The sequence below is a fragment of the Rosa chinensis genome, chromosome 5 (assembly GCF_002994745.2).
Source record: "Rosa chinensis cultivar Old Blush chromosome 5, RchiOBHm-V2, whole genome shotgun sequence".
Lineage (NCBI taxonomy): Eukaryota > Viridiplantae > Streptophyta > Magnoliopsida > Rosales > Rosaceae > Rosa > Rosa chinensis.
In genome coordinates this window covers 61,189,279-61,261,367 of record NC_037092.1, presented here as the reverse complement: position 1 = coordinate 61,261,367, position 72,089 = coordinate 61,189,279, and the positions used below count along the sequence as shown (strand labels likewise).

At 38.5% G+C, this 72,089-nt stretch overlaps 3 protein-coding genes and 1 long non-coding RNA gene across 6 annotated transcripts; 1 reads left to right on the top strand and 3 right to left on the bottom strand.

Annotated features, from left to right (window-relative positions):
- Window positions 1-28,905: 28,905 nt before the first annotated feature.
- On the bottom strand, window positions 28,906-31,554 carry LOC112166725 (clathrin heavy chain 2). Of its 3 annotated transcripts, none has more exons than XM_024303616.2 (3): window positions 31,275-31,554; window positions 30,236-30,411; window positions 28,906-29,585 (listed from the first exon to the last, which is right to left on the bottom strand). In XM_024303616.2, the coding sequence occupies exons 1-3, from the start codon at window positions 31,332-31,334 to the stop codon at window positions 29,543-29,545; spliced, it is 279 nt and encodes a 92-aa protein (XP_024159384.1). In that variant the 5' UTR covers window positions 31,335-31,554; the 3' UTR covers window positions 28,906-29,542. The 3 variants fall into 3 exon arrangements, with proteins under 3 accessions (XP_024159384.1, XP_024159383.1, XP_024159385.1); XM_024303615.2 differs by having other exon boundaries at window positions 28,906-29,503; XM_024303617.2 differs by having other exon boundaries at window positions 28,906-29,596; window positions 31,275-31,553.
- A 5,092-nt stretch (window positions 31,555-36,646) lies between these two features.
- LOC112163790 lies at window positions 36,647-37,163 on the bottom strand. Its single transcript, XM_024300048.1, has 2 exons — window positions 36,942-37,163; window positions 36,647-36,823 (listed from the first exon to the last, which is right to left on the bottom strand). The coding sequence occupies exons 1-2, from the start codon at window positions 37,161-37,163 to the stop codon at window positions 36,647-36,649; spliced, it is 399 nt and encodes a 132-aa protein (XP_024155816.1).
- A 13,025-nt stretch (window positions 37,164-50,188) lies between these two features.
- On the top strand, window positions 50,189-53,428 carry LOC112168176 (lysine histidine transporter 1). The gene is made up of 8 exons (XM_024305294.2): window positions 50,189-50,269; window positions 50,696-50,820; window positions 51,467-51,722; window positions 52,232-52,625; window positions 52,711-52,816; window positions 52,980-53,071; window positions 53,153-53,221; window positions 53,315-53,428. The coding sequence occupies exons 1-8, from the start codon at window positions 50,217-50,219 to the stop codon at window positions 53,411-53,413; spliced, it is 1,194 nt and encodes a 397-aa protein (XP_024161062.1). The 5' UTR covers window positions 50,189-50,216; the 3' UTR covers window positions 53,414-53,428.
- An 11,134-nt stretch (window positions 53,429-64,562) lies between these two features.
- Window positions 64,563-65,084, bottom strand: LOC112168109. Its single transcript, XR_002924068.2, has 2 exons — window positions 64,981-65,084; window positions 64,563-64,652 (listed from the first exon to the last, which is right to left on the bottom strand). It is a non-coding gene; the product is annotated as an uncharacterized LOC112168109 (long non-coding RNA).
- Between the last annotated feature and the right edge of the window lie 7,005 nt (window positions 65,085-72,089).

Here is a 72,089-nt window from a genome sequence, read left to right as displayed (position 1 = left end):
TGGGTACGTTTTACTACATGCTCCATCACGGGCAATCGTCAATCAAAGAACAAGTTATGGGAAAAAATTCATGCCGACTTCACGGAAAATTGGCAAGGAAATCCCCTCTATCCTTGAAGCCAACAAGGTCTACAATCCCATTGGCGCAATTTGAAGGCGGTACTTAAAGTTTGGCATGAATGTTTGCAAAAAGTTGCACACAACCAACGAAGTGGTGAGAATCAAATGGATGAGGTAATATGTTTTCGTCAAATATAAGAATGTTAAATTAATTATATGAATTTTTTAATTTACTAAAATTTTCTTTTTGTTGTTCATTTATGTAAGGAAAACAAGCTCCAATGTGGTTTGCCGGTAGAAACAAAGGGAAAAACTTTGATAAAAAAGAATGTTGGGAGGAAGTTAAGCAATATTGATTGTTCATGGATCCACCAAGAACCCCTCCCCGGCCGACATTTAGCTCTGAAGAGATGGATTCCACCACTACTTGGGTGAGGATGAAGTTTTGGAGACACCACCGAGTCCATCTGCAAGGCCTCCTGGAATAAAGGCTTCAAAAGAAGCAATAAGGAAAGGGAAGAAGAAGCAAGAGAAAGACGATCGTGTAGCAATTACAGTTGAAAGTCTTGCTCGATCCACTGCTGCTACAGTTGAGTTAATTAGGCAAAGAGATGAGGATGCTCGAAAGCACGCAGCAAAAGTTTTAGCACTTGAGGAGGAAAAAGAATACACACGACTTATGTGTACCGCTACTTCTGCAATGACTCCAGAATCAAAGCAATGGTGGAAAAGAAGGAAGGCTGTGATTAAAGCAAAAACAAGAGATGATGTTGATAATAGTGTTGAAGACACCCAATGGTTCGAAGACACCCCATGATTTTTATTATTCTAAATAAAATGTTGTTAGTCTTGGCTTGTTATTTATGTAATTTTGATTTATGGAATAAAAGTTTGACATTATGAAGTAATATTAATTTTATTAATGATAAAAGCATACCACACAATTTAGACAAGCATTAATTAAGATTACAAAACACAATAAGAATGACAAACAATTGCCAATTATTTAAAACAAAGAAAGCTGAAAATTCACTTCAATCACTCTTCGTCAGCTGCCAAATTCCAATTGTGCACAACTAAAGCATCTTGAAGAGTCTTGTGGAGATAGGCCGAATGAAGTTGCTCCACACGGTCAATGAGCTGTGGAAGATTTTGTCCGTCTCTTCCAACTGGCTGGAAAGGAATAGGACGTCCTTCATGGTCCAAGGGACGATCATAGACGTTTGCCCCTTCCGGGTTCATGTTGTCAATTTCATTAGGCTCTATGAAGTCATCTTTAACAAAAACATCCTCCACAATCATGTTGTGAAGAATTATACAAGATATCATGCTTCGAAGAGTCGACAATTTAAACAAACGAGCACCATGACGTAGTATCGCAAAACGAGATAAAACGATACCAAAACATCTTTCCACATCTTTTCGATATGCTTCTTGCTTTTTAGCAAATAATTTCTCCGCAAAACCCCTTGGATTGGGAATTGTTTTGACGAAGTTTTGACGAACGTTGACCACCGAGGGTAAATTCCATCAGCTAGGTAGTATAGGTTGGAAAATGTTATGTCGTTGGCCTTGAACGTCATTGAAGGAGCACTTCCAGAGATGACACGTTGGAACACTTTAGAATGTCTGAGCACGTTGATGTAATTTTGAGCTCCCGGAGTTCCGAATGCCATATCCATGTGTCGTAGGACGCCACTACCTCAAGAATAATTGTTGGCCAACCCTTACGACCAGTGTAAGCTCCGACCCAGCCAGTTGGACAATTTTTCCACTCCCAATGCATACAATCAATGCTTCCAATCGTTCCCGGAAAACCACGCTTATCTCCTCTTTGGAGAAGCCTGTGGAGGTCTGCCGGTGTCAGAGTGCGAAGGTACCACTCTGAGTAAAGAGCTTCGACTTGTTTACAGAACTTCTTCAAACATTCCAATGTGGTGGATTTGCCCATCCTGGTTATTTCGATTCATTGATCGGCAGCTGCACCATATGCAAGTATACGTAAGGCACCTGTCATTTTCTGTTGGGGTAGGAGTCCCATTTTTCCAGAGCAATCGGGTTTTTGGTGCCAGAACCGGTCGTGGTTGCAAAGGCTCTCCATGATGTGATTAAAGACTGATCTTCGCACTCTGTACCTCCTCTAAAATTCAACTTCCTTGAAAATTGGATATTCGATGAAGTAATCCTCCATAAGACACTGGCCACGCGATTCCCTATATCTTTCGACCTTTCGAGCACGACCAGGTCATGAACCATGCCCTCTTGGTGGATCTGAAGAATCGTACTCCGCCAAAATTGCAATAAGTTGAGCATTTGTGGCTTGGATCCGCTCAATGTCTTTTGTACTTTCTTGTTGCCTCTGCAACAACCAGTTGTTCAACTCTTCCATTTGAAGGAGGAATGTGGTGAAGTGTTTGGGTGGAAGAAGATATTTCAGAAGAAATGGAGATGTAGAATGAGGTTGTGTGAGTAGATGATGAAGTATGAGGTCTATTAATTGTCAATCATTGTACATGTGAAGTTAAAATTACAACAAGTGGGAGATTTCCATTGGCCGGAAATCTTATCTGAAATTATAGATATGTTGTTACGAAGATAATTGCTTATCCGACGTTCACACGTGTCAAATTGAGATTGGATAAAAACTTACAAAAATATGAGATATATTTTGTCGATAATAATGATTGAAGCATTGACACATGTCATATATTGATAGGCCAACAATTTATCCTAAATCTAATATATGTTTATATTTAAAGATATATGACATGTAATATCCAAAGAAAATTCAAAATCTTATCAAAATATATTTTATATTTAAAATTATACTTTGCCTATGATTATTGCCTTCAACTGCTGCATAAAAAACATGAAGGCAAAGGCAATTCATGTAAATAGTAACAGCCTTTATACATTTTTAGCCTATAGGCACTGCCTACTGGTGCATATGCTCTCATAATCAGTTGTTTTTTGAAAAAATTTGAAGGTGTTTTAGGGAATCAGAAATTGAGAGAAAATCGTTGTGTATTCTCATTGATAATAGGGACATCTTTATATAGAGGATTACAAGGCATAGAGTCTGAATCATATAAGGAAAGTAATTGTACAATGAATGGGAATCTAAATCATTCTAACGTAACTCTATTACCACAAGGTCAAGTAACCTAGAGTTTGGGCCAAACACAGAATAGAGATTTCCTTGAACACCCCCCTTGTGTTGCCCAAACACAGTGCTTCTCTTGTTGCCTCGTTAAAAATCTTGCCGACTAACAAAAACCCAGTGGGACGAAAATAACCTTGATTGAATGGGAAAAAGAGCACAACACACCCTTCACGCTTCGAGATGAACATGTAGATATCTCCTCCTGATGTCTGCGTCCCCCCCTGATGACTATGATCATGGGAGTTCAGATAATTTCCACAAGCCAATCCTTGCCACATGTTTCTCGAACGTGGATTTAGGCAATGACTTAGTAAACAAGTCTGGCACGTTATCCTCAGATCGATCCTGGTTCACTTTGATCTTGAGGAGCTTCTGTTGTTGCTGATTGTAGAAGAATTTGGGCGATATATGCTTGGTGTTGTCGCCTTTGATGTAGCCTTGCTTCATTTGTTCAATGCAAGCAGCATTATCCTCACAAATGCTTGTTGGCTCATCTGTGGTAGACTTCAAACCACAATTACTTCGAACATGCCTAACTATGGATCATAACCATATAAATTCACGAACTGCTTCGTGAAGAGCGATAATCTCTACATGATTCGAAGAGGTAGCAACTAAGGTCTGCTTTGTAGACTTCCAAGATATCACGGTCTTTCCCATGGTGAAGACATAACCAGTTTGGGAGCGATCTTTATGTGGGTCAGAGAGGTACCCAGCATCAGCAAAACCTTCCAAAACACTTATATCGTTTTGGGATGGGGAGAGGGAATGCAGTACACCATGTATGGTGTCCCTGGCACTTGATGGGTCTCAATCCATATTCTCTCTGTAGAGATAGAACAAGCCCATATCGATCGTACCACTTAGGTATCGAAAGATGTCTTTAACACCAGTCTAATGGCGTCGTGTTGGCGTAGAGCTATATCTAGCTAATAAGTTCACAGCAATGGAGATATCTGGTCTTGTGCATTGTGCTAAGTACAATAATGCGCCTATCCCACTTAGGTAGGGCACTTCTGCCTCTAGCATTTCTTCTTCGTCATGTTTTGGACAGAATGGATCCTTCTTTGGATCAAGACTACGGACGACCATTGGGGTGCTTGAAGGCTTAATCTTATCAGTATTGAAACGCCTAAGCATCTTTTGGGTATAAGCTGATTGATGAATCAGGATACCATCTCTACTGTGCTCAAGTTCTAAACCGAGGTAAAATCGTGTTTTCCCAAGATCTTCCATCTCAAATTCGGATTTCAAGTGTTCAGCGGTTTCCCGTAACTCTTTAAGGGTGCCAATTATATTCATGTCATCGACATAAATCGCTACTATTGCAAATCCGAAACTTGTCCTTTTTATGAACACACATGGGATAGTTCATTGTTGACATATCCCTTCCCAATCAAGTAGTCACTTAGATGGTTATACCACATCCGTCCGGATTGTTTCAATCCATATAGTGAGCATTTCAACCTTATAGCAAACGTGCTCCGTGATTTAGAGCCACTTGATTTGGGTAACTGAATTCCATCTGGAATCTTCATGTATATTTCCGTATCTAGATCCCCATATAGATATGCAGTAACCACATCCATAAGCTGCATGTTCAGTTTTTCGGAAACTACCAAACTGACAAAATAACCGACAGTTATGACGTCCATTATAGGATAATAGGTCTCCTCGTAGTCGATTCCAGGGCGTTGTGAGAAACCTTGCACCACAAGGCGAACTTTGTACCTAACAATCTCGTTTCTCTCATTGCGCTTTCTAACAGATACCCATTTGTGACCAACTGGTTTGGTGTTGGACGGTATTGGTACAACTTTGCCAAATTCCTTTCTTTTCGCTAGAGAATCAAGTTCTGCCTGGATAGCATCTTTCCACTTTGGCCAATCAGCTCTACGTTGACATTCATCAACGGAGTGTGGTTTGATGTCATCGGTCTCAATAATCTCACGCGCCACTGAATATGCGAATACATCATCAATGAAGATGGATCTTCTTTCGCACGTCCCATATACACTAGTGTAATTCATAGAGATATCCACGTTCTTAGGGATAGGTTCTGACATTAAGGCGTCCCCCAATGATGTCTCTTGGACATAACCATAATCCGGAACATTCTCATGGGACGGATTTTGAGTATCGATGATCAAAGGATTTGTTTGTGCCTCATTTGCTCTCTTTCTAAGGCGAGTATCCTTCGAACCAATTGGTCTACTGCTCTTCCTTGCAGGACCTATGGCCATAGACGCCACATCATTGCCACGCTGGGCAATGGCGCCATCTCCTGGTGTCACATGAGTGGCGTGATGTCCAGTATTAGGGACATCAATCCTTGCAGGCACGTTTGCAGCAGGTATGTGTGATTTCGTCACTTTGGAAACATCAGAAAACGCATAAGATAGAGTGTCTTCTACGTTTTAGAGCTCGATTATTCTTCGCACTTCAAGTTCAGACTGTGCGGTACGGGGATCGAGATGAGACATAGTGGGGACAGCCCACAATAATTCCTGTCATTCCTATTGAACAGTTGTGTTCTTATCTCCCCCTAACGATGGGAAGACTGTCTCATTAAAGTGACAATCTGCAAATCTAGCGGTAAAGAGATCACCTGTCAAGGGTTCAAGATAGCAGACGATGGTTGGAGATTCATATCTAACATAAATGCCCATTCATCGTTGTGGACCCATCTTAGAATGTTGTGGCGACGTAATAGGCACATAAACGGCACACCCAAAAATGTATAAGTGCGAGATATCAGGCTCGTACCCAGTCACTAGCTATAACGCAGAGTAAGATTGGGTTGCAGTGGGTCGTAGATGAATTAGCGTCGCTGCATGCAATATTGCATATCCCCAGGCAGAAACAGGGAGACTGGTGCGCATAACCAATGTACGTGCTATCATCTACAGTAGTTTGATAGCGGCCTCTGTGAGACCAGTTTGGGTATGAACATGGGGAACTGGATGCTCTACATCAATCCCTAGTGACATCCAATAGTCATCGAATGTTTTCGTTGTAAACTCCTTAGCATTATCAAGTCGAATTGACTTAATCGGATGGTCAGGGTAGTGAGCCCGTAGACGGATAATCTGAGCAAGGAGTTTAGCATAAGCAGCATTTCGAGTGGACAACAGTGCGACATGTGACCAGCGTGTCGACGCATCAACCAATACCATAAATATTTAAAAGGTCCACATGACGGTTGAATTAGTCCACAGATATCCCCTTGGATTCTCTGTAAGAACAGAATGAGTATTTTGGGATCCTTTGCGTAGGATGGTCTCGGTCCTAATTTCCCAAAGGAACAGGCTTTGCAAAATGAGCGAGGGTCCTTAGAAGCAACCAATGAGGATTTTGGTTGGGACTGAGCGTCTATAGCTCTATTAGAAGAAAAATGTGTGACTACATCTCCCAACATGGCATTGGATGCATGGGAATTAGTATGTATGGTGTCTTGGCCATTTAGAGGAACAACCATGGCATCATGCTCATGGTTGGCGCCATTTATGGCGTCATCACATGGGACTTGGGTGGCCCTATGGCGCCCCAAGACTGTTGCAGCGCCAGATGCTGCAATTTTCGCAGTCTTGCTAAGTCCAGGAATCAATTTTTGATTCTTGCTTCTTCTCACTCTGAAGAATGGATGTCCATGTGAAGTCTTTAGTATATGGAGCATCATATCATGACCAAGGTGTCTTAATCGGTCATGCCAAAGCGAGTATGTGTCAGAATCCAAGAGATCTTCTCTTATGACATTATTGGATTCAATAGGTCGAATTGTAGTGACATAAAGTCCACTAGATTGACACATAAGCTTCTCTAAGATGCGCTTTCGTCCATAATCATTAGAGGTAATGCAAAGGAACTCTTTTCCATTCTCAATATGTGTTTCCGCATGGAATCCGTTGGCTCTTATATCTTTAAAGCTTAGTAAGGTTCTATTTGCCTTAGGAGCGTAAAGAGCTTCAGTGACTTTAATCAAGGTGCCATTTGGCAATAGGAATTGGTCCATTCCATGTCCTTGAACTAAACCTAATGGCCCAGCCATCGTAGTCACAGTGGAATACGTAAGCAACATCTCTAAGAATAATCGCCTATGTCGAAGAATGGTATGCGTAGTCGCACTATCCGCAAGACATTGTAGTTCATCCATTCCTAAAAGGAAAACTCGTAATTAAAAAGGAGTCATAATGAAAAGAACTCAACTTTTATTAACAAGCCAAACGGAATTATATCATCGTTTCTTTAACCAAATAAAATTTAATCCAATAGACTAGCTAATGCAAAACAATGGCGGTCATCCAACTCCTTTCGGTAATTTCAATGCCAATGTGACCAGGTGAGTAGAGAGATGTCGGTGGAGCAAAGCTCGCTTAAGTACCACTTATCTCAAAACCTTCCTAGACATCACACTTACAAGGAGTACACCTACTTTGAAGAAAGACTAATACCATTGGCATCTAGTACAAAAATAATATGGCAATTGCCTACATCTCTTGGAAAATAAAATGGCTAAAAACTGGTTACTATCCTGTGGTTTAGATCCAAAATCAATTTAGTCCTTAGACTTCTAATTTCATCAAAAACACCCCTACACTTTCAATTTTGATCTAATAGATCCAATTCATTAATATTCTGTTATGGGTTCAAGTTATAGTTGGATTATTTGTTGAAAAACTATTTATTTTTAATAGTAGGACTCACTCCTAAATTTACTATGCAGGCCACCTCAACACCATATTATAAAACATATGCCATATATGAGCCACGTTAACAACTTAATAACTTAATTGTCAGAAAACTAACAAATTGGACCTATTATATCAAAATTGAAAGTGCAGAGGTGTTTTTGATGAAATTAGAAGTTCAGGGGCTGAATTGATTTTGGACCCAAAGTATAGGGTAGTAATCTATATTTAGCCCAAAATAAAAAGACCTAATCAAAATCGCCAGTTTTTGGGTCTTAATCCTTGTAGTCTTCTACCCTTAGATCGAGATCGCCATCTTGATATTCTTGTTCCATGTAATTTGCCTCCCTTGCTTCACTATACATCTTGTATGCGTTTACAACGTTCTGGGATGTTTTACACGCCTTTTCCCAATGTCTAGTTGATCCACATCGAAGACAAACATCATTATGGTCAGGCTCCCTTGATCGAGGCACTTTTGGTGTGCAGTTTGGACGACCATTGCTCTTGGTGGCGTCACCACCATGGCCGGAGGCTTTGACTCTCTCTCTCTCTCTCTCTTCACACGTTGACCTCCACGGTTTCGTGCATGCCTCCCTTGGCAATTTCCTTCCTCTTTAGGGCGACAATATGGACCAGAACGTCCAGAATTGTCCCTACTCTTAGGGTTTCGCTCCTTGCGTCCTCCCTTGGGGGTGCAACTATAGTTAGACTTCGAAATAGACTTGGTTCCCACGGGTCTAGCATTATAGTTCTTCACAAGGATATTGTCGTGCTTCTTAGCTACGTTCATGGCGCCAATGAGCTCATGAAACCTTATGATACGTCCTGCATTCACATCAATCCAATAATTCTTTGAAATCATCAAGGTAGAGAGAGTCTTCTCGATCAACATCGTTTCAGTTATGGTTTGTCCACAAAACTCCATCAAAACTGTTGATACGAAGAGCTTCCGAGTTATAATCGAGCACGGACTTGAAATCACAAAAGCGGAGGCTATGCCATCTCACTTCTAAATCAGGAAGCAGTGAGTCATGAACGTTGCCAAATCGCTGCTCAACTTCCACGCATAGTTTTCTAGGGTCTTCCTCACTGAGGTATTCACTTTGGAGTTTGTCATTCATGTGCCTTGTCTTGAGAATTATGGCTTTAGCTTGATTTGCTTCGAAAGTAGTAGCTTGCTCAACGGAGAGCACATTCTGACTAGGTTCTTGGATGGTTTCCAGAAGTCCATCAGCCTTAAGATGTTGGAGCACATCTCGGACCCACCTATGGTATCCAGTGCCAGTTGTCTCTAGTGGAACAAAGTTCAACTTGTTCAAGTTACTCATCCTGAAAAACAACACAATATTAGGGTTAGTTTCGCAGCGAAAAAGGCTACCACGAAAAACTATTAAATTTCTGAGCGAAGTTGCTTCTAAGAAATTTAGGAATTTTCTGGGCGTAGTTTCTTCCAAGAGGGGTTTTGGATTAGATTGAAACAACGATTTATGTGGTCAATCGTTTTCTTCTCAACAAACTCTAAGTTTGGAGGACTCTACAAGCTCCAAGCTTGGACTGAGCACGAACTCCCACAGTTCGGCTTTTGGTCTCCCCTATTAAGAAGAAAAGGGGGGAGAAGAATGGATGTTGCAAGTCCCCGAGAAAAAGAAGAAAAGAATGAAAACTTCAAAAACATGAACTTTTAGAAAAGTTTACCTTGGAAAGTTGCCGAAAATTTGACTGGAAAAGTTGTTGGCTGGGCTGTGCAAGGATGCTGCAGGGTTGCTGCGAGGATGCTGTGGAGATGCCACGAGGACTGTTGCAGGGCCGCTGCGGGGATGCCACCAGGCCGCGAGGATGCTGTAGAGATGTCGCGAGGATGCTGCGGAGATGCCGCGAGGACTGTTGCGGGGATGCAGCGAGGCTGCGAGGATGCTGCGGGGATGTAGCGGGGATGCTATAAGGACTGTTGCGGAGCCTCTGCAGGGATGCCGCGAGGTCTCTACAGGGTTGCAGGGGCAGCAGATGTAGTGCGCGCTTGCAGGGAATAGCGAGCGCAGGGGCGCGTAGGAGCTGCGGGGGATTTAGGGTTTTGGGTTTTTAGGGCTAGGGTTAGAGCTCATGCTGATAATGTGTTTTAGGGAATCAGAAATTAAGAGAAAATCGTTCTGTATTCTCATTGATAATAGGGGCCTGTTTATATAGAGGATTATAAGGCATAGAGTCTGAATCGTACAAGGAAAGTAATCGTACATTGAATGGGAATCTAAATCATTCTACTGTAACCCTATTACCACTAGGTCAAGTAACCTAGAGTTTGGGCCAAACACAGAATAGAGATTTCCTTGAACAGAAGGTTTATTCATAAATATGTTTGAAATTTTCTCAAGTAACAAAAAAGAAAAAAAAAAACAAGAAGCTTTGTTGATTTTGCATCATGTAACGAAACAACTTCTTCAATAAAAGAGAAGATGACAAAAAGGTTGGTGGGTTGGAAGTCAAAAATGTTTAGTGCTGCAGGCAAGGAACTCCTCATCAAGGCAGTAGCACAGACTATGCCTCTCTATGCAATGAATTGTTAACTATTACCTAAATCACTTTGTGATGATCTACACCAGCTGTGTGCGCAATTTTTCTGGGGTGATACAGAAAATAAGAAAAAAATCCATTGGCGATCATGGAATCAATTGTGTTTAACTAAACAAGAAAAAGGCATGGGTTTTTTAAATCTGCATGCTTATAATCTTGCAATGTTGGCAAAGCAGGGCTGGAGATTAGTCACTCAACCTCTTTCTCTAGCAGCTCAAGTATTCAAAGCCAGGTACTACCCTCAATGTTCTTTTTGGGAAGCTGAAATTAGTGCCTCAACCTCTTTTTCTTGGCGAAGCATTCACAATGCAAGGCCAATACTATCTGCTGGTGTATAATGGAGAGTAGGCAATGACACTAGCATCAACATTTGGAGAGATAATTGGATCCCTGACTTACCCAGGTACATGATCTCTCAACCAAATAATTGTGAATTTCAAACTGTTGATGAACTCATCTGTCAAGACACACACACATGGCTCACCCCAGTACTACAGAATCTTTTCACACATGATACTGTGGAAAATATCAAATGTATTCATATTAGTAGAAGCCAACTAGCTGATCGACTCACATGGAAGCCGGAGAAAAAAGGTTTCTTCTCAGTCAAGACAGCTTATTGGATTGCTCGAGACAAGGTACTTGGTGAAACGTTGGCCTCATCTTCTAATGGTGACCCGTTTAAAGCTCTATATATGGAATAGTATTTGGAAAGCCAATGTTCCTGGAAAAGTAAAGATATGTGTTTGGAGGGCATGTCACAATTTGTTACCAACTAAGGCAAGACTACTCACTAAGGGTTTTCAGGGTGATACAAGATGTTTGTCCTGTCAGCACTCGTTGGAAGATCTTACTCATGTATTCTTTGAATGTCGAGGAGTAGCCACTTTACTTGCAGCACCACCTTTTAATCTTAATGTACATGTTTTACCATGATTTATTTTTAAAGATTGGATGCTTGAAATGGCAGCTACCCTACGGGCTAGTATCTTTGCTAAACTGCTCATGGTGATCTGGGCTATTTGGAAAAACAGAAATGCCATGTTATGGTTTGAAGCTCAAATGCCACCTCAAACCCTACTCTTGAGTAGTTTAGCATGGTATGAACAATATATTGTTGCTGACAGGACCCGTCCCGGATTTCACCCCGAAATCCGAAGTAGCCCTGCGGGGCCCACCTTAGAAGAAATTCTACCAAAAATTTGGCGGAACTTCCCCCAAAAGTAGGCTATCCAAAACCTGTAAGAAAACATTTACACTTCTAAATCATCCATCCTTAATCTCCTGGAGCCAACCTGCTCCCCCAAATCACAACATTTTCCAATTCACAAAACACAAAACACAATTTGAATAACATTAATCCCACAGGTAATCAGAGCAATTCTAATAGAAAGGATAAACAAGGAAAAGCTAATTCAAAGGAAAACGCGGAAGCCATGCTGTTGACTATGCCTCAACTCCATGTACGCCCGACCTCAACTAATTTCGCCTGCAAACTGGGCATTCGAAACCGAAGGGCCCAGGGGAAAGTAATTTAAAACACGTCAGCGTGAGTGGACAAAAATATACAACTAAATAAATAATTTAAAAGAAAAGATATTGTATTACTTTCCCACGGATTTAAATTCATAAAACTTCGATGCATGCATCGTTTATAAAACTTTATTTCTTAAAAACAGGAGACTGGAAACTGAAAACTGTAAAACAAACCCACTGAGTATCGTATCATCGGACTAGAGCCCGCTAGCCCAGAAATAATATAAAAGTAGGGGAAGAAGGTAGCCATATGAATGAGCCTCCCAGGCTGAAGTACTCCCATATACTCCCGTTATATACCCACACGCCACTAAGTATAGCGATTAGGATTCTGGGCTTCAGCATTACTGTCACAAAGACAGTAACCAGTGCCACAAAGGCGGACGGGATTCGGTGATCCCATCACCTCGCCACAAAGGCGGACACATCAATGCTAGCATGATAAATAATCACCCAAAGTATGGCAAAAAGAAAATCAGAAAACCACATAAATCCATAAAGCTTCCCCCAAATTCTCACAGTAAGCCGAAAATATCATCGACATGTCCCACACGCTAAAAGTATCTCAAATCAATAGCAGAAAGGCGAGATCAAATTATAAATCGAAATTCAGAAACAAAACCGAAACAAGAATTATCAATAAGGCATTCCCAATGCCAAAACCGAAAGTCGATAAATATATAAGAAAATATAACTCCATTGAAATCCCATTTCGAAAATCCTTTAAAAAAAATCTCAAATCGACGAATAGAATATAATTAAAATGTATAATTCCGGAAATCACCTCAGAAATAAATAATTCGTCAAATAATATTATAAATCATAACCAACTTCGGAAACAAATCATTATCAAAAGAAACTAAATGAGATCAAGCGAAATCAATCTCTGAAATTAAATCATATGCTCGAAATGTAATATGATAATTAACTAGAGCATTACTTTAAGAAAATAAATGCATGCATCATTATTTAAAAACAAAAGTCCACTCACAGTACTATTCCGACGATCATGTATACGAGTTCCTTCATCGAGCAAGAGTTCAGTATGCCCCCTCTGTACACAATTATTTTTCGTGAATAACTATTCAACAATTAAATACGATTCCCAAAATCAAATCCTCATAAATCATCTCTCCACTTCTTCTCAGATTCAACCCAAATTTTACCTCTAATGCCAATTCGTTATCTTAAAGGTTCCAAGTCAGAACTGAGAGATATCCGACGGTCGGATTCTCGTAAATCGATAATCGAATTTGAAGGATATGGTACACAGTACCTCCTGAGTGATGGCCTGACTGCAGCGGTTCCCCATCGTTTACTCTTCGGTGCTGATGTATTCATTAAGTGTGTAAGGTGCATGTCTAGATGATGTTCCTTTAGGTGCTATGCCTCTTGTACGCCGACCTCCTAGGGTTTTCATTGCGTAGCGGATTGTTCGCATGTTTTGCACATTTTCCCTACTGATGGTAGAGTAAGACTACTCTACAATTTCGAGTTGTGCTACGAAGTATGATTTGAGTAAATGTTGTGGTTATTTTTTTTTTCCTCGGTGCTTGTAAGTTGTTGGGCAGGGTTTAAGGTGCGAGAACGGAGTTCGATTTCGTGTTTGAGTGACTATGACGAGCGACTATAGCTTTGGGTCGTCTCCGAATACCTAGAATCATAATGGGTATTTGAAGTGGGACTAATAGTAATAGTGGTTCTGACTTTGAACCGAGTTTCGGGGGATGTGTCACGTAGACGTGGTTGGTGTTGCGAGCATCAATTTGGAACGATATTTTGAAATTCGCAAAGAAAACCGGATTGGAAATCCCTCCATTTGGACACCATGGGCTGTTAACCTGACCATGACTTGTGGACATAGTTTTGTTCAAGTGAAGGAAATTGATTTTGTGGCTCTTTGTGTTATGAACTGGTTTTCTTAAGTTTTGGATCGTAGTGAGTATGGAGATGTACAGAAGTGAGTTTTTGAAGCCATTTTTTGTTTTAAGTTTAAGTAGGTGGGACGCTTAAAGTTTCGCAATGGAGTTTGATCTTGGTCGGTAAATAATGGAGAGGATTAGAACCAACTCTTTGTAAATGATATTGTACGAGAGTGTGTGTCTTTGGTTATTGATTTTAGGAGAAATGGTTTAACGCAATTTCGGGGATTAACTGTAGTGACACTGTTGGGTATCCAAAGTTATGTGATACGGAGTTTGATTCAAATTCTAAATCGTGAAGTCATAGGAATTGAAATGTAGTAAGTTCTTGAAGGAGCAATTGATAGATTGAATGGTTGAGATTTTATAAGATTAGTAAGTAGAGTAACTCTAAGGACATGGGTTTTTTCCCAATTGACTCAGGAAGTATTTCAAGTCATAGTATGATCAGAGTTCTAAGTTATATTCTTAGTCAAACCCCTTATGGTTTGAATTTGGAATTTGATTGGAAGTGTGGTGGGACCACTGTCGGATCCTGGTATCGTTGGGAGTGATACATAATGTTGGTGGGGTGTCCTTCATCTTAAAACTGGTGATGTTGTCAGGGGAGGATGGCCCCCGTGTAGTAAGAATTTGGAACCAATTAAGAGTGCAAAAAGGGGTGTATTGAAGTTTTCAAGGGTTGCGGAAATCAAGGACTTGCGGATCGTCTTACGATGGTTTCAAACACTTTTATCGTGCATGAAGGGACTATTAAGTGTCATTGGATATCCATTTGGGTGAAATTGTTGAACATGGGATCAAGAAATAGTTGTTGTGACCCCACGGGGTGTCCGTGGTAATTCAAGTGGAAGTGTTAGGTGATGTGGTTATGATCTTAATTTAAGATCTTTGAATTATAGTGAAGGTATGGTAGCAGCTTTCCTTGCGGGGCTTCGATTAGTCTTCTGGGGACTATGAAAGAATTTATTTCCTGCTTGTGGATTATGTTGTTGTAATTTCAATACCTCTTCTCCTTAATTCGCGAGTCGATTTTCTTCTCTACGGTAATTGAGGTGCTTTACGCTCACGTAACACAATGCGCTTTTACTTACTTATAGAACCATTTATAGTTTGCTTTGAACATAAGGTTTTTCAATCATGAATGGAGGTAAACCTTTCTTTTGGGATGATTGAGTTCGGCGGGGTTGCTATGGAATCGATCAAATTATAATGTCTGGCAAGGTTTCAATTTGAGAATTGTTCATTTCAAGTATTGAATTTCTTTTATTGTTGGTCAACTCTTGGATCAGATTGGAGCATTTATAAGTATTGTTGGATACATTGTAGTCCTGTAAAGGAGTTGGTAAATACAGAGTTTGGAAAGTTTCCAAATGTCGTATCTGTAATAAGTTGTCATGAGGCTTTGTCAGACAGTTGGTTGGAGATGTTCTACTTGGAGCTGGAATAGAGCTAGTAGTTATAATTCTTGCTTGCACCAGATTTCTGAAGACGTGGTACATGACATGGCAGTTAAGTAAGTACCAACTTGTGAGAAATATTAACAGTTTTGATTGGAGGCATTGGTAATTAGTAGATCTCTTGAGACACATTTGATTTAGAAAAGTTTTCCACATTATCGTACTTATAAAAAGTTTTTGAGGGAGGTGTTATATGTGTGGCTAGCAAGATAGCTATCAAATAAGTTTTTCCTAGTCAACTCGGAATGTCATCTCAAGGCTGGACCAATGTTTTTAGTCAGGTATCAGAGTAGCATAGCAAAAGTGTAGTGGCCCCATAACCTACATGATTAAGAACTTATAGGTTCGTTCGAAGCTGACCTTTATTATGCTTGACAACTAAGGGACCTTTACGCGAACGACATCTGATTAGAAATTTAGGCACAAAAAACCAAGGAATGAAGTGCTGTTTTGTGGTAGCTAAGGAAGTTATTTGTCTTAGAATTGCGGATTAGCAATGACCCTCTTGCGATTAGCATAATATTGTTGGTGACCGGGTTGAATCTTCACCAAACAACTTTTATGAAAAGTTACGAATGCTATAATTTTAACAGGGTGGTTTGTGATGTCAATATCAGGTGTCGTCTGAGCCAACCATTGAAATGAATTTTCTTTTACACCAGAATTCCTGTACTTGCGAGTTTATGGTACTACATGGTTCAACAAGACAAGTGATTCGACTTTGGACGTTGATAATTTTGGATTACAAGCATGTTTTCATTGCTTTTGTAGTGGGGATCAAAAGAGTTTCTGTTGGTTGTTGATTTGAGGTTGCGAAAAGGAAAGCTTAATCTAAGGAAGAGTTGATAAGTTTTGAGATTGTAGTATTTTGAATCAATTGGTGTGCCTTTTCTTTTCTAACCGGCACGAAATTTCGAGGGCGAAATTTTTATAAGGAGGGGAGAATGTAACGTCCCGTACCTTAATTTACCAGTTTACTAGTCATTTGGACGGTAAACGACAATTACTTTCATTTTTTACTTTGTTTCGATACTTTTACTGGCCCTAAAAGTTGACTTTTTGTTCGGCTCAAAATTTGAGAAAATGTTCTTCATGAAAGTCGTAGAGGACGTTAAACCGAGCGCGTGAATATGTGGTACATAAAAATTGGAGTTCGTATGTGAAAGTTATAAGTGAAAAGATGAATTTACTGTTCATGGTAACTCTCTACATATATGGAAACTTACCGAGGTAAGTTCCCATTTCAGAACTTACCCTGACCCTCTCTCTCCTCTCCCTCTTCCCCCGCGTCGCCCTCCCTTCTTCTTTTTCCGATTTCTTCACCGTCCGGCGTCCGATTGATGTGATTCCAGTTGTCCTTAGACTGTCTCTTCCTCCTCTATACGATGGTATCAGTGGGTATCGGTGATTTGGCCGGAAAACCCCGAATTTATGCAAGCATTGTTACTGTAGCATTTTGCTTCTCCGGTGAAATTCTCCAGTTCCCGGCTATCTTCGGCGGTGAAATTGGCTCTATTAGGAGCGCCTCGAGTCACTGATCATCTTCCCTCAAGACTTCTAGCTGAAATTTCCACGTTTGGAAGGTGAATTTGAAGGATTTCCAAATTGGTGGGTTTGGAGATTTCCGGGTTTGTGTTCATCGGCAAAATTGGAGCACTTCAAGGTATTTTCTCACTTGGTCATAGTTATGAAAAATGCTTAGAATATTGAGATGATTTTGTGGTTGAAATTTGGTGGCCGGAGGAGGAGTTGGCCGCCATGAACAGTGCGCGCGTGAACAGTGGTGCGTTTAAATAGTAATTTAAATTATACTTTTTTTTTAGCTAGTTAAATCCTATAATTTTGTAGAGGTTGAATATGTGAATTTGGTTAGAATTGGAGCAGTTTTTAATCGATTGTGAATTTCTAGAAATTTAGGATTTCGATTATCAATTAAAAACTACTCCAATTCCAACCAAATTCACATATTCAACCTCTACAAAAAAAAAAAATTTAAATGACTGTTTAAACGCCACCACTGTTCACGCACAACATTGTTCACGCGCGCACTGTTCATGAGGCGGCCAACTCCTCCTCCGGCCACCAAATTTCAACCATAGAATCATCTCAACATTCTAAGCATTTTTCATAATTGTGACCAAGTGAGAAAATACATTGAAGTGCTCCAATTTTGCCGATGAACACAAACCCACCAATTTGGAAATCCTTCAAATTCACCTTCCAAACGTGGAAATTTCATCTAGAAGTCTTTAGGGAAGATGATCAGTGACTCGAGGCGCTCCTAATAGAGCCAATTTCACCGCCGAAGATAGCCGAGAACTGGAGAATTTCACCGGAGAAGCAAAATGCTACAGTAACAATTCTTGCATAAATTCGGGGTTTTCCGGCCAAATCACCGATACCCACTGATACCATCGTATAGAGGAGGAAGAGACGGTCCAAGGACAACTGGAATCACATCAATCGGACGCCGGACGGTGAAGAAATCGGAAAAAGAAGAAGGGAGGGCGACGCAGGGGAAGAGGGAGAGGAGAGAGAGAGGGTCAGGGTAAGTTCTGAAATGGGAACTTACCTCGGTAAGTTTCCTTATATATAGAGAGTTACCATGAACAGTAAATTCATCTTTTCACTTATAACTTTCACATACGAACTCCGATTTTTACGTACCACATATTCATGCGCTCGGTTTAACGTCCTCTACGACTTTCATGAAGAACATTTTCTCAAATTTTGACCCGAACAGAAAGTCAACTTTTAGGGCCACTAAAAGTATCAAAACAAAGTAAAAAGTGAAAGTAATTGTCGTTTACCGTCCAAATGACTAGTAAACAGGTAAATTGGGGTACGAGACGTTACAGCTGCTCAGGGTATCGAGATTATGAGCAAAGATCATAAAAGGAACGGTATTAGAGGCCACCGTCACATAATAGATTAAAATTGAATGTAGATGGTGTCTTTCTGCCATCTTCTAATATTGGGGGTGTTTTACGAAATGCTGCAGGTGATTTCATTGCTGGCTTTTCATATCATCTTGACCATGTTGCCTCTGCACATCAAGTTGAGCTACTGGCAATACATAAGGGTGTTGAGTTACTTCAGCAGCTACAAGTTACTAATGTTGATTTGGAAAGTGATTGTCTACTAGCAGTGCAAGCCATTTCAGCCAACGAATTGGATCTTTCGGAACACGGAAGCTTGATCTTTGATATTCAAGCATGTTTGAAGACCATTTCAGGATTGAACGTTGCTTACACTCCTAGAAACACCAACTGTGTTGCTCACAGACTTGCTAGTTTAACTTATGACTCCAATAAGGACAGTATTTGGCAAAATCATGCTCCAACGTCTGTGTTGGATAGTTATCTATGACTGTAATCATATTACATGATCAATGACGTTCTTTCATCATTAAAAAAAAAAAAAAATTTGACTTGTTTAAAACCATATTTTACCAGCCATGGAATAGATACCTCCATTCTTCAGTCTTGTTTCTTTCACCATGATCTTTTTAAAAATAACACCCTCCTTTTATCTATACCCATTTTATGGAACATTTGTTAATGCCTTAATGGTACAACGTTCCCATTTGCATATAGTAACATTAATAATATCCAAGTTTCTCTTCTAAATAAACTTGTAGATATTTCCCTTTCATAAGTAATTAGTCATTTCTATGCTCATATGTTAACAGGTAAACACCGTTCAAAGAGGGGTACGAACGAAAGCATTTAGTAGTAAGATAAATGACAGTGTTTTTTCTACGTGTGCCTCTTAGTTTTAGTATCTTTTTTTCAGTCGAGTTTTGAGATAATTGAATTACGTTATTTTTTCAATTAACCATGTACATTATAAAAAAATATGTGATTTCCTTTTATTTGCTTTTCTGTTACACAATTGAACAAAGTTGTAACTGGACCTAGACACCCGAGCGTTATTGGGGATAGAGGTTCTGGATCGTTTTTACGGGAAAGTAAGTATTTCAGCTCTTCTTTCACCATGTTATTATGGTTCTAATGAGGTCCTTTGTGCTGTAACCATGTTATTATCACCTGGTACAATTAATATCACCTAATTGTCACCATATATATATAATAGGGCTAATGATAAAAGAGTTCATTTTGAAGTGCCTTATTATAATTCAGGACACACAAATGTCCTTATGATAATTAAGGTCACATCTTTACAACCAGACACTGAAAATACAAATAATTACAAAAATTGCCACCAGCAGCTCTCTCTCCCTTGTTATCCAAGCACGTTTGAACCCTTCTCGACTGTTACCACTCTCTCTCTCTCTCTCTCAAAATTTTGCTCCTAGTTTGATAATGCGGTTGCAATCATCGCGATTTGAGTCATCATTTTTGAATTCATAACGGTTTGATCGGACTAGGAGTTTATGACATCGCGGCGGCGACGGAGGAGGAGAAGGCTAGGTTAGGGTTTGATTTTTCAGGAGTTATCTGCTTGAAATTAGTGACAATGGCGCCGAGGCTCGGCTCCAGCGATGCATCCGGCTTTAAGTTCCTTCTCTTTCTGGTCGATATTTACAACCTCATCGCCGTGCTCTTTCTGATTTTTTCTCTCTCAATTTTGATGGTTTAGCAATGAATTTGACCATCTGTGGTGCTTTGATTGTTGAAATTTGATGAAAGCCCCTTCAACACTGGCGTTGCTTGTTTGTTATTGTTACATGTGTTATCTCTCACAAATCTCACTCTTTCGCTTTACGAAAAAGATCAAGTCGGCCTCGTCGATCGGTAAATTTCAATCTCATATAGCTTAAGCGATTTTGATTTTTGATTCTTACTTGCCCGATTTCTCTAAATGAAAACGAAGTTGATTCTCTCCTTATCGTGCTTTGAATTTGATCATTTTGGAGTTGAATATCTGTTTTGTTTTCAATTCGAGCTTGAATTCTATGAACTTCATTAATTGAATATGCTTGGAATTTGAAGTTGATTGTTCTAAGCTTAGTTTGTTGTGATTGCAGGCACCACCAGTACATAGGGAAAGTGAAGGACGCAGTATTTCATACTAAAAAATGTGAAAACATGTATGTGCATGGTTCTTTCAAAGCCTGTGAACGATTGGTTTGTTGCCTTTTTCTATCTATAAGAATATTGTTCCGAAAGCTTTTTCAATGGTTGCCTTTTGGACTTGCATTAGCTCTTGATCACCAAGTGGGATGGATACTTTTTATATTGCAGATTCGGAAAAAAAAGGCTAGAAGATATTAAGTAATATGAAGATAAAGAAACCAACTCTTCTTTCACAAAAAATGCCTCATGCAGATCCATTGGCTCTTCGTTTACTTGAGAATTTGCTTGCATTTGATCCTAGATATCGTATTTCAGTTGAAGAGGTAATAGTTTGGTGACACGACTATATGCCATAGTTTGATTGCTTATTGCATATGTTTTAACTTTATTAATCTTCATATATCTTGTCTTTGTGTGGATAAGTTTGCTGCTAGACATGACACTATGAGTGGTGTAGTGTAAGATAAAACTTTTATATGCCTTGCATGGTATAAAACTCAGTCAGTTGGCAAAAAGTTTCACTCTCCTGCATTTTACCGATAATTGTAAGGAATGTGTTCATTTTTATTTTGGTTGTGCTATACTTGTTTGAGCCCAAAAGTATTTTGGCAAGATCCTTTTAGGGGATTTAGCACAGCGGGCCGATACCTGTAACCCAAAAATAAGCCTACTTGGATTTGGGTTACAACTTCACCCATTCAGATATCCAAAAGGAAAACGAGCCCTTATTGGAATCAAGTAGCAGAGATTGAATAGGAAACTTCAATCAATAATCCTTCTATGGCAAGGAACAGTCGAAACCCTAGGTATAAATACCAAGTTTCAAGGATGGAAAAAAGGACAACTCTTCAATCAATCAAATAGATTACCAAAGCCTTTCCGGAGCAAACCTACCTACAACCAGTTGCAACCTAGCTAAGGAAGGGTAACGCCCTTGCAACCCAGCCAAGCTAAAGATACGCTTTAGCAAACCCTGTGCTTTCTCCCAACTTCCCAGTGATTGCTCTACTTAGTCTACAACACTACGTATCGATTTGGTGAACGCAAAGAGATCACAACCAAAGCCCTTACCAGTAAGGCAAGAAGTCCTTTTCCGGAAGGCAGAGAAAAGAACCTTGTGACGAGGTTGGTGCTCTCCTCGTCCACAGCGTTTGATTCAGAAATTAGGTCAAGGGACTCCCCAACGACTGCACCCCACGGTGCTGACATGTTTGCGCACTCAAAAGAGACAGTTTGCACCCAGACTAGTTTTAGAGCCAAACATTTTGGCACGCCCAATGGGACCTGCTTAGCATCTCTTTGTAATCGTAACCATTGGAAAATCAAGCAAAAACCCTTACCAAAAGGTTTATGTTAATTGTCCAAACCATCAGACCTCCAGTTACAGGCCTCACTCTCGTGCAGACTGTCGTGGTCTTTCTGACAAACAGGTGACTCAAAGATTCTCACTCAACCCACAATCATTTGACATGTCAACTGAGCAGGGTGGAACTCCCCAGCCCGCTACTGAGGGCAACAAAAATCAGCCAGTGCAGCCTAACGAGGCTGACAACGAGTCCAACACTACCCAGGTGATCGCGAGCGAGGAGGCAACTGATTCCTTTGTGCCCATTCTCTCCCCGACGAATGCGAGCATTGAGGAGTGGCTTGTTATCTTTCAACGGAATAACGCCGCATATAATGAAAGGGTGGAAAAAGCCCTCGCGGAAGAGCCTCGAAGGCTAGACGAGCTTTCAATCTCACTGCAAAATCTTGAAGTGAGTTCGCGACAAACACAGGGATATTGGCAAGACATGTACAAGAAAAGTCAGGAAAATCACAAGGAGCACATGGATATGATGAACGGTCAGGCCGCCCAGAGTAAACACATTTCTGCTGACATCGCGAACCAAGCCAAGCATACTGCGTCAGAACTGGCAATTCTTCGCAACGAGGGATCTAATCTTGCGACCCAGGTCGCCATGCAAAAAGTTGAGTTGGACCAAGCCAAAGAGGTTCTGAATAAAGCTTCGGGGGATCCTAATGCTATTCTTGGCTCGCTTGGCCAACCTCAGGCACTCGAAAATACATACCTCCTAATGCTCGGGAGAAGACTAGCAGCAACACCGCTACACCACCTGTAGTCGCCTCTACCTCGTCAACAAGAAACAAGGAGAGAGCTCTGGTGATTGGTAGTAAAGATAAGTCTACACCCCCTGTAGCACAAGCATAGAAGAGTAAAACCTTGAAATTCGGGGAGGGCACCCCTGCTGACCCTATTATGTTTACTCAATACGACAATGATAGGGCAGAAAATGTCTACGAAGAGCTCCCAGGAAATTATTATGGCATTGACCAAGCAGGTAATCCGATCATGATAACAGCTCTAGTAAAGGATGTGGTTGCGCCAGCTATGACCTTCCAACAATCTACTATTCCCTAGACAATTCGCCTTGGAGAAGGAACAACGACCTCTAGCCAAGCTATACCCCTGCAGATGATATGCTAACAGTAAGCGTATAATTTAACCCTGTAAAATGTCATTGTTAGTATATGGTAAATAGGGATCGTTCTAAACGGGAATTGAGGGTACACCTGTAATTGCAAAAACAAGTAAAGAATTAAAGTATAAAGTAAAAATTTACAAAAATAAAAGAAAGAATAGAAATATATACAAGTGAACACAAAAGGGGGTTTAGGATTATTAAATCAAAAATAAAATAAATAAAATAAAGAAAATGTAAAAACATATATACAAGGGTGGAACGCAAGGAACAAAGATCAAATCCACAATCATATGAATGAAATCCAATCACAATTCCTATAGTTGATCTTCTATGTCATGAGAAAGAAGTTGACCATGTGAAACGTTAGAAAGCAAACGATTTCCCATATTTTACTTTCCTTGAATAATTAATCTAAGTGAAAGCACCTAAATCAATCATATTGAACATGCAATCATAGTCTAGAAAGCTAGCTAATCAAGAACACATTCAACGCATGAAGAACAAAGAAATGATGTCAACCAAAGTGCACAACGTAGTATGAAAAAGTTCATCTATTTGCAATTCTCCTTAATTGATTTTGAGTTTTGTCTGAAGCTTTTACTACTTAAATCTAGCTCCAATTACATGAATATATCCTAAGTTGGCCACCAAAGAACACAATCATGCAAAAAATTTCTGTAATCCAAAATCAATCAAGCAATCTCACATAAGCAACATATAAATCAACATATAAAAATCACAATTTTATTTCAAAACATATAAACGAGCTTTAAACTTTACCCTCAACGTCATATTAATTAGAATTCATAACTCTACAAATCAAACAAAGGAAAACAAAAGAAATTATGAAATACACCGTGAAAGATGGATGACATGGCCTTGAGACGAAGAACTCGAACATCCTTGAAAGCAAGCAATCTTCTAGGGACGACACAAGGGTGGATGGTGGATGGTGGATAGGATCTTGATGTATTGCATGACTTCTTCTCCTCCTTGGTTGAGACGCAGAGCTTCTGAAGACTAGAAAGTGGAGAGAATTTTTCTGATGTTTGTTTTCTGAGGGAGAGAGGTGTGTTGTGGTGTGGTATATCTAAAACGTCTAGAGAGGAGGGTATATATAGGGGAAGGCAAGGCTTCATGAATTTAATTTCTAAGGAATTTTCTGGTTGCACCACACAGCTCCAACCAATGAATTAATGTCACGTCAGCTCTGCCATGTCACTCAACCAATCAAAAAGCTCCAAAATAAGTCCATAATCTTTTCAAATATATTATTGCTGATTTTCCCAAGATTTGTCTGATTTTTCTCTTAATTTTTGGGCAAAATAATCTTGAGTGAAAATAGGAATGAATCTAGACTTGTTTTGGACCTTTTCTCCCTTAAATCTCTCCATGGCGTCATTATCCTTGATCCTCTCTTGATTTTTGACATCAACTCTATAATTTCCCATGACAAAATCAGATTTAATTCCCCAATAATATCTCCAACGTCATCTTCAAGCCATGTGGTTTCCTAGTGCCATCAGGACTCCTCTCTTTTCGCCATGTGTCTTCATTTCAGCTCATTTCTTCTCCATTTATTCCAATGTACCTAGAAAATAAAAACTAAATTAAAATTTATTTATTTAAGAAAATAACTAAGTAAAATATGAGGAAATAACTATTAAAACATCGCATTAAAATGCTCCTATCAGCAGACCGCTTGCCAAACTTTGGCGACACCTGCTCCCCCCGGTCCAGATTATGTGAGATGCGAAGAGGTAGAGGAGATGATCCGATTGGCTAACCTTAGAGCCCACCTTGATGGGGTTTATGAGGGACCTTTCCCACCGCATATAATGCTCGCGCCCTTCCCCAGAGGTTACAAAAATATTATATTTTCTACTTTTTCAAGAGAGGATACTGAGAATGCGGCAACTCATCTGGCCAGGTTTAGGGTACAATGCGGCCAGTATCAGAATGATGACATCCTTAAGTGCAGGATCTTTGGAACCTCTTTGTCGGGAGCAGCTTTCAGATGGTTTTCTAAGCTCTGACCTGGATCAGTGTCAGATTGGCCAGCAATGGAAAAGCTCTTCTGAGAGAATTTTGGAGCTATAGAGCTTGAGGTTGACTTGGCCTCTCTCACTTAGATGGCCCAACAGCCCACCGAGTCTACTGTTATGTATCTTCAGCAATTCCAGATTCAGAAGGCCAAGCTGAGTATGGCATTGCCTGAGAAGGAGTTAGTTAAGTTGGCAATCAAGGGCTTGGAACCATGCCAGCGAAAGAAGCAGCATGGCAGTATGATCCAATCCATGGGAGAGCTCATCACATAGGTCGGGAGCTTTGAGCATCTCCTCAGAGAAACCAATGCAAGAAAGAATGTGTCCAAAGGCACTTACATACCTAGAAAACATCGTATAGTGCACTATCAACTGGCCACCCTGAACTATCAACTGGCCACCTATGATCCCTATTATCAAGGCGAAGAAGTTTTTCAGGATGAAGATGATGAGGAGGAGAATGACATCTCCGTGTTTGAGCTGATAGGAAAGAGGAACTCAGCCCTGAAGCAGTTGAAAATATCTAAGGAGCCTGTCAAGCTCAAATATGTGGCCTTCACCAAACCTGAGTTTGCGACATATACATACGATGCCAATAAGGCACACAAGATTTTAGCTGAGATGATAGACGCAAAGAGATTTTGTGAGGGAAACGTTACGACGAAAAGACGTTTTGCAAAGCGAATAGACTCGAGCTTCATTAATGGTCTCGTTTTGGTCATCAGGCATGTCGTTTAAGTCCCTTTCAATCAGTTATATTCTTTGCGGGCCTGATTTCGGGGCCTGGGGGCAATGTTTGAGCCCAAAAGTATTTTGGCAAGATCCTTTTAGGGGATTTAGCACAGCAGGCTGATACCTGCAACAGCCCAAAAATAAGTCTACCTGGGTTTGGGTTATAGCTTCACCCATTCCGATATCTAGATAGAAAACGAGCCCGTATTGGAATCAAGTAGCAGAGATTGAATAGGAAACTTCAATCAATAATCCTTCTATGGCAAGGAACAGTCGAAACCCTAGGTATAAATACCAAGTTTCAAGGACGGAAAAAAGGACAACTTTTCAATCAATCAAACAGATTACCAAAGCCTCTCCGAAGCAAACCTACCTACAACTAGTTGCAACCCAGCAAAGCTAAAGATATGTTTTAGCAAACCCTGTGCTTTCTCCCAACTTCTCAATGATTGCTCTGCTTAGTCTACAACACTAAGTATCGATTCGGTGAACGCAAAGAGATAACAACCAAAGCCCTTACCAGTAAGGCAAGAAATCCTTTTCCGAAAGGCAGAGAAAAGAACCTTGTGATAAGGTTGGTGCTCTCCTCGTCCACAGCTTTTGATTCAGAAGTCAGGTCAAGGGACTCCCCAACGACTGCACCCCATGGTGCTGGCACGCCTGCGCACTCAAAAGAGACAGTTTGCACTCAGACAGGTTTTGGAGCCAAACTGTACTTAGTTTTGAATGATTATGGGTCTGCAATCTTATGGAATATGAACCTCATTTGTGTTTCTTTATGTGGTGAAGATCAGTAAGTGATAAAGAAGTAGGTGTTTCTTACCTTGGACTGGAAAAATCCTCGCCATATCTATAAGGATGAGGCTCTTCTGCACAGGATGAACATGTATGGGTTTCTGGAAGAGAGGCAGAACAACCTCGATTACATTCTTGCACTCACTGTCGAGAACTTCTTGAGAGGCGTCTTCAGACCTAGTTGTGGTTATGTTTTATTTTGTTTAATGTGCTTATGGGAGGTTGTCCTAATTGGAAAAATTGTTGTGGTTGTACTTTGACTAAAATCACTTGAAATCTTCTAGAATCACAATAAAGTCTCCTTACTAGTGTTTGAGCATACATTTTTGTCTTACGCTTGAATTCATTGTGCAAAAAAATAGATGTGAAGTTCAACTGCAAATTTGCAACACAGCTTTGCATCAAGTTCTACTATGTTTGAGTTATTAATTTTTTAGCATATTGCTTTTTGTAACTTTTGAAGTCACTGTTATATCCATGTCACTGGTTAAGTTACATTGCAAGTCACTGACCATGTCATTGTTACACACATTATCATTGGCCAAGTCACTAGTAATGTCCAATGTTGATCACAATTCAGTAGCTAAGTCACTGTCAATCAAATGTCACTTTCTAAGTCAATGGCCAAGTCACTTTTATATCCATGTCACCGACCAAGTTACATTGCATGTCACTGTTATACACATGTCACTGGCCATGTCACTGGTCCCTAGTTAGTGAGGTCACAGGCCAGGTTAGGGTTAACCTCAAGTTTTTGTCACAGTCATATGTTGCTGACCAAGTCACTATCTAGGAAAGGTCTCTAGTTAGTGAGGTCACAGGCCAGTCCAATTGCATGTCATTGACCATGCCACTGTTATACATAAGTCACTGACCAGGCTAGGTCCCTAGTTAGTGAGGTCATTAGTCAGGTCACTATTAACCTCAAGTCACTAGTCTAGACACTTGTCAATTAAGCAGGTCCGTAGTTAGTGAGGTCACTACCAATCTTTGACATACTCACTGGTTAGACCAAGTCCCTAGTTAGTGAGGTCACTGCCCAAATTATTGTTAATCTCAAGTCATTGGCTATGTCATTGACCATGTCACAGTCATGAAAATGACACTGTCAAACATTGTCTAAGTCACTGTTAACCTTAAGTCAAAGGCAAAGTCACTGCCCATGTCACTGACAACATGATCAGTTACATGTTCAATTACTTGGTTAGTTACATACATTCTAAGTGACATACTCAGTTACATGATCAGTTATACGATCAGTTACATGTTCAGTTACATACATGGTAAGTTACATAGTCAGTTACATGATTTGTGACATTAGGTTAACACACGTTGCCAAGGAGTTGGCCTTTTCCAGTGACTTCTCTGGCCAATAACTTGTCTGGCGACCTGGCTAGTGACCTCACTGACCAATTTCATTATATGATCCTATAAAGTATGTATTTGAACTAGCAACACTTCCATTTTAGTAAAGCATACAACCTAAACAACATCACACACATTCATTATTTCCATATAAATGGCCATGTTACTGTCCATGTCTCTGTATCAATTACTGGACAAATTATTTGCTAAGTCACTGTCAATCTCTAGCCAAGTCACTGGCCAGACCAAGTCCCTAGTTAATGAGGTCACTGCTCAAGTTATTGTTAACCTCAAGTCATTGGCCATGTCACCGTCATGAACATGTCACTGTCAATCGTTGTCCAAGTCACTATTAACCTAAAGTCACCGGCAAAGTCACTGCCCATGTCAATGACAACGTCAATGACACGATCAGTTACATGTTCAATTACTTGGTCAGTTACATACATTATAAGTGACATGGTCAGTTAAATACATGGTAAGTTACATGGTCAGTTACATAATCTGTGACATGAGGTTAACACACGTTGTCAAGGAGTTGGCCTCTTCCAGTGACTTCTCTGGGCAATGACTTGTCTAGTGATCTAGCCAGTGACCTTACTGACCAGTTTCATTATGTGATCCTATAAAGTAAGTATTTGTACTAGCAACACTTCCCTAGTTTGTGAGGTCACTGGCCAAGTCACTATTAACCTCAAGTTACTGGCCATGTCACATACAATCCTTGACCAAGTCATTGTTAACCTTAAGTCATCGGCAAAGTCACTGACCATGTTACAATTATGAACGTGTCACAGTTAATCCCTGGCCAAGTCACTGTCAATCTGTGGCTAAGTCACTGTTAACCTCAAGTCACTAACCAAATCATTGTTAACTTCAAGTTACTGGCCATGTCACAGTCTCATACATGTCACTGACTATGTCACTGGCCAAGTGTAAATTGGTTTTACAAAAGGTAAGAAATTACACCCTAACAAAGATTAAACTAGATTAAGGAGCATTAACAACAGCACAGATATAAACATTAAAATTAAAAGTGTAAGTATCATCAACCGAAAAATCAGGCTTTCAGATCTTTTGTTAATCTTTGTCAAATGGACATTGGACAATAGTCTGCAACCCTTTATTCTGATAATGCAATTTGATTAAGGCATGAAATTACACTGTAACGAAGATTAAACAAGAATTACAAGATTAAATAGCATTAACAACTGCACGGACAGTAACTCTGTCTTCAAAAATGCAAGTATCACCAAGCAAAAAAATCCAGGCTGTCTGATAATTTTAAGTGAACTGAAATTTGCTGAACCTTCTTCATAGTTGCAGACATTGAACCAGTTACGATGCTTATAGAAACCTCAATTCCCAAAGCGCAACTTGAATTCAGCATATACCTTTGAGCCGGGAGGAAGATGTGTGGGATCAGCTAGATGTTGCTACTATTGCTTGTAATGTTGATGGTAAGACAAAGAAAGAACAAAAAAAAAAGCAGGAGGACAATTAGTGCGCCTGTTGCTGAAGAAGACTGTAGACCTGGGCAACCCAGATGCTGCTGGTGATGTTGTTGATGTTGAGACAAAGCTACCAAGAAGGAGCACAAGGGGAAGTAGTGCACATGTTGCTGCAGAAGACATCGGCCACCTACATGCTCAAGCATAAGGTGTGATTTCAGTTTTGCTTTCATCTCAATGTCAACATTTTTAAGGTGGTCCTAATTAGTTCCCTGCACTTGAGCTTCAATTGCATAAGAAAATATATGAGCAAAATTTACCAATACAAATTTCAAGAATCCAGCACTAACAGCAGTAGTCACTAATTCACTACTGTCCATATTATAGTTTTTTACAGTCTCAATGATCATCTAAAAAGTAGATAATAACCTTAATGTTTTGAAATGTAATGTAGCTAATGATCTCTAATACCAAAATACTTCCGAAATGCCAATGAAAGGACAGTAAAAAGATGCAAACACTAGAGTAAAAAGATGCAAACGCTAGAGTTGTGTTGTAAAGTGGCTTAAAGGAACAACGCATTCGAACAAAAAGAAAAGACAAACTAAACCAATGATCAACAAATTATTGTGTATATATTCTACTGACCGCATCAAAACTCATTTGATGTAAAATGATTAGATGCAAGAACAAACCAGAAATTTAAATAATGCTAACACTTAAACTGCATATAATAGTTGCTGATGGTTCCACTAAATGTAACACTTGTAATAGAAAGTTCAAATACAACTACAAGTCATGCACTCATAATTAAGTAAACGGAGGTTCAACAAGATGAAGCAGAAACATACTAAAATCAATACCAAAATGCTAAGCATGACCAGTTATCAATGTCAATATGAAGTCATAAGTTAAAACCTACCTTTCAAAGCAAGGATTTGGGAGTTTGGATTCATAAGTACAGAGTGAGCATTGATTCGGCACACTCATATCAATAATCACAATACTATTCTGCGCCCGAACACATTCGTACTTATTGGACTCCATAGTAACATGCGTAAATGTTATGAATTGCAGATTAATCTCAATGATCGGAAGCTGCAATCAAATTAGATCACATGAACTCATCAATCACTTTTTATAACAATCAAAACCTCCTAGAGTACATCTACTATTGAAAAGCTGGCTACTAAAGCCAGCAATTCCTAGTGAGCTAACTAAGTACCAGATCTGAATAGAGACTATAAACTTCAAAACCTCATAGATCTATTTGAAGCTTAACGAGAAGTAAAGCAATAAAAAACGAGTCCAAGCTACGAATCAAGCACAGTATGAACAAAAATCAACTATCTGAGCTAAGAACACAACTGTAACAACAAATTGAACGAACTGAACTTAATGAATCATTGACCAAAATTGCACTTTGAAAAGCAGAAATCATTAGAAATAGTTGAAGAAAAGAGTTATTACTATACTACCTTCGCCATAATTAACAGCAACTCGAAGCGGAGTCTCTTGCTCTTAGGTGAAATTTCAGAATTGAAGTTAGGGTTACAATTAAAGAAAACCTATAAATCAAATTCTTCATGACTTGAGAATCAAGAACCTGAGCTAAACACATCTAAGACAAACAATTAAGCAAAACCGAACCAAAAAAAAACAGCAATCCAAAACTTTCATTTCGCAAACAAAAAAAGCAAAAATTGAATCAAAGAAAGCATTAGATCTCGAGAGAGGTGGTAGTTGGGATTGGGAACCTTTTCGCTCCTCATTTCTCTCTGTCGCTACTCAAATTTCAGTCTCAATTTGAAAAATAGGACCAAATAATAACTAAAATTCTAGTCAATTTCATTCACCTATGTCCAGATATTACATTATCACGTTTCAACTTCACAAGCTTTTCCAGAAACCAAACAGAGATCAAATTAGAGAATCGAGAGAGACTGAGAAAGAGACTGAACCTGAAGAACAACTTCAATGTCTGATTCAACGATGGAGTAGATCGAGGCGAGCGAAGACATCGTTGTCGGAGATGTTAGAGTCCTTCTACTTGTCGATGTCGTATCAGTCGTACTTGTTGCAGATAGCCTCGACTCCCGTCAGAAGTTCGATGACGCTCATCTTTGTCTTCTACCGGGTTTCTAATCGGGGATCTGTTTTGGGATTTCTGATCAAATGGAGAGAAGATTTGAGACTTGAAAATTTTTAATGTAGTTTGGCTTGATGGGAAAAATGGACATCAGAAAAATTAAAAATTGACCATTTTTAACATCATCACATTATTAATAAAGACTAAATTAATATTACTAACAATTTATAGTGGACTTTTTATCAAGTGAGAAACTAGGTGATCTTTTTATCATTTCACACTTTAATGTAACTTTTTCCATCATTTCCCTTAAATAATAAGGATGCAGCAATTAGGCGATATTAATCTTGTACTAGCTTGTATCAAGTGGTATAAAATTCTCACGTGCATAGGCCTTCCAGTTTAGGAGGAAGGAAAAAATAAATGCAATTAAAAGAGGAATATCTTTTTGGATCTACTAGAATTAAGAGAATAAAGATGTGACGATGTAGTGTTAGCTCAGTGGTTAGAGCGCTCATTACCTAAGATCGAGGTCATGGGTTCGAGTCACCATGGGGGTAGGAGTGAAATATTTTGATCCTTAAAAAAAAAAAAAAAAAAAAAAGATTTGACGACAAAAGGAATGCTAACAGTTTCTCCCAACAATTTTTGCGATCCCAAATTTAGTTGAAAGTTTAAGACCTCAAGCATTTTTTAACCAAAAAAAAGAAAAGGTATTTATATTATTGTCATTATTATATTTTCTTTGTCCACAATTATTTTAATTATTTTTTTTCCCTAGAATGAACAGTGAAAGTACTACTCCTCCGACGGGCCAATCCAGCCTTTGGAAAGCTATGTTTAATACAACTAGTGTGCTTTTAGGTAAGTAGTGATCCTATTTTGTTGTTTTATTTTACTATAAACTCCATTGAACCTGAATCAGGCCGAGTTTCGAATTATTCTATTTTCTCTTAGTGTTCTGCTTTTTGTGTTTGCCAATATACTTGTGCTGGCTAGATAATTTTGAAGCTTTTGATGGGAGATTTGTTCTAGTCATGCTAACTGTTAAAACCGTACAGATTGTTTCTTTGCAGGGATCAGACTATTTGGTCATTTAGTTTATTGTAGTTGATGGAGTAAGAATGAGTGGTGAATTACTCGAGCAAAATGGAAAATGATATAAAATAGAACTCACCTTTCTGTACTTGCATGCTATTAGGAATAAAATCTGGTCAATCAATCCAACCTTCTGATGCATAAAAGTTTGGCTTCAGAGATATAAGTATAGAAAGTGAAATTGTTCATAAAAACCAACAAGAGTGGCCCAATCAAGTATTACTGATTGGTGAACTACATAATGATTAGATTGAAAACAATGTTGCCGGTCATACATGTTAAAACAAAACCCTTGGAATTCTTTTCTATATAACCGTATGTACATTAATGTGTTTATATATCTATTAGATGCCCTAGCTGTTTTAAGTCTTAACTTTTGTACGTGTACCGGTCAGTTTTGTTACACAAACGCGACTTCCCTGGAGGAACTTAATTGAAATTTATTTGATGTAATAAAACTAGATGAAATCTATAGTTATTGATTAGCTTACTTGTTATTTTTCAGAATAAGCATTATTTCGATACCGTACGCACTCTCAAGAGGAGGGTGGGTCTCGCTTCTTCTTTGCATTGTGATTGCCATGATGACATGCTATACTGACATGTTACTTAAAGCATGCATGGATACGGACCCATCAATAACCACCTACCTTGATATTGTTGAACGAGCTTTTCGTAATAAATGGAGGATTATAGCTTCCGTGTTTTTAAACACGGAACAATACTTAGTTGCTCTTGGCTTGGTAATAGCCGTAAATGAAAATTTACACAAATTATTCGCCACATTTGCCATTAGTGGCGGGGCAATAATTATTGGCGGTAGAAAGACTTTCATCTTAATTACCGCTTGTAATACTTTACCGACAATACTGCTCACGAATTTGAGCATATTGTCGTATGTTTTAGCCAAGGGGGTTATTTCGTCCCTCCTCATCGTGGGATCGCTCATATCTGTTGGAGTATCAGGAGTTGGCTTTCACACACAAGGAGGTCAACTGTGGAACATGAGTGGAATCCCGACATCCATGAGTTTCTACATTTTTTGCTTCGCGGGCCATCCGGTTCTACCTTCTATTTATATGTCTATGAGACATCGACATCAGTTCATTAAGGTAATCTCGTTAGGCATGCACTTGAATTCTAATCTGATGTCTTTCATAATATTTGTTGTTTAATTTCATGGTAATTTGGTATATCCATATATTTGCAGGTGTTGATGATTAGCTTTCTTCTCACCGCCATGACTTGCGTGAATGTTTATAGCTGTGATTGGCTATCTGATGTACGGAGCAGAAGTACAATCTCAAATTACCTTCAACCTTCCCACCTCAGAAGTCGGTGCAAAAGTAGCCATTTATACATTACTATTGATACCTATTACCCTGTATGCTCTGATTATTACCCCCATAGCTTTAGCTATTGAGGATGTCCTTCCTCAGACCTATCAAAATAGGAATTTAATACAGATAGGTATTAGGCTAGTAATTATGGCTAGCAATACCTTATTAGCCAATGGGCCTACTAGGATCCATTTTTGTTGTCTCAGCATCTTTTTTACTGCTTTGTGCATGCTACATCAAGCTTACTCATGGCTTTAGTACTTGGAGCTGCAAGTTAGTGGTCACTGTAGCTATAATGGTGTTTGGTGTTGTTGTCAGAGTTCTAGGTACATATACAACCATTGCTGATCTTGTAAACCATTCAGTAAACATATGTAATTATAATTTAAGGGAGATGATGATATGCATGACAATCTGGTGTTCTACCACGTCTTTTATTTTTTGTGCTTATAAATTAAGTGGTCTTAATCAATGGCCAAAGTACCTTGTGTTGCAAGAAATATTGATGGTGAATGGTAGTTAAGGTTTGAGTCCACGAGTTCACTTAACTAAGTCAAGTTATTCACAGTCCCTGCTGCAAAGTTGATAAAAGAATCACCATAAAAAGGGGTGGGATAAACCGACTCGAGTCTCAAAAACCGACCAAACCGGTTAGGAGAACGAATCGCATGCAACAAACATTGAAAATGACATTCACCAAACTGGATCATTTTGGTTTGGAACGGGTTTTACACTTCACACTGACATAATTGACACCAAATTGACCGAATTATAGCAGAATAACTTTTTTTTTATTTTTTATTAATGTGATGTCACTTTACTAGTGTGTGAGGTTTTGTTTATTATGTAACTTACTATACTATACACAATCTTGATCACTTAACAAAAACCTAATAACCCTAGCTTGACAACCTCTCTCTCTCTCTCAACAGCCTTCTCATTCTCTCATTCTTTCTCACAAAATTCTTCCATAACAAAAAATTTAGTCACTATTTCAATTCATGATCTATCGATCATCATTAAGGGAGTTTGATTTTCATTAAAAACTATTAGTTTGTTCCTATTTTGAATATAAATTAGGCTACAGATCTAGGTTTAGATCAGATGATTTTGGGTTTGCTTTCTAAGGATTTTAGTTTGAGGAAATGGAAGATAGTAATACACACACACACACACACACACAGATCCTATCCAGAGCGATGCCTCGCTCTGAAATTTCAGAGCTAGGTTAGGGTTTAGGGTCACTTTTCAGTCTCATATCCACATCTCAACCGTTCAGTTTTTAGATACTAATGTATAGATCATCTCTGCAAAATTTCAGTCAAATTGATGGTCATTAAGGCATTGATAACTGCCTTAAAGCTAGTATCATTCAGGTTGGACAGATTTAGTTCGTCCATTGGTTTAAACGAGTTAGATACCTCAATTTGGCTGAAATTTTGTAGAGATGATCTATACATTAGTACCTAAAAACTGAACGGTCGAGATGTGGATATGAGATCGAAAAGTGACCCTAAACTCTAACCTCGCTCTAAAATTTCAAAGCGAGGCATCTCTTAGGATAGGATATATATATATATATATATATATATAAATTTACGAGAGATCACGATAAACTTCTTGAATAATAAATAGGTAATTAAGGAAATCAAATATCAAAGAATCGAAATAATTGCATGCAATTCTTTAAAACAAAGTCCAACTCAAAATGAAGGGTGACTAGGTGAGTCCCGTCTTGGGAATGTCCTCAGAAGCTTGCTCAACCGGATTACCTAGCCAATAATAATTTATAAATAAATTAAGCTCAATCCCGATAAACTAAGTAAAAAAATATGAATGCATCCTAGGAAATCGTATCCTCTCCTCGACGTAAAGTCACCCAAGTCTTCCTATGATCAAATAATCATCTTAAGTCTCTTCTACTAGCTTCTCTCCAACTCCAACACCTCCAAAAATAATTTTGCCCAATTAAATCCCAACACCAAATTCTAATTCCTCATCCAAAATTCAACAATTTTACTTGGTCTAGTACTAACACATCCTAGGAAACAAAATAATGCTAAAAAACACTCAAAATGGCCCTGAAAGACCACCAGAGGCGGCGAAGCCGAGGTGGCTCAAGGTGGCCGGAATTTCAATTCCCAAAATCCTCAAATATATATATATGCAATACTATACTCAAAAGAAAGCCCATGAGGTAAAGAAAAACCTTATACCATGGGGTTTCTCCAAATTCTCAATGGTTTGGCCGGAATTTGAAAAATAGTCGGAAAATCACTCAATCTTCTCTCATTCGATTCGTTGCGCACTCTTGATATTAGGTCTTGAAACATATATCAATAGAAAGCCCATGAAGAGAGGAAGAGAATGGTGTAATAATTATCAATGGATTTGACTGGAATTGGCGCTCTCTCCCCCCCTTCTGTTTTCAACATGAAAATGGTTTTTTTTTTTTTTGTTTTTTTTTGTTTGGGGGGGGATCTGATCTAATTAAGCTAGGGGCAAGGTGAAATGACCAAACTGCCCCTCATACGAAAATACTCATAACTTTCTCGTTACAAATCCGTTTAACGAACCTTTTGCACCTACACTCTCATATTGTCGTGCTCTATTATTCCATGCTAAGAAAATAATTTTCGAAACTCCATAAAAATAATTTCCTATTAGGAAGGCTAATTTAACAATATGATGACTTGAAATATCTAAATGCAATGCAAATAGGTTAAGGGATAGTATTTCTGAGTACGGGGTGTTACAACCTACCCCCCTTAAAGAAATTTTCTCCTTGAAATTTAGTACCTGGACATTAGAAGAGGTGTGGGTATTGAGCCCTCATTTGCTCCTCAGGTTCCCAAATGGCTTCTTCCACTGCATGGTTCCTCCATAATACTTTCACCAAAGGGATGGTCTTAGTACGAAGTACTTGATCCCTTCGATCCAAGATCTCCACCGGCTGCTCCTCATAAGTCAAATGCTCCTCTAACTGAATTGGTTATGACCATAACATGAGAAGGGTCCGCTATATATTTCCTAAGCATGGACACATGGAAAACATCGTGGATCCTAGAAAGCTCTGGAGGTAACTCTAAGCAATAAGCTACAGGACCAACTTTCTCTGTAATCTTATAAGCACCAATGAAACGAGGGCTCAACTTTCCCCGCTTTTCGAACCGCACAATTCCCTTCCAAGGTGACAACTTCAAGAAGTCTTGATCACCCACACTAAACTTCAGATCCCTCCTTCTAACATCTGCGTAACTCTTTTGCCTACTCTGAGCTGTCTTAAGTCTCTCTCTAATAAGATGGATTTTGTCCGTAGTCATTTGTACATACTTAGGTCCCAAAAGTCTTCTCTCACTAACCTCATTCCAACGCACTGGGGTCCTACACTATTTCCCATACAAAGCTTTATAGGGAGCCATTCCAATACTTGAGTGGTAGCTGTTGTTGTAAGCAAACTCCATCAAGGGAAAATGAACATCCCAACTTCCCCTGAATTGGAGAACACACGATCTCAACATGTCCTCCAATGCCTGAATAGTCCTCTCAGATTGTCCATCTGTTTGTGGGTGAAATGCGATACTAAACTTTGACTTAGTCCCGAAAGCATCCCGCAAACTCTCCCAAAATCTAGAGGCGAACTGAGGATCCCTATCTGACACAATACTTACAGGAGCACCATGCAAGCAAACAATCTCATCAACAAACAACTTCACCAATTTTTCTAGAGAGTCAGTCTCTACGATTGGCAAGAAATGTGCAGATTTAGTGAGTTGGTCAACAATCACTCAAATTCCATCATGACCACGCTGAGTACGAGGAAGCTTGAACAAGAAGTCCATGGTAATATGTTCCCACTTCCATTCTGGTATGGGCAATGGCTGCAAGAGACCAACAGGTTGTTGGCGTTGAGCTTTGACTTGTTAGCACACTAAACACTTGCTAACAAAATCGGCAAACTTTGACTTAGTCCCCAAAGTATCCCGCAAACTCTCCCAAAATCTAGAGGTGAACCGAGGATCCCTATCTGACACAATACTTACAGGAGCACCATGCAAGCAAACAATATCATCAACAAACAACTTCGCCAATTTTTCTAGAGAGTCAGTCTCTACGATTGGCAAGAAATGTGCAGATTTAGTGAGTTGGTCAACAATCACCCAAAATTCCATCATGACCGCGCTGAGTACGAGGAAGCTTGAACAAGAAGTCCATGGTAATATGTTCCCACTTCCATTCCGGTATGGGCAATGGCTGCAAGAGACCAACAGGTTGTTGACGTTGAGCTTTGACTTGTTGGCACACTAAACACTTGCTAACAAAATTGGCAATTTCCCTCTTCATACCTGACCGCCAATAATGGTCCTTGAGTATATGGTACATCTTGGTACTTCCTGGGTGCATAGCATAAGCCGAACTATAACTTCCTCAAGGATCTCTCGTTTAAGTACCTGATCATTTGGAACACACAATCTAGTACCCATAACCAAAGCTCCATCATCTCTAATTGTATAGTCCACCCTTGCACCATTACTCGCTTCTTCCCTTACGTTCATTAGTAAAGGATCATGTTGTTGTACTTCTCTCACTTGATCAATTAACATATGGCTTACTTGGAAGCTAGTTAATAATGCACTCGAATGATTCACCGAAAGGCTAACTCCTGACGTCTTCAACTAGACTAAAAGAGGCAAGTGATGCACCTGCATGTTTTCCAAGGAACCAGATGCTTTTACCTTCCTGCTAAGAGCGTCGGTAACAACATTTGCTTTTCCAGGATGGTACTCTGATGCAATCATAGTCTTTAATCAATTCTATCCATCTCCTTTGTCTCAAATTCAATTCTTTTAGGGTGAAAATATATTTGAGGCTTCTGTGATGGTGAAAATCTCACAAGTGGCCCCGTATAGATAATGCCTTCAAATCTTTAGTGCAAAGACCACTGCAGCAAGCTCCAAATCATGGGTAGGATAGTTTAATTCATGTGTCTTGAGTTATCTAGAAGCATAAGATACCACTTTACCATGTTGCATCAATACACAACCCAAACCTCATAGAGAAGCATCGCTATAAATGACAAACTCACCACTATCATCGGGAAGGGTCAACACTGGAGCAGAAGTTAAACGTTTCTTAAGCTCTTGGAAGCTTTGCTCACACTCCTCTGACCACATAAATCTAACGCCTTTCCTAGTTAAGTGAGTGAGAGGTCCTGCTATTCTAGAAAATCCATCAACAAAGAGACGATAATGACAAGACCCGCCCCGAACTTCACCCTGAAATCCGTGGTGGCCCAGTGAGGCCCACCTTAGGAATAACTCTACCAAAATTTCGGTAGAGTCACCCCTAAAATAGACTACCCAAAAACCTGTAAAAACACATTCACACTTCTAACAAATCATCCATAATCTCCTGGAGCCACCCTGCTCCCCAAAACCCAAAATTTACAATATTTGTCCCACAGGTTATCAGAGCAATCTAAAGGAGAAAAATAATTTATAATATCAGTAGGTTCAACGATTAACCTACAATGTGAAAACAACAATTGCAGATGCGATGCCTCAAATCCTACTACGCCGAACTAGCTACTCTGCAGACTGGGCATTTGAAACCGAAGGACCTAGGGGAAAGTAGATAAAAACGTTAGCGTGAGTGGACGAAAATAATTAATTGAAAAGTTAAAAGGAGTTTATACTTTCCCACGTTATTTCATTAAAAACCGATGCATGCAACAAGGGTAAAGACAATTATCTTAAAATCAAGTATCTCGTAAAACCAAGCCAGCCCCGCTGGATAAGTGAAAACCAGACTAGCCCCGCTAGTCAAAGATAAATAAAGAGTATGGGGAAAGTGTTATCACCATACGATAAAAAGGGAGCCTCCCAGACTCGGGTCGGAGTGTCCCACACTCTTGAGCATCCCATGCTTTGCTCTACTCATCCACAAACACATAGTAAGCAGGGAGAAGTACTAATAGACTAGCTAGCAATAAATGTGACGACCCAGGTATGGTGGGTTAAAATCATATGAAAATCGAAAATCAGTAAGGCTTCCCCAATATCTCATGTGAAAAAAATACAAATTCCAATGACGTGGCCCCGAATGCCAAAATATTCTCGAATTTATAAATAATTAGGCTAGGAATAATAGATGAGTAAAATTCTCTCGAAAATCCCACTTTCGAAAACCTTCCATGAATCTCAGAATCGACAAATGAAAATATAAATAATTCCGGAAATCACCTCGGAAACTACTTCATCGAAATTCAATATAAATCACAAATTCAAAATCGAGCATAACAAACTTCAATTCGAAATTCCAATCGATATGGTAAGGAATACTTAAATCCAAATAATATGCTCGATAATTGAAACGATAATTTAAATCACTAATCCATTTTCCAAATCAAAATCAAGATAAATCAATATCAATTTCCCGAAAGTGAATTATAATAATATGATAATTATTTAAATAAATACTTATTTCGAGAAAAACAATTGCATGCATCATTATTTAGAAAACAAAAGTCCACTCACAGTATACGGCTAACGTGGTATCCAAGCGTAAGGATCCTCGTCAAGTGATGAGTCAATACATCATCCTGTACACAATTATATTCCGTAAACAACAATTCGATAAATGAATACGATTCTAAAACGAAACCCGAAAACCCCGCATAAATCAACATCTCCATTTCTTTCCGGATCCAAGCCAAACTTCACTACTAATATCAATCCGTCAATTAAAGCATTCCATAGTGGAATAAGGGAAATCCAAAGGTCGGATTCCCACAAATCGACATTCAAAACTCCAAATTTCAGAAATTCCCAATCAATGTCAAACTTCTCCCAAAATTCACCAAAATCACATATTCAACCTCTAAAACAATTATAGTTATTAATAGGCTAAAAAATTGAAGTCAGAAAATAGCTCTACGCGCCCACTACAGTGGCGGCACGTGGGGCGGTCACCTCCTCCGATGGCCACCGAACTTTGGTAGCAACACCTACTCAACAGACCCAACAACTTTCTAAACTATGACAAAGTCAAAAAATGAGTAGAAGTACCTCAACAATTAAGGAGAAGGTTGAACCCGATTAGTGAATAGTAACCCTAAATTTCAAACCTTCGATTCTTCCTTCTCGCGTCAAATCGCTGTAAAATGTTCAGGGACCATCATCTATATCCCAAGGCGCTTCCAAAGAACCTAACTTGATCGTATGGGGTGGCCGGAATCAGAAGAAACTGGAGTTGACTCAAACTGCTATAGTAAACTTTCAAGGCTTGATGCGTCGTTTTCCGGTCAAGACGCCGTGAGTTGTCAGCGTAGGGAGGTTGGGTAGGAGCAGAGGAGTCGATCGGTGCTAGTTGTTCGTCCCCAGGTGACCGGAAGAGGGAGATGGCCGAAGTTACAGAGAGCGACGAGGAGAGAGAGAAAACGCGGGAGGAAGGAGAGAGAAGAAGAAATGAAAACTTACCGGCCACAGTAACTTTTTCAAATTTATACCAATCTACCATGAACAGTAACTTCCGTTTTTCGCTTATAACTTTTGCATATGAACTCTGATTTTTACGTACCACATATGCACGTGCTCGGTTTAACGTCCTCTACAACTTTCATGAAGAACATTTTCTCAAATTTTGACCCAAACAAAAAGTCAACTTTTAGGGCCACTAAAAGTATCGAAACAAGTAAAAAGTGAAAATAATTGTCGTTTACCGTCCAAATGACTAGTAAATGGGTAAATTTAGGTTCGGGACATTACAGATAATATCCAATAAGGCCTAGGAAACTCCTAACCTCCGTAACACTAGTAGGCCTCTCCGACCTAACCACTGCTTCAACTTTCTGTGGATCAACAAGAACTCCATCCGCTGAGATCACATGCCCCAAGAATGCTACCTTATCTAACCAAAACTGACACTTACTGAACTTGGCATACAACTTCTTTTCCCTCAAGATCTGTAATACCTTTGTCAAGTATTCTGCATGCTCCCTCTCACTCCTAGAATAGACCAATATGTCATCAATAAAGATGATGACAAATCAATCGACAAATGGGCGGAACACCCGATTCATGAGGTCCATGAACGCTGGGGGTGCATTAGTCAACCCAAATGGCATGACTAAAAACTCGTAATGTCTGTATCGAGTCCTAAAAGTCGTCTTAGGTACATCATCTCCTCTAATTCGCAACTGATGGTAACCGAACCTCAAGTCAATCTTAGAAAAGCATTTAGCACTCTTTAACTAATCAGACAAATCATCAATACGGGGTAAAGGTACTTGTTGCGTGCTGTAACCCAATTAAGCTGCTTATAATCAACACATAATCTCATGGTGCCATCCTTCTTCTTCACAAACAAAACTGGTGCACCCCATGGTGAAACACTAGGTCGAATAAAACCCTTATCTACCAATTCTTGCAATTGAATCTTCAACTCCTTCAACTCCGCAGGGGCCATCCTATATGGTGCTTGAGATATAGGACCTGTACCAGGAAGTAACTCAATAGAGAAATTTATTTCCCTCTCAGGGGGTAATCTTGGTAACTCATCAGGGAACACTTCCTTAAAGTCCCTCATTACCTTCACGTCTTCTAACTTCACCTCCCTAACTCGAGTATCAACAATATGTGCCAAGTATGCAGAACGTCCTTTCCTAATCAATTGCTTGGCTAATATAGCTGATATCATGCAAGCTGGAAGAATTATCCGCTCCCCACAAAACACTACTTCGGGTTTACCCGGACTCCTGAATACTACTTCCTTGCGGAAACAATCAACAGAAGCTCGGTGAGTAGCTAACCAATCCATGCCAAGTATAACGTCAATGTCATGAATATCTAAGGGCATCAAATCTGGCTCCAATACTTGATCTCCTACTTTGACAGCACAATTTCTGAACACATGCCTCACGTTAATAACATATCCAGTAGGTATGGCTATGCCATCTCACTATCAAGGACCGACAACTTTCTATTCGCAAGTAAAGAGAAACTACATGATATGAATGAGTGCGTAGCTCCTGCAACACTTATCCTCCTCATTAGCTACCAACAATGGAGCATACCTAGACAACTCAATGAATCTCTGCTCCTACTGTGCTACTATCCTAGTACCCTGAACCAACTTCAGAAACTCTGCTAGCTTTGCATCACAGAAAGATCGGGAGTAAAAATGCTCATAAAATGCAAGCCTAAAATCTGCCCAAGATATAGCCACCTGGTCCACATATCGTTGTCGCTCCAACTTCCACCAATGATAAGCATTCTCCTCAAGCAAAAATACAACCAAACTTAGCTTACGATCATCTGGACAACCCATAACATCAAACACCCTCTCAAGTCTAACCATCCAACTCTCCGCATCTACGGGATTACTAGTGCCTGAAAATTGGGTCTCACCCAACTTCTTAGCACGCTCAATACTATAATCGGTGCTTCTACCTTGACCATGTATGGTGGTAGTCACAACCTCAGCAAGCCACTCTATAGTATGCTCAAGATTAGGCTACGGTACGCGACTGTTCTCTGCTATTGCATACTACTTGGTAATCATTAATTATCAAATATTTGATAATTACTAGTAAATCAAGGAATATCATGATTCGTCCCAAGATTGCTTGGTCTCCAAGTAGTCTTTATTTAGCCTCTAAACAATATATTCCGAACTTGTCGAAAATATATAGCTTGGGCCACCGATATTGGCCAGGATTTCTTCGAGTCCCTCTTGTCGGGAAAAAATGTTAATTTTGGGTTCAAACACAACCTACAAATCTAGTCTGAACCTACTAAATTTCTGGACAGAATCACAATTAAAAACCAAAGAATCAACCAAAATTAACTCCAATTTACCGAAAATAGACTGCAAACGTAAACCAAAAGGCAGAAAATACCAGACTAGCGATAAGAAATCGAGTGCGACAAAAAACTGATTGCTACGCAAGAAGTTGAGAGAGCATGTGAGATTGAAGGAGGTATTTGGGGATGAGGTGTTAGGTATTTTGATTTGGGTATTAGGGATTTCGGACCTAGATTGGATTTAAAAGGAAATGAAGCAGGATGTGAGGCTGAGAGAGAAGGATGATGAAACGGATGCCGAAGATGGATGGTGGAGGTCCGATTCAGATTTGGTTGTTTAGTGTTTGGTGTGTTTTTCGATCTGGGTTTTTGAGAGTGAGAGCGATATAGAGGAGAGATGGGGAGTAAAAGATGGAGAAAGAAGAAAAAGTTAGGAAAAATTGTCCGTACGGTACCCGATTTTTGCCTCCTTATAATTTTTGGTGTCTGAACTTTGAAAAATATCAATATTGTACCTAATGTTATTTGCCCAACCGAAGATTGGTACATATGGTCGTTACCTCCGTTACGGAGGTTGTCAGGTGGCAATTTTGAACTTCAAATGACCAATTTACCATTTCTTTTCTTGTTTTGTTTGTTCTCTCTCTCTCTCTCTCCCCCTCTTTCTTCCTCTTTCCAGATCAAAGATCCAAGATGTAATTTTGACAAAACTTTTGTCATTGTGGCTTTGTGCAGGTGTATTGTATCCATCTTGATTGATATTATAAACCCAATTTCTCAGTTGAGAAAGTTTCAAGTGCCAATCTGGGTGGAATTATAGGACATAGCAAAAGCATGAAGAATAATTAGTTTGGGTTTGGGGATTTTGATGACGGGTCTTCGTACAACTTTCCACTGGAGCCTATGATTTTGCATAGTTTTGGGGGGGTCATGTGTTTTCACATATTAGTTCATTTATGGACAATTCATTGCACCACTGTAGATACTTTGATGTGCCCGGAAGCTTAGCTCTTGAAGGTGCGTTTAATCATATTTCAAAGTTTACTGGAGCTTTACTATTGATGTTCCTTGGACCAGTAGAAATGCTACTAGGGTAATAAAAGGTAACTTGGATGGTTGTGAACCCGGAAGCTCGGGTTCTTCTACACAAGTAAAACACATTGCTTCAAGTAGACAAAAATTTAAAGAATTTCACTTCAGATTTGGGCCAAATGGAGAATCCAATAACCCCATGGATTTTGGTAAGATATCGGCTTTTGTAATGCAATCCCTACAAAGAGAAGTTGAAAGGCAATATTCATATTCCTTTCTCTCATTAGCTACTGCTCTTGTACCACCCTTTTTGGCAACCTTAAACAAAAAAAAAACCAGAATTGAAATCAATCAAAACCCAGAAATCAAAACACACCACCACACAAATAGGCCGGCAAACCGGGCAAATCCCATGAACCAGGCAAGCATCAAAATCCTGGTTGGATCAATCTTTTCCTCAATGACATCTAAAGTCCTAGACTTGTCTTGAGAAGCCGATGATTAGGTTTGGAGTGGAGAAGGAGATAGGATGGACTGAAAAGCATCAAATTCTCAATCCCAAACCACACCCAAATTAGTTTTCTTGAATTTTTCGGAGAGAGAAAGTCTGATTGAGAGTGAGTTTGAGTAAGAAAGAAACGGAGGACTCGATTCAGAGCTTCTGTAATTCCATGGCTTCATTTACAGAAGACGATGATGGCGTTGGGGTTTCCGTTGTGGCAAGGCGTTGTGTTCTTGTCGTAGAACACTTGGTACGGTGGTGGTGGTGGTGGCGGTGTAGGAGGAGGAGGAACGGGTTTGATCGTCAAGTGATGAAGAAGAACTGAGGAAGGTGCAGAAGAAGAGGATGAACAACTTGAGGAAAGTACCCATGAAAGAGACGTTAAAAAAAAATGAAAGGACAAAAATACCCTTCAAAAATTGATAGCTGACAGACGCCGTAACGGAGCTAACGGCTCTAGGTACCAATTTTTGGTAGGGCAAAGAGCCTCAAGTACCGTATTGATATTTTTTGAAGTTCAGGTACCAAAAGTTATAAGGAGGCAAAGGTAGGGTACCGTACGGACTATTTTCCCAAAAAGTTAAACAAAAGGAAATAATCTAAGCGCTAAAGATCCCGCCCAGTCAATGCAAGGAAATGAAAAGTTTATACAACGACTTTATATTTTTTCTTATTTTGGTTTATACCCAAATGCAAAGACTTCATGTATTCCTTACATATCCTTCAAACTAAAAGCAAAGACTTGTATAATTCTTTGTATAATCTAACCAAATGCAACAAAATGTCAACTCCTTGCAGATCACTTCTTTGTGTTAGCCTATATTTCTTGTAGTGCCACTTGTAGTCTAGCATGCTTCCACTAGACTAACCCCATTGGGCAAGTTTATTGTTCAGCTGTGTGACCTCTAAGACATTCTCTTGAAGAAGAATGAGGAAATGATGATGCTCTGTCTAAAATGCTAACATCACCTATGGGAGTAGTCAACCATTTTCGAACATATATGCAATTATAACAGATGACCAGTTATGAATACAGCTATAAATGTGGTCTTGATCACCGCTATGAATACAACAATCATTGTAGCTATAAATACGGCGTTCATTGCGGGGCAGTGGCAGTTACAACAATTAGTGCAGCAACAATTATCATCATAATTGTGTAAGTCAATGCAGCCATAAAAGTAGAGGTAATGGCGGCTTGTCCCCCAAGTAAGTCGTTGCCTATTTAAAGGAGGATTGATGTCCAAGTAAACCATCTCATTCTGACTTATTCAACTTCTCTCGACTAAGAAATGTATTGACTTAGGCAATGAAGGGTTTTATGCAGGTACCCCCTCCTCTTCGAGCTGACGGCCAGACCCTAAGTGAACTCTGAAGGAAAGATTCTGGATTGTTCCTGGTCAGCTCCTGCTCAATTCCACATTCATTGCTGAGTCAGAATCCACTATGGAATTTTAAGTCACCAACATCACCTTAGGGCAACTCCAACTTTGGGGTTCAAAATAAGAAATTGAACAATTATGAGACTTTTCATCTCCAACCAAGGTTTTTAAAGAGGGCTGGTCTCATAAAAATGAGACTTGAGCTCATTTGAAGTCTCAAATTTGAGACTTTTCCGAGACCAAGACTCATCAACAGTGGTCTGGGACCACAAGCTCGGTTGACCCAGCCCAAGAGAGAGAGAGAGAGAGAGACGCGTTGGAGAATGATGATGAGAAGCACGCGCAAAAATAAGAAGAGGGGAGGAAGAGCACGCGCTTAATTGCGCTGGAGAGAGAAAAGTAACCTGCAAGTAGTCTGCTCCAGTGGGCCCCGCGATGCTGGGTTATCTGCTGCCGACCGTTGGGACATGCAACAATCAAAAACTGCAAGGCTGAGATCGCTCCATTTTGAATATGGACGGTCCGATGTGCCTTTAATTTTTTTTTTATTACTCAAACTGATGTATTTTCAATCTGATGGCTCAGATTTGAGGGAAAAAAACTTATCAACGGCTCTTATTAAATTAAGGGTTATTGTGGCCTTTTTGTTCCAAATTTTTTTTAAAAAAAATTACCAGAAAATTGTGGGAAAAAAATATATCCGTTGGAACAGTAAATTGTAGAAAATTCTATAAATACCAACCCATTACCTTATTTAATTAAATTAACATATTTTTAATATAATATTCATCAAAATTATACTCATATTATATTTTAGTCAAGAATAGTGAAAATAGCACCCCCTATATAGCACCTCATGATTGGAGATGAGAATTGAGTCCTATATGAATAGTGCAACAAGGGGGTGCTAAAATGAGAATAGCACCCCCAAATGGTGCCAATGGTTGGAGTTGCCCTTATCATTTTATTCCAACCTTATAATCAATAACTATTTGATAAAGGGTCTCTAGAATTATTGTCACTCGGTCTTTGAAAGAGATTGATCCAGATTTCTAGAAATTTTGTAGTCATATACTAATCTGCAATATTAGAAAATCAGACTATTGTCTTTTTCATAAAGAATGCTTTTCTTTGCAGCTAAAGAACTTGCTCAATATACTGATTTTTCAATGATTTATTTTTTGTACTGTAGTAGACAGTTTTTCAATCATGTTCTATTCACTACTAGAAAAAGCCTCATAGAATACAGAATTTTTTATGTATCTTTTGCTTCAAATGATACAGACAAGGGTATATAAAACTCATTAGGGCCACAGAATAAAAACAGGCCAGGTATTCTCTGTCGTCGATTCCACTAACTAAAAGGTATGGTTAAGTTATCAGTAACTATATTTTTCTTGGGACCCACTTCATTTATTTATTTATTTTGCTCTTTGTTTTTTAGACTGCCATTAATCTTGATTTTAATTTCTTTTTAATTTTAATTTGTTGTGTTCTTTTTATTTATAAACTTTTTTTTTTAGAATATATTGTTTTCTTCAATATGGATGATGTCATGGCACGAATCTTCCATGCCTCATGAATGCCATTTTTTCAGATTTCTTCATCTTATAGGGTTTGGTCGCTTCAACACATACTGGACGAGCATTATATCCTTTGGCAATGCTTCCCGATAAGTTTCCGTAAGCGGGAAAATCGTTAATTGTCCAAAACAGTACTGCCCTCAATGTAAAATATTCTCCTCTTACAGTATCATATATTCTCTCAACCCCATCCCACAACATCAATCAACGGTTGTAGATAGACATTAATATAATTTTCGAGGTGTTTGGGTCCAGAAATTAACAACATCAACATCATGTACTTCCTCTTCATGCACAGCCATGGAGGAAGTTTATACGTGATAAGAACCATCGAGGATCAGAACCAGAGTTGACAAAGGCATTTGGGATGTGATTACAGAGTTGTATCTTATGATTAGTAATTCTTCTAAGCAACAAAATCTCGAATTACAAGCATGTATAACCCTCACATAAAGATTATTATGCAAGCAAACATCTATTTGGATACGTAATCATTTCAAATAAAAAATAATAATAATTGCTTGAGTTACTCGAAGAGGTGATAAATGCTTTTGGTACCAAATTGAGTATGATGCCAAAAAACAATTAGAGCTGCATTTTTTTTTCTTCAGATTTCTTCATCCTATAGGGGTCGGTCTCTTTGATCAACACATACTGGACGAGCATTATATCCTTTGACAATGCTTCCCGATAAGTTTCCATAAGCAGAAAAATCGTTAATTGTCCAAAACAGTACTGCCCTCAATGTAATAAAAAATAAGCAATTGAGTTACCTGAAGAGGTGATAAAAGTTTTGGTACCAAATTGATTATGATGCCAAAAAACATAGCAGAAAAGGTGAGCATGAGGGTTAATTAGTTAAATCGCATCGGTTCTGATTAGGTAGACCATGATTTATAGTACGTTCACTTATTTAATCGAAAGTAATTGTTAGGAGAGACTGAGAGAGAGAAAGACGAATGAACTGAAATCTTTAGGCCGTTATTTCCGTAATGTGCATACCAATAACAGTATAACACAATAAGTTCGTTTTAATTTCACTGATTTGACGGATTGTATTTCTATGGCCAAAGATCTATATATCAATGAATTATTAATTTAAATATCAATTTTAATTGTTCTAGGAAGCTGACAGCCCTAAACTGTAGTCCCCCGGGTTTCAGGGTTCTCTAATGGCGGCCAACTCCGGCCTGGACTCTAAGTGGAGCCTTCCTCTCCACGCTTTGTGGCTTCTCTTCAGCCCTGCAACGCCGTTTGTTTTCGGCGAATACCCAACCAAAACAACCTCTTTGTCAGACTGGTTTTCTCGACTATGAACCCGGATCTTCTCATAGGGTTGTTCGAAGAAGAACTGGCCTCTGGTGTTGGGGCGTTGTAGGCTTGTAGCCTTCTGATGCCGAATTGCAGGGCATGTTACATTGGGTCGGATCCGACCGATTTGAGCTAGGCTAAAGGATGAATGGCTAAAGGTGGAATGTACTACGTGATGAACATGGCAGCTATAAAGCAAAGCTGCTTTGCCTGTTTGCAATATAGCAGCAGCTAAGCATGCGGAACTTTTAGCCGTGAAACTAGCAGGTGGAATTGGTGGTTCGGAAGAGTAGAGTTAGGAATTTCAGTTCGACAAGGATTCAATGAGATATATATGATCCAGAAAAGGGTAAATCAGAACTTTCAAAAGTTTTGAAAAATGAAATGGCTAAAAATAAGTTCTTGCACATATAGTGTGTGAGTCAGTTTCACTTCACTAATATTTGATGCACTCAATCTACTCTCAGAAGACTAACGATTTCAGTTCAACAAGGAAACAAACTCAAAGTCCTGTAGGGAGTCCTACTTAGTATCAAAGTCCTAGTGAAAGTCCTATATACTCACCTATAGCGCACTTTCTCTGATCAAAGCAAGAGAACTTGTTTTGTGTTGGCAACTCTAATGCTTTCACTGATTGAAGGGAGAGATGGATATTGAAGCAAAAGGTATTGATCAGAAGGAAAAGGATCTGAATGATTGGCTTCCCATCACAAGTTCTAGGACTGCAACCTGGTGGTACTCAGCTTTCCACAATGTCACCGCCATGGTTGGTGCTGGTGTGCTTGGTCTTCCCTTTGCCATGTCTCAACTTGGATGGTAAGGCATGCTTCAATTTCATGTCTTCAGTTTTTTGGTGGTAGGACTAGCGTTTCGAGTTTTTTAGGGTCGAAATGTTGGCTTTTTTTTGTTTTTTTGTGCTTTTTGACATGAACATGGTTTTTAAAGATTTAGTACGCCCTTATACAGATTTTGTTCAAAGCTGTTTTTGGATTACGTGTTAAAGGCATTATGAGAGAAAGATAATAGAACCAAAGTCGACTTAGCTTTATGCATAAATATTTGGGGTTTAAGTTTAGTACTGTTTCTGTGTTAAGGTCCTACTTTATTTGGGTTATGGTGAAAGGGGTTTTAGGGTTTAAGATTCAGTGAGCTATGTAATTTTTGCGTGTTCATCAATATGTCATGTTAACATGATGATAGCATATTTTTGGGCCATTAACTGAATTGGGTTTTGTGCTTTAGGGGACCTGGAGTTACTGTGATTGTTCTTTCATGGATTATCACCCTATACACCTTATGGCAGATGGTAGAGATGCATGAGTCGGTGCCGGGGAAGAGGTTTGATAGGTACCATGAGTTGGGTCAACATTGTTGGAAAACATATTGGACTTGTCATTATCTAAAATGCATTAAGTTAATAAGCTTTGATTTAATCTGGAAATTAAACAATAGAAATACATATCTAGGACTCTATCCTGTCATCAATTGAGGTATATGTCTCTCGATTGAAGTAGGAATCTTATCTGTCAAATAACCTGATTGACATCAAGTATACATGATAAACATTAAGCTTCTGCTGATAAACTCTTTATCAAGCCTTGGACTCTTTATGGGATGAGCACAAGGCTAAGTTTAGGCCTCTATATATATCAGGAAAAAGTCCCTATGTTAACTACGACTTGCATTAAGATCAGTCCCATTCTGAAAGCTCTAGTAGTATAACATAGAAGATCTTCTTCCTTACTGTTATTGTTCTGTTTGCTCGTGACCTTCTGGTATTGCTGTGGAGTGAGGCTGCTGCTGCTGTGCTTGCCTTACTGCTGTGAAGAATCCTTGTTGCTGAAAGCTGTAGCTGAGATGGCAGGACAAAGCATTGATCTTCATAACAATGGTAATCTCCTAAGACAAGGCTGGAGACTCAAATTCCTTGATTGTGCAGATGGTTCTCGTGGATTAGTTCATGATTTGGTATTAATATGATTATGATTCATTGCATCTTTTGGTTTATCAAACATGCCTTCGGAGAAAAGCTAGGGCTTTGGATTGTGGTACCCCAACAACTAATGGTGCAATCTGGTACTTGCATCGTCTATATGATTACTGGTGGTAAATCACTGCAGAAGATCCATGATACCGTGTCCCCTGGAAAACCAATCAAAACCACCTACTTCATCATGATCTTCGCTGCTGTCCACTTTGTTATCTCTCACCTCCCTAGTTTCAATTCCATTGCTGGTATTTCTCTTGCTGCAGCTGTCATGTCCTTGAGGTACATATATTTTCCTTTTCATCCAGTTAATTTGTTAGAATTGTCAGTCGAATTCCCATACTGATTCCTAGAACAGATCAGACACATATTATATACCTTTATATCTTCCTATAATTTATAGGTAATGATTTCTAGAGAATTAACCATTAGCTGCTTCTCCAAGAAGTACAAGTGCTTCAGTACCTCTAAAAGCACTTTTTTCAATTTTAGCCAACTTGTAGAATGCTAGTACTTAGGTTACTTTGTACTTATGACATTGTACGTGAATCAAACCCTTGATTAAAAATGAACTGTGTTGCAAAATCACCGTGAATTGCTTCTACAAAAGGCCTTTAGTTAATCTCTAGAATTGCTCCTGGCAGCTCCTATATAAGTCTACTGCTAGAGCAGAGTTTTCTCCAAATGGGATCTAGTTTCAGATTAAGAAGTTCATATCAGTGACATCTTTTAATTTGCTGAATTATATTTGGTTTAATGTCTCATTGTGAATTTGTCCCATTGTTCCACAGCTACTCTACAGTTGCTTGGGGAGCTTCACTTCACAAAGGGGTTCAACCAGAAGTGCAGTATGGCCCCAGGGCTTCGACCAACACAGGAAATGTGTTCAACTTCTTTAGTGCTTTGGGAGATGTAGCTTTTTCTTTTGCTGGTCACAATGTGGTTTTGGAGATTCAAGCAACACTTCCTTCTACACCTGACAAGCCTTCCAAAAAACCAATGTGGAAGGGTGTGGTGCTTGCATATGTTGTGGTGGCTTTGTGCTATTTCCCAGTTGCTCTTATCGGTTATTGGGTGTTCGGAAACAGTGTTCAGGATAATATCCTCATATCATTGGAGAAACCTAAGTGGCTTATTGTTTCTGCTAATGCCTTTGTTGTTATTCATGTCATTGGGAGCTATCAGGTAGAGTCCTAGCTACTTCAATATTTACATTCCTGCATAAACAGTTGTTTAAGTATTCATGTTGTTCATCTTCTTGGATATGTAGGTCTATGCAATGCCGGTGTTTGACACAATTGAAGCAGCTCTAGTGAAACAGATGAATTTCAAACCATCTTATTCTCTCCGCTTTATATCACGAAATCTATTTGTTGGTAATTATCATTTTCTTCCCCATCTCTTTACTTACTTGGTAGATCTTAATCTTAAGTTAACTTCACATCACACATGACTCTTGAGATATGATTAATAATGTTGGTTTAGGAATATGGTACATATGATCTAATTAACTCAATATTAATGTGTTCTGTGATACAGCAATGACCTTGTTCATCGGAGTCACGTTCCCTTTCTTTGGCGGGCTTCTCAGTTTCTTTGGAGGATTTGCTTTGGCTCCCACAACATATTTTGTAAGTAACTTGTATAATGACATTGCATCAATTGATTTTTCATTCCCTTTTAATACTTAATTACCTGAAAATTTCTTGTAGCTTCCTTGCATCATGTGGCTCGTCATCTACAAACCTAAGAAGTTCAGCTTATCCTGGTTTGCAAATTGGGTAAGATAGCAAGAACTCTTAAAGAACTTTGTTCTTTTATCTATTATTTTTCTTTCCAAATACTAATTTCATTCTGGTTTTCTTCTATTACAGTTCTGCATTATAGCTGGAGTGTTATTGCTGATTTTTGCTCCTATTGGTGCATTGAGGAATATCATACTTCAAGCCAAGGATTTCAAATTCTACTCTTGAGATTTCAAGTCAGAGAATCAATCGAGTTCGAATTTAATCCAATTAACTGTCTATAATTATTAGTGCTTATAATCTTAAATAATAGGGCCTGTTCAGCTTAGTGAACAGCTTGTTTGCTGATATGTAGTATGACCTCTCTCACTGTTGATGGCGAAAATTTCATGCAAGTGCTCTAATACTCTATTACTATTAGTTTAGCTTTGATTGTCTGACAAAATTCTAAAACTTAAAATCCTTTAATCTATATTTTTCAAATTTATTAGTGTAATTCCAATTCTCTGGGTGTTTTAATATCATATTTATCGTGTCCTTGCATATTTTAGAAGTGAAATATTTTGTATCTATTTTTTAAACGATAACCACATAATCAAAGTTCAACCTTGAAAGGAAAGGAAATTTGTAGTATTGTTTTATTTTAGTCAATGCTATATATAGTTCTTTTTTGTTTTTGAAGGAGAACCGGTGCGGTTGCCCTCAACTCTTGATTAATGAAATCATAGACCCGGGGGGGAGGCATAGAGCCTTAACCCCAGATTATAATAAGTTAGAATTACATGCCCCAATTAGCAAAGACTGCATAATTGGCTACTCTATTTACTTTAATCTATATTTTTCAAATTTATTAGTGTACTCCAATTCTCAAGTGCTGGGTGTTTTAATATCATATTTATCGTTTCCTTGCCTATTTTGGAAGTGAAATAAAACCAAAATATTTTGTTTGTATTTTTTAAACGATAACCACATAATCAAAGTTCAAAGTTGAAAGGAAAGAGATAGAGCTTTAACCCCAGATTACAATAAGTTTGAATTACATGCACCAATTAGCAAAGAGTGCATAATTGGCTACTCTATTTACTTTAATCTATATTTTTCAAATTTATTAGTGTACTCCAATTCTCAAGTGCTGGGTGTTTTAATATCATATTTATCGTTTCCTTGCCTATTTTGGAAGTGAAATATTTTGTTTGTATTTTTTAAACGATAACCACATAATCAAAGTTCAACGTTGAAAGGAAATGCTATCGTTTTCTTTTAGTCAATGCTAGCGAGAGTTCTTTTATTTTTTTTTTCCTTGAAGGAGTGCCGGTACGGCTACCCTCAGGCCTTGATTAATGAAACCCTATAATATCGGAGGAGGCATAGAGTCTTAACCTCAGATTACAATATGTATTCTAAATGGACCAGTTAGCAAAGAGTTCTTTCATGAGCCTTTGGTTTTTCATGGTACCACAATTGTGTGCTCGACGTTTCGGGACAAACAATATAGGTTGCCTATGAGGCAAAAACTCTTTTCCATTTTGTATATTCTATTAATCTTTAATTTAAAAAAAAAAAAAACATTCGACCCTCATATGAGATAATAAAAAAACTCACAATTGTATATGCTTCCGACTCAAACCAATTTACATTGAATGAACATTGTACCAATTCAAGATCTTATAGAATTGTATAAGAAGATCATTACACAAGAGCATGAAGAAGTCATCAAATGTCACGTATATACTAACATCCACTTTCTAAGACAACAACCCCTCTATAAGCAGAGAACATGGAAAGAACTATAGTAGCGACCTAGAGATCGAAACCCAACCTGAGAAAGATAAAAAAAAATAATAATAAAAATTGTTTAAGCACACTTAGATTATGTGTCTGACCCAAACTCTAAGTTATTTGTCTGAGTTGTAATAGGGTTAATCTTACATATATCTTCTTAGATATCCTAATCATTCTATGATTATGTTTCCTTGTAAAACTCAGTTTCTTTCATTGTAATTCTCCATATAAAGAGGCCCCTATTATCAATAAAAGTATAATTCATTCTCCCAAATTCTCTCTATTGTTCTTTGCATCTTTTTATTTTATTTTTAAAAAACACTTTATTAGCACAAAACCCAAACCCTGAAACAAATAGCCAAATCCTAAATCCAAATATGAAACCTTGAAACCCTAAATGCCTTTGCTGCACACCATGTAGCACTCAATCCCAGGAGCCCAGAACTAGCGACCAAATTACTAGAACCGGCTAGAAAAGTATCGAACCTGCCCCTTGAAGCAGAAAGCAATCCCTGCCCGGTTTCCCACCATCATACCACTTCTTGCCGCCAAACTTGGCCACCAGTAGTGCCTCGACACAAGGATTCAAGAAGCAGAAGCAGAAACTCCAGAACCGGCCCGAAAAGCACCTGACCAGTCTGCTGAATGACTAAACTGCCTGTTGGAAACTGCTTCGGTCAGTTTCAGCTAGTCACCAGCCAGCACCGGCCAAAAGATTTGGCGACACTTATTTTCCTTTTCAAGGTAGTTTTTCATTAAAGTTCCCCTTTTTTTTGTACTTTTCTTTAAGATTTCAATCATTTTCTTTTATTCAGGGACTTGCAACCTCCCTTCTTCTATCTCCCACTTCTTCTTTTTGTGGGAAGATTAAACTGAACTGTGAGAGTTCGTGCTATCTCCAAACTTAGAGTTTATTGACACTTTACGATCGACCACTTACATCATTGTTTTGATCTAATCCAAGATCTCTTGGAATCATATTTCTTGGGAATGATTACTCAAAAAAATTCCTTTTGTTTTTGTGGTAGACTATTTGATCTAAAACTACCCCATTTTCTTGTTCTTTTTCAAGATAAAACCTAAACAATTGGACTTTGCTCTGTTGGGGACAACTAACACTGGATACCACAAGTGGGTTCATGATGTTCTCCAGCATCTCAAGGCTCAAGGCATTCTATCAACGATCCTTGAGCCCACTCGGGATGTGCTCATTGTAGCCCAAAGCGAAGCCTTAGAGGCTACACTAGGCCAATAACCTTAACACACGACACTTTTTACACAACAAAAAAAAAAAAAATTTGTTGTGTGATGTGGGAAAGTGAATCATACAACTCTTATAAGAAAGCTTCATCGTATAAGGCTGTTAAAATTCAAAAGAGTTTAATTGGAAGGTGATTGCACAACAATTATAAGAATGATCTATTGTGTGAATGAAAAAAAAATAGCGGCAGATTTCCCTCATACTTTGACTCAAATGTGGCTCCAAATTTTTACTACATTGCACAACAGAATAGTTACATTTGTTGTATGAGAGTAGCTTGCAGAATGTCATACAACAATTTTTTACTTTGTGTTGTATGATCAAGGAAGATATATTGGAATGCCCCCAAATGCCACTCATTCCCCCCAAAAACATATATTTTGGAAAACATATTGTAAGTTCCTACAACATAACTCACTTATTTCTGTTGTGTGAATGAAAATGCCTATCCTAGCGCCAAAACCATTGAACATAGCGGGAACTTTCCCTCTTTGGAACCTGAACTGAAATTTAATTTATACATAATCAGACAACAAAATTTAGTATATGTGTTGTCTGTTTCATGAATACCAAAAAAAAAAAAAAAAGCCCTAGGTCTTTGACTTCGTGGACAACTACTTGGACACTAAGACAAAAGAACTGCATTTGTTGCTCCTCAAACCTCCTGACCTATAATTTCATCAGTTGCTGTATTTCCAATACTTAAAAAATAGCCTTTTCTTCGAGCATCTCCTCTCAACACAATCTCCTCACAACATCATCTCTCATCAAAACACCCAGCACAACCATCACTCGACTCAGCCATATTTGATTAGGGTTCTACTCAGCCGTCACTCGACTCATCTCTATTAGGGTTTGACTCAGTCCTATTTGTGGGTTCTTCTTATTGGGAAGAAGGAGGAGGAAAAAAGGGTTTCGATCTGCTGAAGATTAGGGTTCTTTGACTGGGAGATTTGTGGGCTACTCGATTTGGGGGTTTCAACTAGTTGATAAATTGAAGGAGGAGGAAAGGGGGGTTTCAATCTACTGAAGATTAGGGTTATTCGATTTAGGGATTTTGGGGCTAGTCGATAAATTGAGGAGGAAAAAGGGTTTTCATGGCTACTTGATTCGTGGTCAAATCCATCGAGGTTGATAATGGAGGATCTCTCTGAGCTAGAGATTAGGAATTTTGTCAAGTCCTTCCACAAGTTCGTCGACTTGAAGAGGGAGCTCTTCCATAGCCATATTGATGAGCTCTAGAAAATCATCGTCAATCAATGTAAACTCACCGGCACCAATCCTCTCTCGCAAGAGATGGTGTGTTTTTGAATTTTGATTTTGTTCTGAGTTCCTTTTTTTTTTTAATCTGCTGCGAAATTAGAGGAAAAAAAATGAAAGGGAATTAGAACAATCAGCTCTAATGCTATGTTTGTTTGGATGTGCAGGCAGCTGGTGCCTTTTCTATTAATATTGGTAAGTCCTGGAATTGAGACCGTTATTGCTAATTTTGCTTAATGGTTGATGTGATGGTCTCAGAGATTTTGAAGTTAGAAGAGAGAGTGCGACTAAGATAAAGAGTGAAGACAAGTAGAAATAAGTAATGGACAATGGCTTCCAGTTTCTCTCCTTGGAGGATTGTCAGGGTTCATTGGCATGTTACAATCTCTTTGGTTTTAAGCATAATGCTGATTCTTCCCTTATTTTCAACTGCAACATGATTAGTGTTTTTTATGTCTCAGGATCTTGCTCATAGCGATGTATTTCAAGAAACCAGAAAGGTTATTGAAGCTTTCCAGAATAAGGAGGTAGGCCCTGCCCTATCCTGGTGTGCCGAGAACAAGTCAAGGTTAAAGAAATCCAAAGTATGCATTCTCTTTTTCTTTTGTGTACGTTGGTGGGGAGACCTTGCTATAATTGGGGTGGTTAGATGAGTTTTTTTTGTACAATTAGTTGTTGTATTGCTTGTTCTTGAATTACAAAATGAATATGCTATCTAAGCTAAATCTGGCAATTCTTTCATGGCATCTCTCCTGCTGCTTGGCTCATCTTAAATTTGACTTACTATTATTCTCAGATTATGGGGTACATGTTTTAGTTTTAGTTACACATATCTCTTGCACGTGTCCTACTTACTTGGACAACATAACAAGAGATCAAAGTAAATGGAAAAATGACTTCTTTCATGGATGCTTAATCATTCTTGTCCTATATGGTTGATATGGTTGTCAAAGGTCCACCATAGTGATAGCTGAACTGCTTTGATAGTATGTTGACTCTATCTGATTTCTGATAATTGCTTGTGAAGTTATATTTGATATGATTGCATGTCTAGATCGTGGCTTGCTGGTGCAAAGAAAATAACGATGTCTTTCATTTTCTGAGGGGGCAATGGGTGGTTTACTTCTGCTAGTTAGATAATTGCTATTGTATACATTTAAGCCAGTAAAAATGGCATATCTATTCTCTTGGCTGTACATGGACTCCATTTATGTGAGTAGTTGGTTTGAATTGCTTTTATTAAGGGAGACACATAGGGACTAGTTACTACTTCGAAACTTATCCTAAATGTATTGTGGTAAAATTTAGCTATTTGTCTAATACTGCATCTTTTATTGATGGTGGAGCAATTAGAGTTTCAGCTAAGACCTCAAGAGTTTATAGAATTGGTATGAGCTGAAAATAATTTGGGAGCTATCACATATGCCCAGAAATACCTTGCACCATGGTGATTCTACCTATAGGAAAGAATTGCAGTGATTCTTCATAACAGTAGCTTATAAGAGTACTACGGAATGTGGTACATACAAGGTGATTATTTTTTCTAGTTTAGGAAGCTCCTTTTCTTTTTAGACTACTTTAATGCATTTTTCTTCTTCTTTTCTGATATGGTGGAAAGCATTATCAGTCTTTACTAGTCTGGAATTAGTTGTATTGCTTTGTTTTATTGGAATGGACTTGCAAATTTAAAGATATAACTCGAATGCGAAAGTAGTAAACGAAGTACTTTTGGGACTATGGTATCTCTAATTGTTTTAGTCGTTTATCTCCTAAGATATGTGATTGATTTTCTCATTGGTTGGTTATGCTATCGAGGTTTTATTTGAACCAAAACAATGGGATTACCCGGTTGACCAATTCAAACAAGAATTCTGCAAGTTGTATGGCATAACGTTTGAGCCTCTGTTGAATATTTATCTGCAAGCAGGACTCTCTGCTCTGAAAACCCGGTATCTGTTTACTGATATTTATCTGATTTCTATATTGTTGTCCTCATATACATTTAATCTTCTCTAGGGTGATTTTGGCTGATGATTTTGAGTTGCAGGTCTCTCTTTCAAAACTGACTGGCCTGGAATTGTAGCCACATGCTATTGAGAGCTGTTATTTGTCAAAATATCAGGTTGTTTATATCTACTGATTTCATGTTATGCTTGTTTGTTTGTTTGATCAAATCATACTCTTAGCTTTGACAAATAAAGTTAGTGCTGGAATGTGAAGGCACATATATTATAGCTTTGCTTCTCTTAGTGTATGAGGGTTGTTAATGTTACCTTGCAATGTTTCTTCTATTTTAGCTATAACTGTAGTTAGTTTACTTGGTTTCTATCAAGATTATGGACATAATAGTTATGTGTGTCCATGCCTCACTTTGATATAATAAATTGGTTTCAGTGGGAGAGGAGAGGTAGCAGCCAATATACCCAAGCAGACATTGATCAGATGCGAAATGAGTGGGCAAAGTTTGTGGTCAAGGCGTATGTGTAGGAGCTGAAGGAAAACATTTTCCGTGACTTAGGTTGTTGCTGAAGGCCATCTTTTTTGTGTGCTTCTCTGTTGGTACAATATTCATGCACCATGTGGCATGTTTTGAAACAAATATTGTGTATTTGTATTAGCTTTTGATATGCATTTGAATGTTTTTCTTCTTTTCATTCTGGCTTGGATGATTGGTAAATACTCCATTTTAATATTTGAGGTTTATAATATGGGTTGGATTATTCATTTGATAGTTTGAAATGTGATTTTTTTTACAATTGATCATTGCTCATTAGGTCAAAATGGAGCACCATTAGTAATGCACAAAATGCAGGCAATGAAAATTGTCATACAACAAATTTGATTTAATGTCAATGTTACGTTGTCTCTATACACAAAATTTGGGTACTCACACAATGCATTCTTATATATCACACAATGGTTTTATCAAAAATGTGTCTTCTCATTAACACTCACACAACTATAAAAACAGAACTACGTTGTCCAAAACTAAGCTACACAACAACCATAGTCTACAACTAAAGTGTGATGATAAATCAGAAGACAGTAAAATTTAAAAAAACGTTGTCTGAAAATGCTTTCCAACAACAGCTTCAAACAAGTTTTGTTGTCTAACGCATGCACCAGCCATGCACATCATGACTGCGCGGCAACTCTGCCTAGCATCTGCCAAGGGAAGACACAACCCTGATAACAAAAATATGTCTACTATTTTTATATCAGACAACGGTGCAGCACCGTTGTGTTATTTTTCATCACACAACACGTCGATACACAACGGGAATTGTCCATATCCTACAACGAAAAATGTCTGTCGTCTGTTTTGTTTTTTGGCCTAGTGCTAATAAGGAAAAAGCCGTTATCCTATATATTGATTCGTCATATGGATGATTCTCTTTAATATGAGTAGCTGAATGAAGAAGACCCCAGAAGGTTGTGAGTCTTACTCGAAGAGCGCTTTGGGAACATATGTGACTCCCTGCTTCCTGACATAGAAGTAAGATGACATAACCTCTGCTTTTGTGACTTCAAGACTGTTTTTATTATAATTTAGAAGCCCTTCGCATCAAATCCTTGATGAAATTATGTGGAAAAAAGATCATCGATGCGATCATGATTGAGAGGACTCTCTCCACCTTCCCCGTCTCTGCATCGATGGTTGCTAAGAACTATCGCATTAATGCTACTGCAAGATGGATCACAAGGTTTCATGAGCTCATTGGAGCGATGAATGTCACTAAAAAGAATGACAACATCTTTATGAAGAACTATAATTCGAGACTCGTAGGAACGAAATCTATTCCAAAGTGCAATTATAGTCCGGCTGCTAAGGAAGGGCGCTAAGAGCGAAGCCCTAAATCTTGGGATACTTCTGGAAGTCCTTGTCTATATAATCGCTTTAATTTGGAAGGTAACCGCTAAAATAAGCAGACACGGAACTGAGGAGGTCAACATGGAAAGAAAGAGGGAGGCAACATCTCCAGCCATGTTGGTGGACCCACCAACACTAAGGGTCGTCCTAATCGTGCTTTCAAAGGGCCTCAATCAAGGGAGCCTGAGCACCGAGATGTTTGTTCTAGATGTGGAGCACCCGGTCATTAGGCGCACATTTGTAGAGCCTCTGAGAGTACTACCACCACATACAGAATGAGTTGTGAAGCAAGAAAAGCTTACAATGTGGAACAAGAAGATCAAGATGATGATCTTGAGTTAAAGGTTGAAGACTTCAAATCTTAGAAAGACAAAGACCTTTATCTTTCGAAGATGATGTAGTATGGCAATTTGCCATCGTACTTGGTAGATGCCATTGGTTTTAGTTTTTCTTCAATTAGGCTCATCCACAGTAAGTGTGATGTTTTGGAAAGTAGTTGAGATAAGTGGTACTTTTCACTATGCCCAAAAACTTATCAGACGACAGACAGAAACTGTTGTTTGATTTGGAGTGCCATCGATGTAGAGCGAGCCGCTGTCTGTTGAAAATTCAAACAATGGTGGAACACAGTTGTCTGATAAACACACAGACAACAGGTATGTGTTATAACTGTTGTGTGATGGCTCGGCAGATGGCTCGGTAGATGCCATGAGCAGCTGCGCATGCTGTGCTGCCTTCAGACAACAGAACTTGTTTAAGTCCGTTGTTTGTTAAGCTTTTCAGACAACGGAGCTCTAGTGTTTTCTGTTGTGCGAGAGTTAATTAGAAGACTTTATTTTTTCAAAGAACCATTGTTTGATGTATGAGAAATCTGTTGTATGATCATTTAAACATCCATTTACCTAATGAACAATAGTGATCAAATGGAAATAAAATTTGATGCAAACCATCAAATGAACTAGCAGTACTTTAACCCATACTTTAAACTTCAAAATACATTGGATCCACCAAGATATATACATTCGCACTACTACAGAAATTGAAACAGACAACAGGCAAAAACTGTAGTCTGATATGGAGGCTGACCGTCATATATCGAGGAGCCGTCTGATGAATATCGATTGTAGGGAACTGTCGTATGAAGGGATCGGCAGCCTGTCGACAACAGTAGCTGTTATGTGACTATTCTTCAGACAACGGGCGACTTTAAAAACTGTTGTGTGATTGCAATTCAGATGTCGCTTTATTTTATGACCGTTGTGTGAGTTTTATTCAGACGACAGTTTTTATTTTGTAGCTGTCGTGACTATTGTATACATTCTACAGTTCTTGTGACAAAAAAATGTGGTGTGAAGACTAACAATTCAATGTATTTGTGCTTTGAGATGACACATTGAGCTTTTACCATTGTGCTATAATGTGTTGTACAATACTTTTTATTTATTCTTGTTGTCTAATTGTTACAAAGGTTCTAAACAATCAAATTAACTCAAATCCCACCATATGTAAAATGTATTCAGTAAATTGATATCAAAAGGGGAGTATTTCCTTAATGTCCATAGATAAAACACTATAAGCATTTGTTCCTTCCATGCATCAAAACCAAGTCTCTTTATCTAACTCTCATCTTCCTTCCACTTTTGCTGCTTGAAATCAATAGTAATCTGCAAAGTACGTAAGGCCTAGAATCCCATTTCTTGACTAAGAGGCATCTCTTTGCAACTTTCTGTTGACATCAACAACTTATTTATAATACGTATTCTCCATACTTAAAACCAAAGCCTTATGAATTCCTGCAAAGGAGTACATACATCAGCTATTTATCTTGCATGTAGTCCAAGTATTTACCAGGTTTAATTCATTAAAGAAACTGAGTATTAAAAACAGAGAAGACTATGAAACAATAAAAATTCAATTCTGTAAAATAGCAATATTACTATGTAGCATGAATATAATATTATGAAGAATATGAGGGAGACTTACCAGAAATAGAATATCAACATAGGTAGATATTCTGCAATGTATATTACACTATTTTAGTATCCCACTATGATGTTAAAGAAACCCAGATTGCATAATGAAGATATTGAGATAATTACCTATAAGCCCATTCAAGAGACAAGCTTCACAAAATTGTCATTCAAAGCAATTCCAGCCTTGGCATCGAAAATGCTCGACCGACAAGTTATTCATGCAGGAGAAAAGTTTATCATGGTAAGCTTATAAACAAGTTATTGTATTGTCTGGCTAACAAAATGCTGCAAAATGTATGATCCTTCCAAAGCCATGGCAAAGGGAATACATAATCAATAGGAATTATGACATGCAGATTTTAAATGCATGTGTGACATATTACCTGCAGAATAAAGAAATGGGGTATGCCCAGGTGTATGAGATAGAAAATGCATACATCGTTATAGAATTTAGCTCTACCTCTTGGTCTGGCATGTCATTTAACTCATTAATCACCAAAACCGAACATTGTGCATAAGAAAATATATAAGTCTTTATTATTGTAAAATTTGGTAAAAGAAATAGCACAGAAAAACGAACGTGAGTATGACTTACTTTCTTCACAAAGTTGCCTTTGTTTGTAGCTTTGGTTACTAACAGTAGCTGTTTTTGTGAGACTGACCAAACACATGAGCGTGTAGACATGGTTGCAAATGCAGCATTGAAAAGTCCCTTTTTCTTCTCAAGTGCAGATAACTTTGGAGCTAGCAAATGGTTCCTCATTAGCAATAGTTTACTCTTTTTTTTTTCCTGGGATTAATGAATAAACTTTATTAAAGCCAATAGGCAACAAGCACAATGCAAGAGGAAGAAAACAAACAATGCTCAAAGAAACCAAAGAAAAGAAGCACAAGCAACACATTGCCAGATAAGATTAAGCTAAATAATAGATGCAGGACATGAGAGTCCAGTGATAGTGTAGTTTCCCTTTCCTATCTAGCAACTTAAAGAATAGTATTCTAGATTTGAAAGTGGGACAAAACTCTAAAGAATGTTAGACATCATAATTGAAGTTGATTGTATGATTATCAAATGGTGACTCATAATGAGTAGTGAATGAGAAAGAAAGTTGCAGTTAACTTTTCCAATCTCAAAGAGTAAACAACACCCATATAATATATACAACGACGCTTATGATACCTAAAGAGTAAAAACAAGACTACACAAGTTTAAGGGAATGAAAATGTTACCAACTATCAAATGAAGGCAAAATCAGAGCTCCAAATTGTAATTGTCCTTAAATTTCCCAGCAATCTGATGATCAACCAATATGAACAAAACTGTACAATAAAAAAATTATTAATGAAGTCTTATTTTCACAATAAGTTCTTCTCTACTATTGACACTAAACTAGTGCTCTTTAGGGGTGTAAACATTTCAAGAAATCCAAAGGGGCCAATTAGAATAGGAAACAAAAAGGGTGAAAAATAATTTATTAAGAGCATTATATGATGAAAACCAACATCGATCAATATAAATAAATCAAATCAATCAACTTACTTGTTGGGGTTTCAATTTGGGTCTCTACTGAGATGAAACACAAAAAAGTAAGTTTAAAAAGTAACAAATTAAATCTTAGTTAAGAAAAAAAAAGTTTTAAGAAATTACCTGCTAGAATATGATTCAGAGTGATGCAAGTTAGATGTCGCCACCAAAGCTTGAGAGTAGGTCGCCGTAGTTCAATTGGACGTCTTCGCAGTCACAGTACTGCACCCCCAATGCATGCAGTCCTACTAATGCTTTCACTCATATCTCCAAACAATGATTAAATACACCAAAATGTCAGCCCATCTGAATTGAAATAAAAAACCAAAACCCTAACCCCCAAATTTACAATCTGCAACCCTGACAAATTTATCCCCAAATTAACATCGTAACTTGCAAGGACATTGAGGAACATAGAACTGAAGCCAAAATCCTATAGCCAAATCATCAATGATAAAGGGAACAAAACATTGGAAGGAAGGAAAGAAGATCAAAGACCTTAATGCTCCATTGAAAGAATGAAAGAAAGAAGAGAAAGAGAGAGAAGATGAGAGACCAGAAAGCTAGTTAGGTTGCGGCTCCCCAAATTGAAATGAACAACTGAAATGTAAAACCCACCTTCCTTATGAACGACTCCCCAAGCCTTTCCATGCCTACCGTCCTGTCAAAATTGAAAAACTAGCATAAACCAGAAGATTCAAACCAATCTCAAATCCTTATCATCTCTCAAAACCCAGCAATAAACAAACCTCGTAAAGATTCATTTTGGTGATCTGATACAAGATGCCGGCCCAGTGGCTCTTAGCCATGTGGTACTCAAATCCCTAATTGGGTAGATACTGTGCCACCTCGAACAGGTTCTTCTTCTTTCTCTTCTTCGGTTTAGTGGCCACCAGAGAAGAACCAACATCAGTGCTGCGCCGTTGGCCTCCAATTCAAGCAACGATTACAGCGAGCATATGAGTTAGGGTAAAGGAGTCAAGGTTTGGGTGACTGTGAGATTGGAGGACAAAATGGCGTAGTCCTCAGGCGAGGAGTCGTCCCTATTCAGAGCCGTTGATGAGGGAGATAAGGAGGCGATTCGGGCGAATCAATCTGGAATTCGAATCGCCGGAATCCTAACAGTGACAGAAAGAGAGAGAGGGAGAGGAAGTAGGAGAGGCCTAGGGTTTGGAGATAAACTGAGTGAGGCATAAGTGGGGTCTAGGGGTAGAAGATAGAGGGAGAGAGGGCGAGGGCGTTGATGGTTGTGGGTTTTGGTTATGAGTCTGTGTCGAGACTCGTGAGGCGCTGTCGAGAGATTGAGGAGCTGTGGGTATTTTGTTATTTTTTTGCTCAAGTGTTAGGCCTTCAAGTCCAGCTATATCAATTTGGACAAAGGCTCACATAACAGAATTTTATAAAATGTGGTATGAAGACTATCATTTTAAATTTGGAATTTGTCTCCTATCAAACTGACTTTCCTCTTCGGGGAGTTAGAGAAATATGGTGGTGGGAAATCTCCCTCCTTTAGCTGAATATATTGACCAGCCCACAGTTTTATTATTTTTTTTCGTATGATTAATACATGTTGGGGAGGAAATTTGGGGTTTGAGATGGGATTTGGCACCACTACATGGTGGAAAAATTGCCGCTCAATTTTTTAAGCGTCACACAACGGTTTTGTCCTTAAACGTCTTCTGAACTAATTCATAAGTCCATATCAAATGACAGATTTCATGAAAATGACGTCCGAAAAAATAAAAATCAATCAGATGACAGAAAAGTATGATGCGTCGTGTGAGAGGTGTCGTCTGATTCAATTTTTGTAGTAGTGTCGTATTAGTCATTGTTCCACAAAGTCATGAATCAGTGACAATTTATTGTCTTACATTGCATCAGAGACAAAAACATAAGTGTGCTAGAAATGGATACAGTGATTATTGGACTATTTATGATTGCTTGCCCACTTCGCCCACTACTAATGCTTGCTCCTGCTGCCCCTCTTTTCTTTCTTCTACTTTTGCCACCACTGATGTAATATGCCTACTTCTACTGCTCCTCTCTTCTTTCTTCTACTTCTGCCACCACTGATGTAATGTTAGTTAACAAGCCAAGGGAAGGAAACCTTTGAAAAATTGACTTGAGAGAATAAATTAACTTCTCTGCAATTGAATAATCTACAACCACAAACAAAAAACAACAACTTATTTCAAGAGGCAACATGCAATATTCCCACATCAAAAGTCACACTAGACATGAGTTGCTACACGCAAGAAGTTGCAGAAAAAGAATAAAGAAAAAAGAAAAAGACTTGCATCTACATCTCTTAATGCAAACCCCACTTTGGAAGGCAAGTGATCTTTCAAATTGGGAGAATTAGTTTAGTAGCTTTAACATTTGAATATTCACATTGCTGCACAATATTCCTGAAACAATAATTTAAAGAGGCTAAGAGTAAATGACTACAATATTTGCAAAATAGTATGAAAGAAATTACAAGCTAATAACCAATGTCGAATATATTAGACATCAAACTCTGAACAGACATATCAAGAAGGATGCAAGTACGCAACCAAACTCAGGAAATTTAAAAAGAGAAGTGAATCTCACGTGAACTAGAAGAGGAATAAAAATTTCTGTAAAATTCAGTTAGAAACTTGTTTACTAGAATAAGTTACGTAAACTGGGTTACATATAGCATCCAAAGTTTCCCATATGCTAGTAACAAGTCAGTAAAAAGAGGGGTAAAGAGTTCATCATGCTTAACCTGAAATGACAGAAATGCAAACTCTTAAATTCGTTTGGGTAACCTCTGCAAATGTTCCACCAGCATGACTTCAAGAAGATCAACAAATGTCATCCAGTCCTCAGTCAACATACAATTTTGAAGCCTGTGGTGCAAGCCATACATGTTCTCTATCAGGCGCTATTAATAGAAAAAATTAAAAATTAAAAATAAACACCAGATCTTTGACTACCTACCAAGGATATTGGAAGAAGTGATGGTTCAGTATGTTAAAGTCTGGTATTTATCCTCATTAATGAACATATTAACTATAAAAATAAGAGACTGGTTCTCCAAAGGACAACATGTGCAACCCTACACATATCCTTTGTTGGAAGCTATTAAATTTGGAACACCATCTGTTTAGTACTCATAGCTTACAAATAAATAACATTTTACACAATTTTATTTTTATTGAGCACCTAGGCCTCAGATTTAAAAACAAAATGATAAAAATTTAAAAGAAAAAAGAAACAACAATAAAAATATAGTTGAAGTACCTGACGTTGCAACGCCAACAACAGAAGAAGTATTGGGCATTACCCTGATAAATCGGCTGTGACCGGCCCAATCCTAAGGAAGATGGAACAAATTGATTAGCAAAATACAACAAGCTTGAAGGTCAAAGATTTGAAATTTCATACATTTGTAAGAAAGATTGAGAGCTCAAAGTCATATGTGAAACTTAAAAAATAGAACTAAACACATGAACCACGAGACATAATGGAGATTGAAATGTAGAAGAGAGTAATAGGATGGTGAAAGTGAGAGAGACTTGGAGATCTTTCAGTTTGACTCCAGCTGCAATGGAAACAAGCAGCTTCTTTGTGGAAAGCAATGGCCTCGGTTGTAAGACTACATCTTTAACTGCATCAATCATTTTAATTAATTTTCACTAAACAAAAACAAAAACTCATAATCAAGGAACGTTTGTTTACATACCAACTGTTAGTGTGAGTCATCGTTCCCTATTAGGAATAGACTACAAGGGAATATATTGTTGTAACTACTTACCTTGTATAAGTTGTGTAGTACAGTAGTACACAATAGTTGTAGTACGTTGTAGTACGATTGTAATCTGTTTATATACACCACATAATGAGTGTAATAATATATCAGAAAATTCATTCTCTATATCTCGTCTTATTTGACTTGGTATCAGAGAAAATAAGACGAGATGGATAGACTGCAGAGACAGCTAGCCTCTGAGTTTGAGATGAAGGACTTGGGTGAGCTTAAGTACTTCTTAGGAATTGAGTTGGCCAGGGGGAGAGAGGGAATCTATCTGTGCCAAAGGAAGTATGTTCTTGACTTGTTGACAGAGACAGATTTGTTGGATTGCAGATCTATTGACACTCTTATTGAGCAGAACCATTGCTTAGCTGAGTATCCAGATCAGGTACCTACTGATCGAGCTCGCTATCAGAGGTTAGTTGGGCGCATGATTTATTTGGCTCATACTAGACCAGACGTTGCATATGCAGTGAGTGTGGTGAGTCAGTTCATGCATAATCCGAGTGAGAGTCACATGGATGCTGTTATGCGAATTCTGAAGTACTTGAAGTCAGCTCCAGGAAGGGGAGTACTGTTTTCTAAACACAACAACATTCTTAAAGTTTGTGGCTTCACAGATGCAGATTGGACTGGAAATATCACAGACAGGAGGTCGACATCAGGTTACTTTACCTTTGTGGGAGGTAATTTGGTTACATGGAAGAGTAAGAAACAGAAAGTTGTGGCACGTTCTAGTGCTGAGGCCGAATATAGAGGTATGGCTCACGGAGTGTGTGAATTGTTGTGGCTGAGAAATATGTTACGTGATCTGGGTTTCAAACTCAAAAATTCCATGCAGTTGTATTGTGACAACAAGACAGCTATTGACATATCACATAATCCAGTACAGCATGATCGTACTAAGCATGTGGAGGTTGATCGTCACTTTATAAAGGAGAAGCTAGATGCCAAAATTATTAGCTTTCCTTTTGTTCCAACTGAAGAGCAACTTGCAGATGTACTTATCAAAGGAGTTTCCAGGAAGGCATTTTATGACTCACTAAGCAAGTTGGGCATGGTTGATGTATATGCGCCAACTTGAGGGGGAGTTTTAGTGTGAGTCATCGTTCCCTATTAGGAATAGACTACAAGGGAATATATTGTTGTAACTACTTACCTTGTATATGTTGTGTAGTATAGTAGTACACAATAGTTGTAGTACGATTGTAATCTGTTTATATACACCACAGAATGGCTGTAATAATATATCAGAAAATTCATTCTCTATATCTCGTCTTATTTGACTCCAACTTGAGGTTTGACAAAAAAAATGAGGATATCACTCGCAAAGTCATTCATCCTTTTAATGTCAGCAACGTGATTCGTTACTAATTCATAAAGCATTAATTCCCATTCATCCTTTTACTCGTCACTACTTCAATCTCAACTTAACAATTAAACTCATATATGTACTTGTCCATAAACACACATTTAGACATGCACTTAACAACAATCAAAAGATCATCTTTGTTTCTAATTCCACCAAAATCATATCTAAAAAGTGTAGTGTGATGCATATTTTCGTAAGAGGGTAGAGATACATTTTAATTTCTATTTTTACATGAACTTCTATTTTTAAAATTAACATATTAATTGATCAAAATATCTAGTAAACAAAATTATTTAAATGGGTATTTGCGTCAAACTACTCTTGAATATAGGTAATGTGCTTTGAACATGTCAATTTTTTAACGGAACATTAATGAAAGTTAGTGATTTGCACTATTTGAAATGAAATTAAAAAGTTTAGGTACTAGTTGTGATCAAAATTGAAATTCAGGTACCATCTATAAAATAGAGGATAAGTTCAAATATCATTTGTGATATATATATATATGTGTGTGTGTGTGTGTGTGTATTCATTCCTCCCATCAAATAGGCCTTGCCTCTCTCCTTGTCCATTTATCATGTGTTCCAATTGAACACTTATAAAGACAATTGGCTTGAACCATTTATTAGATGTGGGAATCTATCTTACACGTTAGCCATCACTACACCAAAAACTGCATCACACAAAGGTGATCACACAACGAAGAACAAATCCTCTGTTGTCTGTTGAAGACAATTGAATCATACAACACATTTAATAAATCTTCGTTGTATAAAGATGCTCAAATTCTAAAACTTCTAGTTAGGAGGTAATGGCACAACGGAAAGAAAGATTATCCGTTGTCTGAATGAAAAAAAAGACCGGCATATTTCCCTCCTACCATTGAGTCAAATTTGGTTCCAAATTGTACCCTAGATGCTATTAAATTGGACAACAGTTTAGTTACTTCTGTTGTAGGAGTATACCTGCAAATCATCATACAATGGTTTTTAATGTCCTGTTGTGCAAGTGAGTACCAAAATTTGGAGATGGCTCCAAAATGACATTCGTTCCCCCCAAAATGAGAAAATTTGGCTTCAATTGTTTGTTATGTTTGCAAGTTCCAACAACAGAATGAACTATTTCTGTTGTGTGAATGAGAAATTACTGGCCTAAGCGCGAAACTAAACATTTTGATTGCAGAGGCGGAAAATTTCCATCTTTTATTCCCTCAGCTATGTAACAAATCAGACAACGTAAACATATCTATACGTTCTCTGTCAGAGTTAAAAAAAAAAAAAAAAAAAGTTAATACCTATTGCCTTAGCCAACTCGAGAGCACACTCAAACAAAGTTAACGCCTTGGCCATTTTTCCTATCTGAGAGAGAAACCTCGAGCTTTTCTCCGTCTCCAAACCGAACCGTCCTCTTCTTCCTTCTCCGCCCTCTTACTAGAACCCGACCCTTCTCTGGCTCTTCCCCCAAACCTTGTCCCTTTCTCTCACCCGTCCTAATCAAACCAAAACCTCAAAGCCCCAGAAAACAAATTCGCAGAGATCTCTTTGTGGCTCATCTCCGAGGTGCAACCTGGCGTTGACTCATCAGAGGAAGGCGAAGATTATGGTGGCCACGGTGAGCCTACCCGGTGATTGGAGATCAGTGACGGAGGAGAGAGTCCTCCAGATCCACTTTCTCTCTCCTCCCTCTCTCTTTCGTATGTTCTTTTCTCTCTTCCTAGCTTTATAAAGGGGGCCATTCGGCACTAAATTCTTATTCATTCTTTGAATTGCTTCTTCTTCTTCTTCTTCACAGAGAAAAAGATTGAAAGGATTGATTTTGAATCAAAGATTTAGGAATGGCTTCGAGAGTCGTTGATCAACAACAAGCCAGAGGTATTGCTTTCTTATTTTAATTGGGCGTTTTGTTGTTCTTGATGATTGTTCATCTGATTTGTGAATTGAAATGTTCATAATTGGGTGATTTTGATGAAAAGGCTTAATCTTTAGACTTTGTGTTTGTGTAATTACATAACCCATGTATGAGTCTGGTAATTGCATAACCCTTGTGTTTGTGTAATTGCATAACCCATGTGTTTGTGTAATT

Excerpts from the sequence above, each read along its gene's own strand:
- LOC112166725 (XM_024303615.2), bottom strand. The coding sequence starts at position 31,334 with ATGTCTTCGCTCGCCTCGATCTACTCCATCGTTGAATCAGACATTGAA. Across the intron at positions 30,412-31,274 it reads ACATTGAAGTTGTTCTTCAG|CTTCCGATCATTGAGATTAA; the intron begins GTTCAGTCTCTT and ends ATTTGATTGCAG. Across the intron at positions 29,504-30,235 it reads CCAAATCCTTGCTTTGAAAG|GTGGCCGATGTCTTCTGCAG; the intron begins GTAGGTTTTAAC and ends TTGAGCATGTAG.
- LOC112163790 (XM_024300048.1), bottom strand. The coding sequence starts at position 37,163 with ATGACTACGGACAAAATCCATCTTATTAGAGAGAGACTTAAGACAGCT. Across the intron at positions 36,824-36,941 it reads TTACAGAGAAAGTTGGTCCT|TTAGAGGAGCATTTGACTTA; the intron begins GTAGCTTATTGC and ends TAACCAATTCAG.
- LOC112168176 (XM_024305294.2), top strand. The coding sequence starts at position 50,217 with ATGGTTGGTGCTGGTGTGCTTGGTCTTCCCTTTGCCATGTCTCAACTT. Across the intron at positions 52,626-52,710 it reads ATGTCATTGGGAGCTATCAG|GTCTATGCAATGCCGGTGTT; the intron begins GTAGAGTCCTAG and ends TTGGATATGTAG. Across the intron at positions 53,222-53,314 it reads TATCCTGGTTTGCAAATTGG|TTCTGCATTATAGCTGGAGT; the intron begins GTAAGATAGCAA and ends CTTCTATTACAG.